The sequence below is a fragment of the Mycetomoellerius zeteki genome, unplaced genomic scaffold (genome assembly GCF_001594055.1).
Source record: "Mycetomoellerius zeteki isolate Tzet28-1 unplaced genomic scaffold, Tzet1.0 scaffold44, whole genome shotgun sequence".
Lineage (NCBI taxonomy): Eukaryota > Metazoa > Arthropoda > Insecta > Hymenoptera > Formicidae > Mycetomoellerius > Mycetomoellerius zeteki.
In genome coordinates, this window is record NW_017257435.1 from 337,875 (window position 1) to 399,728 (window position 61,854).

Sequence of the window (61,854 nt, forward strand, 5' to 3'; positions counted from 1 at the left end):
ATGTTTGAAACCAATTAAAATTTTATTAATCTGAAAACAGTAAAATTTGTAAAATTAACTTTGTTAAAGGATCACACAGACAATTTATCAAAAACTGTCTCATGATAAAATTTGTTCAAACTTTGAGATATTGTAGGTCATAGGACATCAGTCACATAAATCTCAATAGGTATAATCTCCAAAAACTGTAGTTTAATTTCTAAAAAAGATGTTGATAGTTAATTATTTTTAGAATTTAATGTAGAAAGATTATTATATTTGTAGCTTTTTGCTTCAGTTTCAATAAGTAAGACATTTCATAATTCACTACGAAAAAAGTATCTGCAATTTAATCGGTAAATGTAGAATGAAGACAAGTCCAACTTTGTTGTTGGGGGGGGGGAATATAAGTTTTTCTTGAAACCTACCTATTTCAAGGTAAGTGCAAACAGGGCACTTGTCTTAGACTTCTAAGAGCCTAAAGTGGACGTTGAAAATGAACAATGAGTAGATGCGAGTCCAAAATTCGCAAGATTTAAAATAAAAAAAAATAGAATGCTATATCCCGTTAGAATGCAGAAGTTTTTCGATGAGATTTTTGAATAGTCAATTAAACTTAAAGAAGTTAAATCAGACAGATTAAATCAAAAGAGTTTTGCAACAATAATTATAATTCTCTTTCATGTTTGTTATTTCTTTTATTTCTCTTTTTTTTACAGAATTTTATATTTATAATTTTATATAAATGCACCTCTTATACTCTTTCTTACTCGTGAAAATTTGGTACTATAATCGATTTGCGAATATTTTTTTTAATGATTGGTTGTCGAGGATGAGAAAATAAGCACAGCAAAAAAGAGGAAGAAGAAGAACATGAGAGTTCGTCGTCTCGTCTAATGCGGCTGATAACCTCGCCTAAACCCGATTGTCGTATCGAGTAGAGAGAGAAGAGAGAGATGACGAGTAAAAGAAAGAGAATGGTGTAGAGTGAAATAGAGGAGAGAATGGGACAGAGAGAAGGCAACCGATCGTTTTGAAATTCCGACGCAGATCATCACACCACCGATCACGGTAGATAAATTGTAAAGCTCAATAGAATTAATCGTGGTGATCGATTTGCTCCTAATAATGGCTGCTCGCATTAAGAGATCGTTAAGCCGCGCCTCCAAGTTGTTGAACCACTTTGAGTAATCAATGATTTCATTTTCGGACGAATCCAGTCTGGTTTTCGTAAATCCGAAAAATAAGGTGCCCTCTATTATAAACTTACATTCATTCTCTTATCTATGCGACTTGGTCATTTCAAAAATTAAGTAAAAAGAACTGAAAAAACATACTAGTTTTTACAACTGTAATATTAAAAATAATTAAAAATATGTAAAGAATACTTTATTATCTTATGTATTAACTAAGTGCAATGTATCACTTTTAAAACTTATTTTCAAAAAGTAATTTTGAAAACATTTATAATTTACTTTTAAAAATATAAATATTTAAAGTACGTGTACGTAGAATTTTTTAATTAGGAAATTAATAATGTAATTCTGTAATTGTAACGATAGACTTCTAAAGATGTTATAAAATAACAGGTTATAAAAAAATATTTAATTTTTTATTATTAAAAAAATACACAGTTCATTTCAAAAAAACAACTCGTAACATTGAGAATTCTAGTATAATATAATAAGTACTAAAATAATCCATTATTGAGTGTATTTTTGAAGAATATAATATGAGAAAAATATAAATTACACTATTGTTCTTCAAGGATGACAGTTTTCTAAATCTAGTATTTAGGAGAGAAATGCGTGATTGATGTGAATTTTTATGAAAACTGTGTGTCTATCTTCTCCGATCCTAAGGTCTCTGACCTGCGAACGTTTTGAAACGATCAATGTATTGTTAGAAAATTCGTTAGAAAATAGTTTTATATATGCAAATAGATATTTGAGATTTTAGCAAAGTTGTGTATTCAAAGTCTAGTAGTTTTACTCTTAGATAATATTCTTTACTTTAATAGATTTTGTTAAAGCAAAATGCTCGCAAATCGCAAATGCGTTAATTTATACTTTCTCTTTTAATAACAGAATTTCACAGTTAATTCACAAAATCTCCTATTTCTTCAATCACTCGATATTCTTTAATCCTTCTCATTGTCCTCTTTTCAAATTTCCTTTTTTCTCGAATCTTTTCTTCTAAGAAAAAGAAAAAAAAGAAGAAGAAACTTTCTTATGCGTTGAACGATTTATGTGAACCGAATTGTCGGTTCTTTTCTTCCTGAAAAAAAAAAAAACATCAGTCACATAAAGTTAGTGGTAGTTATCTAAACTGTCTGAAAAGAATTCCATCGACCGTTTTTGCACGCATAAGACGCCACACATAACTTTTCAGTGAAAAAGTCCGACCCTACCGCTTTAGAAACTATAGACCGTTATTTACGGCCCGCACCTCCTCTTAGTCTTCTGACTCCCCCGAAGCACCGGCGTATAACTACCACCACCTACCGTATAAGCATAAGCCGGATTCTTCTCTCTGAGGCGGCGGCGGCGGCGACGGCGGCGGCGGCGGCGGCGACGGCAGACATCGGGCAGCCATCTAGATATCGTCTGCAGCGTGCATTGAACGCAGGGGGAATGCACTGAATGCAGAATGCAAGAGCGAGGGTACCAACCCCGGTGTTCTCTCGGGGGGCCTCAGGGCTGCAATCGCCACGGTGATCGATTGTACGTGATCCCGGTATACCTTTCTCCGTAAGAAAGTCCTTCACATCTCATCATGATTCACGGATTTAAGTACGAGAGTCTTTCACAATGTCAAACAGATCTAAAGGCGACTCAAATGGGCAGACGATCGTAATATAGATCGTAATACGGATTGTAATATGGTTGTCTCGAAGCAGCGTGAAGAACATTCGCTAAATCCGTGCCTGCCAGACAGTACAAGCACCCGGGGTATGAAACAATTTTTCTTTCGACTTAAGGACGACTACTCCGGGTTCAATGAAACGGATTTTTCCACGAGGACTGCAAAACTGCCTGCACATGAGGCAGCAGGCGGTGGTAGAGGAGGTGGTACCGATGGTGTTCATAGGTTTTTATCTGCTTGTGCCTGTCTTACTCAAAAGAATTGGGGGGTGCGTTGATCTTAAAGAATAGCATAGCTGATGGCCCCGACCACAGTCCAAACATTGTTCTTCTTTCTCCTGTCCATCTCCCCCTTTTGTCTTCGACGACTAAATACGTCCCAAATGCATCCCATTTTTGCCCTTTATGTTCTTAAACACCGGATATATACCAAACCGGGTAATCTTTAAATCTGCTCTAAAATCAGATTTTCTATTTAATGTTTTAGCGGACCATTTCCAAATCCGATTATATTTTGAAAATTTTAAATATATAAGAATGGACGACATCTCACTGTTCCTCAAAGTCACGTACACTCTTTGACTATTAAAATATTCCGTGTCATAAATAGTTGATCGGAATCAGCCACGCAAACTGACTTTTATATAAAAACGAAGTTATCGAAAGTACAAATTACGCGCGCGTAAGGAAATTATTTATATAATTAATTTTTAATACTATAGCAATTTTTAATAATACTAAATAAGGAATTAGACTAGTAATGTATTTTTCAAAGATAGATAGAAAATAATTTTCGATGATATCAATTTTTTGTTATTTGTACAAAATGTATGCTTTATAGTATGGCAAAAGCAACAGTAGCGTTTATCCCTGAATAAGTGCACCTAACGCTACGTTTTTACAACGAAGAAAGTACCGGCTGCAGGCAATTTGCGAGGAAGATTCAATTACCTTGTCATTGTTCCTCCTTTTGCTTGGCTTAGAGACGCGAGGGTATCTATTTATATCTTGAGGAGATTCTGCAGCTTTTTTTACGAGACTCCGAGGTAGATACTCGAGGTAACTAAGAATCCCGGCAGCGAGTACGAAGATTGTACATATCTACCAACGTTCCTTCTAAACCCTGCACAGGTATCGACCTAGGGGCAACGAACGACCGGGGTCATTGGCTGGATCCAGTTATCAAGGTTGGGGTCCTTTTCCTTTAGTAGCGAGAGATCGCCGTTTCTCCTCGGTACGGATCGATGAACTTTCCAAGCTCATCTGTGCACCATCACATCTACGCTCTACGGCAACCTCCTTCGAAATTGCGCTGTCGCCTCCAGTCAATTAATCTTTCAGGATTGGGAAACGCTGAATCGCATGCATAGTAACGCACAAATCGCAAGGAAGATCGTATATTATGTTACTGGCAGTGAAAATTTTGTACAGAAAACTTTCCGGTTTCGTTGCGATCAATTGAGCGTATTGTCACGAATCCAAATAATCGTTACGATCATTTGGTAATTACGATTTGTCTTACATTTCAGTTGTATAATCTTGCCATTATTAAAAATGCAATTATCGTTAAAAGAGACAGACAAATTACAGAGTCTTTTGAGAATGCTGTATTCGTGATATATAATATATATGCACGCAACTATAATTCCAGCGTTCTTCAAAAATGCATTCTTTGGCCATTGAATGGCCGACTGCTTCACAGCTCAAGAATCATATAAGTTCGAGACTGCGTTATGGTTCTTCTTGGAAATCCGGAGAACGGCATAAAAATGGTTCCTTTCGCCAGATATATCCGAGTCATAAGGTGGCGAGATCACTTCATGTCCTACTCATTCCAGACGGAGGAAGAATGTCGACACCGCCGAGGTTCAAGGACCCCGTCTTTATCTTGCTAAAACTTTCTTCAGTGTCTTTTTGGAACAAGGATCTCATGTCCTTGCAAGATGGGGGAGACGGAGGTGATGCAGCCAGAGGGCAATGAATCCAGTTGAGTGCACTCGCACTTTGAAAACCGACAGTTATAATACTGCAGAGTAATAAAACAAAGATGTAATATCCAATTAATACAAAATTAACAAATTGTCTTATTAACAAATTATATTATTAAAAATATATAACATATTTTTTTATCAAAATTGCTCGATATAATATGAGCCATCTTATTATATATATAAATCTATAGAAAATAATTAATTAAATCAAGTAAATCGATTTTTGTCTAAAAACATTAGCATTATAAATCTAACGATTTGTGCTCTGTTTCAATAGTGATTTTATTAATATTACCAAAATTGGTATATCACAAAGACGTACATATATGTGCATAATTTAAAAATTCTCTAATTCTTTACAATTATCAGTCGACAATTTAATTAATACTCAACAATCTAATTAATGGATACCATAAAATGGAAAAATTTGATCCTAAATCGGGGTAACTTTAGCATATTTTGATAATTCCAGATACATGTACATATACAACATTATAAGATAGTCAACATTATAAAAGATATTTTAAAAATGTTTTAAGACGTCTTATGTCTTAATTTTGAATATGCTAAGTATTTTTTTACATTTGGACCAAAATTATCCCAGCTGGATCAAAGATACTTCATTTTACGATACATCAAATTGTATCAAGTCCGATTTTTAATTGTTTAATTAACTTGTGGTTTTTAATTTCATTTAATTTGATATTGCAAAGGTTGTGTTTTTCTAGCTATGACTAATTACTAAATTAATAATTTTCTTGTGGTAACTTACTACAAAAATTATTCACTAGAAAACTATCAGTTTAGCATAATTGAAAAAATACAAATTTTTACATTATAATTAGATTAAGTCTAACTACAAGATCAGAAAATGAAAGATTGTGCGATATATTCTTTATAACCAATATCAAAGTGTATTTCCATACAGTAACAATTGCAAGTTACTTCAAAATTTAACATGAACATATATCATTATAAATTTATATATCAAATGCGCAAAATGTAACGATTTAAAAAAATTTTCAAAATTACAATTTCTTTACTATCATCGAAATCAGAATGATGCCGTTGGAGCATTTCTAATCGGACGAAAATGCGAAATACCAATCTCTTTAGAGACGAGTGGGCGTAGAAGTTAACGAAGGTAGAAGACGAGAAAAAGCAGGAGAGGAGGAGGAGGAGGAAGAGGATCAAGCGTAACCGGTCCAAGGAGAGCTGCGTTCTGATAACCCAGTTTTATGTGTTATCGTCAGATCAACCTCCCCCGCCTTTGTCGAAGCGGAACGATTCTAGCTCTACCACCTCTGTAGTGCGACCGGCTCATTCAGCCGCGGATAGTCAGTGACTAGTTTGCGACTAGCGGACTAGCTTGAGCTCGACGCTCGCTCTTATCGTTCATCTCGCACGGTCATTACCTCCATTCAAGAGAATATCCGCGATTCATCCCGTCAGCACGGCGAAATAGACGGATCTATGGTTTTATCTTCTTTAGCACCTCTCCGACTAGAAAGCATTGCGCGAGTACCGAGTATAGCCACGATTTTCACATAATCTTCGCATGCCAACGCGATTTATGGACAGATCATATTTTCAGTTACTTTCACAGAGAGGCAAACTTGGAGGTTTACCCACTTACCAATTATTTTATCACAAACGTGCTTATGTTTCGTATTGTATGTAGTACATGCTAAACTAAAACGAACAAAAAATACTATGTACATTTTTACATTCAGAAATAATGCAATCCGTGTTATGTTACAAAATCCGTCAAATATTGAATTTTAAAGCACAAATTTTGGAAACGTTATTGATCATATCTACAGAATTTCAGTTTTTTTATTTCTAAAAATTTATATCATTTAAAATGCATAATATTTGATAATGATTTCAGATAAAAAAGAAATTAAGATTTTTAACATCTCTATAGTAGCACAGTTATTAGCATAGTAATGGCTCAATATTCACCTATAGCCTCCCACGTTTAACCAATATATCGCCAATAAATTGCTATTAGAAATATAACAAATCGAACTTAATTCCATTTCTTTATAGACCATATTTTTCAAACAATATTTTTCGAACTTTTCATAATCGCGATCATTTATGTAGAAAACTATAAAGTTACTTGCATGCAAATAAAACAAGTAAAATCAAATGTTACAGACGTTATGATTGTCATAAAGATAAATAGAATCGTTCACATCAATAGAATTTCTCTATATATTTGTATACTCACTGAAAAAAAAGTCTGGTTGCATTAATTGGAACTCTGGTTGAAAATAGACAAATTATAATTTTCTGATTGAATTTATTATTATAATTCTAGTTAGATAGCTACAATTTTGACTTATATAATTAGAATCTTCTGGTTCGTTCATGTTCAACTAGAAATTTTTCTTAGTGCGGCAATTTATTTGTCGGATTCTAGTCTGCGTGGGGTACGCCGAAGGGGTAACCATTTAATGTAATCGTGGGACAGAGTCCTCGAAATCATTATAAAATTCATATGAAATCTTTATGTATAATCCGATAATTACATATGCAACCATGAAAAATCATTGTATAATATTAAATAAAATCGTATATTTTACCAAATTACTTCATACGTAGTGAAAAAAATGATTTGTAATCAGATGAAATCATATGAAATCATATAATCTGTGGGACAATATTTCAACTAGTAGTTACCCCTTTAGAGTACGCTTTGTTTATGTTTGCATCGTTTTCTCATAACGAGGCGACAGATATGATTTTCTCGGTGTAATTGGCATCGGCGTACTCGTGACGAAACACGCGCTGCAGCGTACATGGGGAAGCGTAAGGAAAAATTAGCGAGCCGTCGTCATGTAGATGACTGTAACGCGAGTGCGTGATTTGAAAGTGCGATAGGCTCACCCCTGCCCCGCGCCCGTCCTCTCGCCCATCTGTCCATCTCCCCCTGCGTGACAGTCAGGAAATTGGGTCGACGAAAACCATCGATCTTCGTGATGTGTGTACACTGGTCTACACGTAGCCGACGTCCAGCTGATCGACGCTCCCCTCCCGAGTTCAACGACTTACCCTGTTCGCCAACTAGATATTTGTGCCTACTTAAAGTGTTTGCACGACGGTGGACACCTCGCTGCAAAATAAACGCGACGTCTCTGCCGCTGCACTTATGCAAGTACGTCTTTGCACATCACTTCATCGCGATGTTACATTTCGACCAAGCTCGCGTCAATGACTCCTAAGTGAACAAACGTCACCTTAATTTGAGTACGCAAATATTTTGCCGCGAAACAGCGTTTTCACGTTCTTTCACGCGGATGCGAGATCCCGATGTGCGTTGGACGAATCATTATTTTTTACGAAGAGATTGTTACTCGGCAGTATAACACATGATGTTTATAACATCACATCGATGATTTCTTAGCCAGTAATACTTAGATGATGATTGGAGAATAAGACACGATATCTAGTTAATCCTTCGGAGCTGACGAATTGGACCCACTCAATTATGAATTTCATTGTCAAAAATTCAAATATTTAAATTTTCTTTAAGTTACATCTGTATTAATCTTAATGAAATATACTTATTAAAAATAAATAAAAACTTATTAAAACATATTTATTCCTTTTTATATGAGTTACGTTTTAGTTTCTTGAAATTAATTAGTCCCTTTTAATTAACAGAAATTAAATGTAAGGATTTTGTAAATCCAGCTTCAGTAACTGTGTTACAGATTTCAGAGTCAGCTCTGAAAGGTTAAGTGTCTTTTAATTGGAGTGCAAAAAACATTCCAGATGATTTATACAAAGAAAACTTGATGTCAATTCCCACATTAATAGAATTCGCGAGATTGTCTAAGGTAGTGTTATTCCTATTATAGAAACGTTAGTCTAAGTGTTCCATTTTTTTCGTAGTATTAGTTAATTTTATTGTTATAAATAAAGAAGGAAATAAACCAAATTGGCTCCTTCTCGACAGGTGTCGAAGGAACGATAGCAATTGCGAATTTGTTTGCGCGCGCCAGTCGAGGATTTCACACGAGTTATGCTCGTACTGACTTTTTATCTCTGCTTCGAGAGCCGTTCGCATGGGAATTCGCAGATTCGGCACTCGCGCAAACGTGGTCGTGCGGCCGACGACCGCGACTTTCTCCTCTTATGCTAATTTTGTTAATATGCTATTTTCATGATTCTTGTATCCCGGCCCACGCCATAGTGCTGGCCATAGTTCGGCATGCAGAGAAGGTAAACGTTCCCCAAAGAACGGTGATAATTAGAAGTAACAGCTGGCGACTTATTACGTAAAATTATCGGCTACTGTACCACCGGGACAAGCTTGAAAAATTTAAAAATTTATTTCTGATTTTAATTTTAATTAGAAAGTTATTGCTCGCTGTTGTTTGTGTATTATCTGCTTATCATATCAAGTATCGGTTTAAAATTAGAGGTATTTATTTTTTCTGAAGATGACATATTCCGATAAACAGTATTTCATCTTGCTAAAAAAAATATATAATTACATAAATAACATAAGTATAGTGTTTTATCGATGCAGAATAACATCACATTAGATGCATGAGCATGTTGCTAATTAATCGAACAGCTGTTTATGGATTATGTTTAATTGTTAACAAGTTCAATTGTTTCTGTTAGGTCAAAAGAAATTAGCTTCTTTCTAGTGGCAACAATAAATATTTTAAACATATCCACGTGTAGAATGGAAGTTATGAAAATTTAAAGCTGTACGAGGATTTTTTTAATTATATTGCATAATATATATGTATAAATTATTTTTTAGTTGTTGCAACTAAAATTGAATGATTGCAAGAATTAATATTTCGTAACCATTGAATTTTAGTTACAGTAACTATAAAATAGTTTATTCAACTATATATTATATATATATGTAAATTAATTCTACGTATAAAATTTGTATACAAGGAAAATACCAAGTCAAGAGAAAGTCAAAATGATGATTTTTTTGTTACAAAATTTGATTGTTTATTGACGTTGAAAATCAAAATAAAGTCATTTAAAATTTTTGTTGTTGCCTTTTATAGTGTCGATTTCCTCGGTGTAGATGCCACTTATATAATTACTATCACTATTTCTTTTTCTCTGAGTAATTTTTCTTCCTAACTAAATTTAATAAAGTAATCGAAATCTGAATTTGAGCGAAAATTAACAAAAACAACGGATCAATCAAAAATTTATCAAGTCACATCTCGTGGTGAGACTCTAGAATTTTTAATTCAGAATAATAAGATTATCAACTAAAATTTGACACTTACTCTCAATATACATAAATAAAGGTTTTGTTAAGCGTAAAAAATTTCGCAAATAATTTAAGATTTATTTATCCTGGACTTCTTAGATGAAAGATCGCAACGTGTAAAGGTTCCAACTACACAGAGTCGTGTCTTATCAGCAGTATTAAAACGTCTATCTACGTGGAACTCTTGCCTATCGGATAGGGTGAGTGTGATATCCCTTCTTGCAGTATGGAATGTGCAGGCTGGTATTTTTTTCGTAAGAAGTATACTGCTCTTGAACAAACAATTTGTCATCGGGTTACATGTTGCTTTGCGGAACGTTGACATCAAGACAGTTTGCATCAGTTATGCAAAAAGATTTTCAATAAATCTTGATGGCAAATATTATCTTCTACAATAATAGATTTTATATTACTTTGATACATATTTTTTCTTACCTACACTTTCAGTTGTCTGCTGTAATATGCTAAAAGTTGACTTCTATTCCCAGGTAATAATTATCTGTCGAATATTTTAGAATGTTACAACAGAAGTCAAGTTGCCAAATTAAAAAAAAATTGCATACAGTTTCGTGAACAATTTTAAGATGAATTAATCTTTAGGAAAATTAATAAAATTCTCATTCATCTGATTAATTAATAGCAGTTATGGTTTGTCCCGCGATAAGATGGATCGCGACAACATTGCCGATCACGACTTCAAAAGGAATCGCAGAAAGAAACGCGTGTCCTCCCGACTTGTTCGAAGAAAAAAAATGGATCGTACCTCGATCGATCGGTTTCTCCGAGTGGTTCGGCCAATGCCGTAGCAAATGACATCCGCGGTGCCGATGCGAGAACAGAGTTCGTTGCCCCGTGAAAGAAGAAGGCGCACTGTGTTTCTGGGTTTACTGTTTCTGCCCGCTCACAAGTGTATACCAGCATCGCGCCTCGTGCACACGTTTCGTAAGTTGCACGCGAGAACTCGTCTGGTACCATATCGTACCGAAACCACGAAGCCTCGTAAAAGTGCGGCGCAGACAAACACGAAGAGAACCGGCGAAAATTAGTTTCGGCGCGATAGCTCGACAGGGAATTACGAAACCGTTTGTGATTGATTAAACACGAAAATGTAGTATAATGAGTAGGTTATTCTGTATCTTGATATACACTCAATCACTAAAATTTAATTTGCATAATAAAATAATGAGTGGACATGTAGGATATTCGTCCATAATGCAGAGATTAAAAGATATAATTTTTTAAATTTTCAAGGATTGAATTTAGGATTAATATCGTTTTATTCACTATTAGGATTAATATATCGTTTTATTCACTATTAGGATTAATATATCGTTTTATTCACTATTAAAATATTCGTATTGTAATTGATATATTATACCGAGAAAGGTAAAGAGAAAGAGATATTAATGATTATTTGAATTAATAATGATATAAATAACAAATACTACTAATTCGTGCAAAAAAACATTGGAATTAAGATAAAGGAAAAATAAAAATTCGAGTCTGTTATCTCTCGAGCAGAATTGAAAGTCGATATAGAGAACCACTGAAAAAAATCTGGTTACATAAATTGGAAATCTGATAAGATTCAACTATTTAGTATAATGTCTATTGGGATAACTAGAAATTTTATTTGATCTCACCAAAATGCATTTTGTCATATATCCCATTGATATAATTAAAATATTTTTTTCGGTGATGTATTTTGGCAAGATTAATGAATAAGCCGATTGTAGAATCTTGTTAGTTTTCCAATGGCTATTTGTGCTTAGAGTATGCAAAATGCTTAAAGTATTAACAAAGTTATAAATAGTATAAAACCTGTTGCGTCTAGATGATGATGAGACAATATATCGCAGGCTAAAGATGTGTGGTCGTTGTATGCATATGCAAAGTGACCCACAATACGTGACGTCGTAAGTAAGATCGCAAACAAAAACTCGTATGATAGCACCTAGAATCAGTAAAAAAAAAAAAGATTTATGTTGTGCAGATATATGTACCACCACGGTCACGCTTGAATAGTAAGGGGCTGCGCAGAATAAAAGGAACAGGGAGCAGAGAATAAGAATTTCAATCTATCAGAAATCATGTATTATGGAATACACAGTTTCTAGGTTGAAATTCTTATTCTCTATTCTTTGTTCACTGTTCCTTTTATTCTGCGCAGTCCCTAATAATCGGAAGAACGATTGTTGCATAGGTCTGTTTGTTGTGGCTGAACTAGTATATACTTTTGGAACTTAAAGTGAGATAGGTATAAGTTTGATGTTTATTGAAAGCGAGAAAGAGTTATAGTGCAATCTAGTGCAGAAAACAGACCACATGCGAAGTTGCCCGAGTGTACTTTCCTCGCGGTATAAACGAAAACAATCGAGTTTCTATATGTCAACGCCTTCCCTCGAGGTCGTCCAATGATTTCATTTGATTTCTATTATTTAAGAGACGTAATCGCGATAATATTATAAATTCAAACTACATCGTATTATAAATTCCATTGTTGTGAGAATTAGAATGACCACGACTCGATGTAATAATGGCGATGCATAATTAACGTTTGATTATGCGATTTGAGAGGCGATTTGAGTGTAAGCCGCGATGTATACGAAATTGAAAAAGCTGTGAGTCACGCTTTATCAACGTCTTTGGAGCATGATCGAGGGCGAAATTAAGAGAGAATCAGTGTTATTACTTAACCAGAACGATAAGAAGTTATTAGGTAGTAGGTGTTATTTGAAATTTTATTAAAAGATTAGCTGTTATTGATCTTAAAGCAATATATGTGAAACTTTATTAAATTTTATTAAATAATTATATGTATATATTATTATTTTATATATTATCAATAATTATTCTTCTTATGTATATTATGTATATTATGAATTTAATAAATAATTTTATAATTATATTTTTTCTAACGAATAGATATATTTGCTGCATTCATTGTTTTATTCGAAATAAAATATTGATTTAAAGAATTATAAATTTTTTTTTAACTTTTTAACAAGCTTTCACATTTCCAAGTAATACATACATAAGAAACAAAGGGAAGCATAATACCAAAGCATCGTAAGCAATTCTTGTGGAAAAGACAATGTCGCTAATGCAGGTTCCGAATGTTAATTGATTTTGTCATTTATAGTTCTAAGCAAAAATGGAGCATACTTTATCATTAATTGTCATCCTAAACAGTACACGATTGGATTATTGGACATCCAATAGACGTTATGTGCTGTTTGGGATAATGCAAAGTCTGCTGCGATACATTTCTACTAATATTAGAAAAGTTGATATATATTAGAAAAACACTAGACTGTGCTTAATTATTAGAGCTATACTAATAAGTTGTTTACGTTGCTTAAAATTCCTAAAAATTTTTGCACTTAAAACGAGATAAATATATATTTGGGCATTGAAGAGGAAGAAAATTAAGATTGCGAACACAAAAAATGCAAGTAACGTGAACAGACTTATACTGAAAAAAGAGTTTGGTAATAGCTATCACAAATGCTGTAAAATAATTAAGTATACTAAATTAACTAATAATTAAATATATTTAATTAACAGTATACAGTTTTAAGCCAATCACATAGACGTACAACATTTTAAGACACTACTTAAGACAGTCTTCAGATAAGAACGGACTATGATCTAATTGCGGCCAATATCTAGTTGAAATAAAATTTTAACTTGTAATAAATAATAACTGTTTTTTGGAGTATTGTTTTACATTCCAGAATCATATAGCTCAGAAAGGTAACGAAAAATTAAGAAAAATTATAGAAAGTATTACCAAACATAGTAATATAACTCAATGTTTGGCAATAATTTCTAAATATTTAGAAAAATTATTACTTAAGACGATTTAAAATATAAAAACTGACTATGAATACCGTAATTAAATAGATGCTATAGAAAATTGTATATTCTTCTTATTAACTGATCGATCAGTTGTTTTTCGATGATAACAAGATGTCACCTATTAGTAAATTGCCAGGTAATAAAATAGCAATTTACTGACAGATTAGCAGCAAATTTGATCAAATTCCATAACCATTTGTTTGCATTAACCTCAGAATTTGTCGACAAAGCCTATTGAGATGCTATGCCAGCAGATTGGCGGCAGAAACCGAGTATAATCTGCGCGCGCGAGCAATTTGGCAGTAGAAACTGAGGAAGAGCTGGAAATTCTGTTCGGTTTCTACCGTCAATATAATAATATATCAGCATAGTATATTTGCAGCAGGCTTTGTTGTATTTCTGGCGACAATTTGCTGATCGTTAGATATTACAGACTATGTAAAATTTGTTGCCTTTCTGAAAGCAGAAATTGGTAGCACGATTTGCTTAAAATCTGTCTCTACAGATTTAAGCCAGCGGTACACGATGTATGTTTTCTTGCTTGTTTGCATTTTAGAAAATTATTAGATGCGTTCTGTATGGTGCAATTCTAATAATTTACTAGAATGCAAGCAATCCAGCAAACATGCATCCTGTACCACTGGCTTTAGCTATTTGGATTCTCTCTCTCTCTCTCTCTCTCTCTCTCTCTCTCTGCCAAAAATCGTACTAATAATTATCTCTCGTACATGACCGAATTACACAATCAACGACGTAGCGATTATTATAGTATTCACTAATAAGTTGTTGCTTCTATTCAAATAAAGGGTTACATTTGAATCTAGAAACCAATCAGCAAGACCAAAGCCACTTTGCTCTTATAGGTTGATACGCACAAGTAATCATTTAGCATTCAGAGGTGTCGACACAGAGTAAACCTATACTGTTCTTATCTAAGGCTGGAAAACAGACCTTTGCAATACGCATAATGTATTAACCATAAGAAAATCAATCAATCAAAGTCTTTTATAATATTTTGTGGAAAGAAAAGAAATAAAAAACACAGAATGTACCCTAACGGAAAACCGTATAATTTAAGGAATGCCCGACATAAGGGCCTAGGGTTTTGCAAAAAATGTTATCCTACTTGTTTTTCTGGGTCACTATTTTGACGCGTCTATCGCTTTCGTTTCTACGGATGGTCGTTTTTCCCCCTTTTTTTTTCGATCGGTCGATTTTAGTTTCAGAGAGAAGAACCAGAGCCTACCTCATCAAACCACGTTTGTCCATTTTATTATGGAGGAACATTAGTCTACGCTTCTCGAAGCATACTCGTTATTGCGTTCACGCTCTCGCCGCGCGATCGAGAGAGTCGGCCGAGTAGAGAGACGCGATCGGTCGATCATACGTACATACGTACATACATACTCGACCGACCGGTCATATTACGACCGCGTTTGTACCCCGTTTGGAACACATGGCTGGTCGGTCGTCGACCTGGCCCCGCGGTAGGCAAAGTAGCGTGGCGGAATTATAAAATTGTGTTACGACACCCAAAACGCACGACGCGCTCCAACTCCTTCGCGAAGAGACGCTATATCAGCCGTTGCGGCTGCAACTGTTTGCGTGCACCCCATTTACATGCCGTTTTCTCGAAAACCTGTGAAAACATTATAAAAACAATTTTAGACTTACTTCCACGGAACTGGAATAAAATGTTCGCATATTTAAAAAATATTAATTAGATACTTTAATTAGTTTTATGTCTTAAAATACGTAAATACTGTATTAATTAGTTTAAAGCAAAATTTAATTCCACAATTTGCGGAAATCAAGAAAGTTTATAAAATATACAGTTCGTATACAGATACAAATTTTTAATCAAATAAAATTTTATTTAAAATTGCTCAAATTATTCATTTTATGAATGGAAGAAACGTGTTTTGCGATAATTAAAGAATTCAAGCTAGGTGTTATATGTATAAGAAACGGAAAAAAATAATACATCAAAGACTAATACATCAAAGAAGATGTAGAATATTCATTAATAACATTCTATAAAAAATGCGTTTCAGTAATTCAAAAATATTTTTACACGCTGCATGACTGACCACAGAAAGAAAGTTCCTCCATTGTGGCATCTGGAATCTTGATTCTCGAATCGAGAGGTGCGACGAACGCGTGAAATCAACCGTAAAAGAATACCGGATCGTCGAAAGCAGCGATGCTCAAAATTGCAGTTTGGGCGCTATCCTGAGTGTGGCCAAAAAAGTGGAATAAGAATAAAATAAAGAAAAATAAATTTCTCCGAAAGATTGTTGATAGAAAACATAATTTAAATTTTACGTTGCATCAAATAAAACGCATTAAAAAGTTTTCAATAAAACACGATTTAAAAAATCTCTTCGATATGTTTAAATAGACTTTTTGAATTTATCTAATATTACTTATACGCCTGTTTGATTAGGAATGTATTTTTTAAATAATATATATGCATTTAATATTCAATTTATAGTACATTTTATAGATTTTTGTTGTTGCTTGTTTCAGAAATAAATTCTGATATTATAATTTAGTTTGCACAACGAAAATTATAGTTAATATTGTTTGCTACGTATACACATTTGCACAGTAATTCAATTTAGCACTCGAAAATCTCTAAAAGATACAATTTTGCACAATTTTGTAAAATCGATTCGGATCTCACAATCAGTAGAAAGGATGAACGAGACGTTTGGCCGATTGCTTCGGGTCATCAGGGGTCGACGTACTCGAAAGTTGAAGCTTTCCCGACTCATCGGCATTCGGGTCTCGCGATATTGTCTATTAACGAAATTTCTAATGTAATTTATGATAATGAATCGGCTATCGAAGATTATTGCCCCGTAGCCATTCGATCTTGCGGGGCAGAGATTCTTAGCATCCAAAATATTTTTCTCACACTGCAACATCTTTCTTACCTTTCTCTATTACTTCATAAATTGTCATTATATCGATATATTTTTAAACTTTACATTTAAAATCAGACTGCAAGAATGTTTACATATGTATTTGAATATTTGACTGTGTATTATTTTAATGTAACATATTTATATTGTCTTGCCGTAAAATTATTTTTATATATAAAGAGCAAATTCTTTATTATTGCGGCTCCTGACGATATGACCAATGTTACATGTCAATTTTACGCACATTCGCTAAATATTGGTCTATATTCATATGACTAATTGTACATATTGTGTGTGTGGTGTGTGTATGTGTAATATTTGTTAATGTTGACATACATTGGTCGTATCGTCTGGAGCCTTCACGTGAATCTCCAACGTTAGGAGATTCAATATTTATTAAAAAATATTTTTACTAATTTTCTTGTCGAAACAATATAGTATTATTTCAATGTTCTTAATTTTTATACATATTGACACATATTTTATAGCTGCTTCTCTTTATACCATGACCACTTTAACGTCTGATGGAAAGTTAAAAACATCTTTCAAAATTTTAATATTTTATGCCAGGCAACGATTATATTCTTGGGAAGATCAAAATTTATGCAAAGGCAATACTTAATTATATTCTTTGATACATATAACCCGTTAGCGAACGATTTTGCTATCGCAAAAAAATAAAAGAAAAATTTGAAAAAGATCTCGAGGCAAACTTTACAGTTACTGGAGAAGGAAGAACTGTTCCTTCTTCCAAAATGTACCTGTCGGAAGGTTGTCTGTGAAATTGCTTCTCAAATGACGTGAGTCTAAGAAAAAAAAGTCACGCTGCGCCGCAAGAAACGGGAGTCACGCAGTTCATCATTTTCTTGCGATCTCTTTGTGGTAAAAAATAAGCTTTCTAATTAACGCATCGCTAATGATTCGACATTTATGATTATAAATTTGCTGCACACTTGTATTCCTTCAAAAAACCTAATGACATTTGTTGTAATATATGAGTTAATTTTTAAATTATAACATTATAATAAACAATTATAAACAACATATTAAGTTAATTTAATTTTAGCGATGTTAATATTAATTATACGAGTTCATTATTCGCATTTCTCTAATATGTGCATAAGTCAACATCTACATATAAGATAATATGATAATAAAATGATATATACAAAAAATGCAATTCCGACGAATCTATTGAATATGCATAGAGATATAAAATTAGTAATAAAGTCTTTTATAAAAAAAAGAGTAACACAGAAATACCAATGATTATGCAATTCATAAATCCGGATAAAACTTGAATCACAGACACGTTAACAGCTTAACATACATTCTAAATATTTTAATTAGATTATAATGAGATATAATTAGCAATTATAAATATCACAATCGGAAATATTTGTCGCGAGCGAGACTTGAGAAAGACATCTACAGAAAGAAATCGTCTCGCTGTACGGGGAGGCCGAAGCGATGCGACAGGACAGGATAAGTCGTTGATCAAGAAGCTTGGTGATCGTGTATGATGGAGGATGGGCAGCGTGTGCCATCAAAGGTGTCGCGGAAGGTGGTGATCGCCGAAGGTGGTGGTTTGATGAGTGCGTGGGGAGGAACGCTCGGCGCGCAAGACCAGCAAGACGGAGGACACTTTCACTCTTACAGGTGCATGACCGACTCGAGAACGCGAAGCTCGCTGCTCGAAAGAGTGAGAGAGAACGAGGCTAGGTGAGGAGGACGAAAATGGAAGAGAGAAAGAGAGAGAAAGAGAAAACCAGCGAGAAGAAGACACAGGTAGAATGACAGAGAGAAAGAGAACGAAGGAGGGGAAGAAAGAAGGAAGGTTTAATATCGCAGTAATCTTGGACTGTTCCACAAAGTGGAGGGCTTCACGCGGTCCGCTAGATAACGGCCCACCGCCACGTGCTCGCGCCTACTAACGTCTACTTCCACTACGCTAATACGAAATGTCTTGTACCTGTTCGTCCTTAATATCTGTCGTTAGGCGACTTTCCTGCTGCGTCAGTTGATTAGATTCTCAGTTAAAAATCCAATGAAACGGAAGATGCAGTAAAATTATTGAAGATTTTATTATATGCACAAAAGAGCTCAAGTAAAGCTCGATGCATTAAAATTTTGATTATTCAACTATTATCAGAGAATGGAGTTACATAATTTTATAGCATCATGTGATCTAATTAAGTCGATCATGACGAAGATTAATATTTTTTGAACACTCTTAATTCTGATATTTCTTCTGAATTTCAACCATAAAATGCGTTTAGATAAAAAAGATTCATATTTATATCTCATGATTAAGGAATAAATTAATAAAGATTGAATATAGATATATAGATCATATTTATAGCGTAATCCTCAATCAAGAACAGTGTTATTCTTGATTGTTATCCAATATTTCACGATAAAATCAGCTTACGTCAGGATTCGTAAAAAAAACATGTTTTAATACCAAAGCAAGTTGAAAATATTAAAAATATATTTAAAAATATATTTAAAAAGAAAATACAATGTTATATTAAAAAAAATTTTTCTCCTTGGCTTGTATAAATCAACCTGACCGACTTGCCCCGCATTTTTCAATGATGCTGGAGTGAGGCATGTAACGAAATTGTGAATACGATGGTCCATCGCAATAATGAATATGATCGCATTAAAAGTTGTGGGCGCCATTGGCCAAGACGAGAGGATAGAGAGGACTCAGCGGGGGTACGAAAGAAAAAAAAAGAGAAAGAGGGAGGTAAAGAGCGAACGGGGGCGAAATGGAGGGGGAGAACGGCAGAAAAAAGAGGGAAAGGGAGTAAAATAAAGAGAAAGAGAAGGATGGCGATCAGGGTCGATGAACCGTGGACGACACGCTGTTCGGGTTTACTCACTACCGAAATACATTGTTGGTCCCGATGGTCCGGAGTGGTCCCAGTGGGTCAGTGGTTCACGGGGGACCCAGAACCAAGCCCGCTGAAGATACGCGGCGCCGAAACATCCTTTACGACTTCGGCTTTCCTGTTGAGAGATCAGCGAGAAGATCAACAAGGCGGTGCTACTTGCCGAAATCGACGCGAACAATGATTATAGGAAATGCGAAATTATAGGCATCGTTCCCGCTCGCATTCGCATTCGCGACGCACCGTGAAAGTAGACAGTTAAGATATTAATGTCAGGATATATCGGAAGGTTTATTGTATTTTTATATACTCTAATTCATATTACGGTAATGCTAACTTAGAAACTGGGATTAAGGTTATATATTATTGACTTATCAGTTGATAAATAAATGTGCATTACTTAAATTTAATAGATGTGAGTTATTAAATGTATTCTAAACGTATCTGTACTTTATATCAATCAATAGATCCATTGTCTATTTAGAGACTCTATAATAGAGAATGATTACTAGCAATTTTGTCAAAATCTTACGAAAGAGAAAGGTATATATACTGATTTCCATGTATACTATCTCACTCTAATTTAATTAAATGAAATAAACCAAGAAGTGTTTAAACACAAAGAGAAAGGAAAAACTATTTTTGATCAAACAGGTCTCTAATATTCATATTTGAATATACAAGTACATTACAATTATATCAATTCTATAGACTGTACGGGCCGATATGATTTGTCGGACTACTTAATTGAAATACATTCATAAATAATCTCACTGAAATAATCTCACAATTAAATTAATAAATTATTTATAAGTTTTTAATGCTTTAGCATTATTAGTAAATCGACGATCTATTAATTATACTTAAGCAATACTTAAACAATTTATTATGAAAAACATCATCTCAGCCAGAATATATATGTATATTCTGACTGAGGTGATGTTTTTCATAATAAATTGTTTATAAGTTCTTACCCAAGCAGCAAAATAGGGCGAAATTACGTGTATTCGACCTTCTAATAGGTTGAAAAGTCTGTTTGACCAATCCCAATTTACGTCGAATCGACGTCGAAAGAAGGTAAGTGGGGAATAAAGTTGAAGTAATTTTACGGTCGAAATTAAGTAATGGTAGGCATTTCGTCTTATAAGTCATAGTCCGATTTGGTCAAATAAACCTAATAAAAGGTCGAATATCGGTAATATTTTGGTAATTTTGACCTAATTCTGACCAATTTGTGCCCTCCCTTCTTTCGACGACTCAGTGTTTGTCGCCGAGAGGGCAACACTGTACATTTCCATAATAATTCTACCAAGACGGAGAATCACACTACAGCTATAACATGTGCTTGATATGGTTCCGACCAGCCATGGAAGTTCGAAATAAAATAGTAACAGAGTCCTTCTTTACGTCGGTTCTGAAACCGAATATCGCATGATACGTGACAGAAATATAAGTGCGAAAGAAAATTTTCTATACAGATTTTTAGTTTACTTCGTTAAAATCAACGCGCCTGCGAAAATATATAATTTAAACAATTATTAATTAATCGTTAATTATTTAACAACAATATATTTTTGCACTTAGTATAATAAAAATGTTTTAATCTCGCACCTACGCTAACAGTAGCATAAAATAGATATTTTTTTCAATCCTTAACATTCCGAGAGATATAATATAATTTATTTTTTATTAATGCTCAATTTTAGAAAGCGTTTTAGTATATCATGGCGGACAGAACAATCTTACAATAATGGCTGATTTAATGTTTTCGTCCAAATACTGACCTATAGGTCGAATTTCCTTACTGCTAAGGCTAAATGTCTAACTTTGAGAGTAAATTTCCTTAATCAGGGCATTTTTACTTCAAAATCGTTGACTTTGATGTCATCTTGTCGACCATTAAGGCATTCTGACTAACAAGTCAAATTTCCCTATTTATAAGTTAGATTGACTCAAAGTCGAAATCGCTGGATCGATACATATCGAAAAATGTCTGCTACATCGCGATCGTAAGTATGTATCACGGAATTAACTTAACCTAACTTATAATTATATACGGTCAAAGCCGCGATCACGCTTTTAAAAATTTTAACCTTTCATGACAACACTCAGCACAGAGAAAAAAACGTGTCTTGCTTGAACAAGCGATTTTTTACTCCTTCATAATCAACATAGAGAAAATAACTGATGCGATTGTACAGCAAACAGGATGGCGACTTTTAATAAGGTCCAAGACCAATAATTAACTTTCAGGGTAAATTTTGCAGGGCATTTTGACCTAACCTTAGATCAATTTTCCTTATAAGTCATTTTCCGTGGTAATCTCAACTTTGTAGTTAATTTCCAGCGACCACAAGGTTTATTTCGTGCCTTAGATATTCCCTATATTAGTCAAGAACACAAACGATTTATATATAGTAAAAAATTAGGTAATCCTAACCAATTAAGTCATATCGCTTATGAGGTTGAAATTAGGTGATACAATCAGGTCACACTTCCTTCAAACAGAGCTTTAATTTTGACTTATAAGTTAAATCGACTTTGAAGGCATAGCTTTGGTCAAAATTTAGTCATTTATAAGCTAATGTATAACTTTGAAGTCATTAAATTTTGAAGGCATTTTTATAGGTTTAAATTTCGTAATTTTCGACCTGTACAGAAGACTTCAAACAATATTTAACTGCTAAGACGTTTTTTATGTCAAAAATTAGTAATTTTTCACTTAATTAGGGCGACCTGACTTTGATTTGGTCAAGATGCCCTGCTTTGCTGCTTGGGTAATGCTTAAGTATAATTAATAGATCGTCGATTTACTAATAATGCTAAAGCATTAAAAACTTATAAATAATTCATTAATTTAATTGTGAGATTATTTCAGTGAGATTATTTATGAATGTATTTCAATTAAGTAGTCCGACAATATATTACTCTAACTTATTATTATCTTAATTACTCTAAAATTTTAATTAAGGTAATAAATAGAGTAAGGTATAATTTAAATAAGCAGTATAATTTAAATTAGGTACATATATATAAGGAGGCATATCTTTTCTCATAGGATTTTGAGAAAATCATAGCCAGACTCTGTTATAGGATCTCTGTCTACTAGAAACATTGAATGATAAATAACTTATTTGTTCAACAAAGCCTAATTTTCAAATTGAGATAGGGGAAGTTCGGGTAGCTTCGGACGGCGGGCATCCCCGAACACTCGAATTTTTCAGTGAATTTCTAAATCAAAAACAAAAACAAAACATCATGTCGAAACTAGGTGTCTACAACGAGTTTCGACGTTACTTGAAGATACTTTGTTTTTGTTTTAAGCTCAGAAATTCGCTGAAAAATTCGAGTGTCCGAGGATGCCCGCCGTCCAAGGCTACCCAAATTCAAGACTTCCTCTATTCAATTTCGCAAGTTTGCTTTGCTACAAGTATAATAATATATCATTTGATGATAGCGACGTTGATGATAGCAGATAGACAAGTACAAGGCGATTATGATTGACAAAGCGTTTCGGAGCCATCAATCGATTTTTGGTAGTCAGATTTGAAGAGAAGAAAGAAAATCGCATTGCAGAAGTAACCATCGAGAATCGTAAAGCTGGAATTGTTGGAAACACAATGGGCACAGACAATAGGTACAGGCAACAGGGAATAACGAGCCGTCCAATCAGAGCTATGGAATATAATATCGAACTTATACCCTAGAGCTCTGATGGACGGCTCGTTATTTCCTGTTGCCTGTGCCTATTGCATGTGTCTATTGTGTTTCCAGCTTAAAGAAGAATAAAGAGATTAACTGTTCACCTAAAAATATTTCTATCTTGCCTTCACATCAGGCTCAAATCTTCATCTTTCATATTCGTCAGCATCGTTTGATAATGGACTTTATAAATGCAATTGAATCAACATGAAAACAGTTGTTACAATAATAGCTGATATTATTCTGATATTTCTTGATATAACACACACTGTAATTTATAAAAACATATAACGTTAATCAAGATATATTACAGTGATGAAAATGATTGAATATATATCTTTAAGATTTGCTATATTATAAACAATGTATTTAAAAAATGCGAATTTCAGTCAGCGTAAACCACAAATAAATAAAAGATAGTAGCATTAAAATGAAAAATACATGTTGACACAAATTAATCACCGTATTGTTGCGTATTTCTGCTATCTCTATCGTTTTTTTTTTTTAAAGAAAAAGTCGCTTTTACATCGCTGGCACAAAGACGAAACGTGTACTTATGTTATTAAACCGACATAATTCGAGCAAGCCGAAACTTTCGCAAAAAAAGAAGAAAAACGAAAGAGAAGTACTAAATGAACGTTATACAAGTGAAACTTCACGGAAAGAACTTACCCACGGTGAAGACCGGTTACGTACATACACGGTATTGAGAGATTTCAATGAACGGACAACGAGAAGTCGAATACGAGATCTTTGAGATATTATAAAATCATCATACGGAATCACATTCAAATTTTTATTGCGATGCTAATAATCACGAGCTTTCGTGGTGTTCTGCAAAAGATTTATTTGCAGAACACCAAGCGCTAAGAAAAATGTTCTAATTAAATCAATATAAAGGCTCAGCAAGAATGGTATTTTTTAAATTTAATCAGAACATTTTTCTCAGTGCGACATTACAAAAAAATATGTGGTGAATAATAGGCCGAGTGAATATTTATAGTCGATTCTTTCTTTCAAGACTGTTTTAAATAGAATATCTTAAGATATGGATCCGTGATTCATTTATGACATCTTAAGACTGTGCTTAAGAAATTCTTCTTACTAAACCTTACTTAAATGTAATATCGATTATGAATATCAGCCGTACTCCTGTACATTTGAAGAATTATTCGCGAATGCTTTCAGTCGAAGTATATAGATAAAAGTAAAATTATGCCACAACTTCCTGATCGATTAATTACACACTGAGAAAAATTTCTGATTTGAAGTGGACGAATTAGAAAATTCTGATCGTATCAATTAGAATTTTGGTTATATCTCAAGTAGAATTCTATATAATAGATTCAACAAATTTTGATTTATCTATTTTTAATCAGAATTTCAATTAATGCAGACTTTTTTTCAATGCAGTTTATTCGCAATGTTTGACGTTCAATTTTCGAGGAGTCCCCGTTCGTTAGCGTCGTTGCACTCATCTCTGCAGAAACTATGTCTCGTGTCGTGCATTTACATTCTCGAGCATATTAGAAATGGCATAGGGTAAAAGCACGCAATGCTCCCACGTCGGGAAAGAGAGACCGCGGTTCGTTGACCTGCGACCACGTGGAGTAGCACGTGCATTCGCGAGAGATTTCGCGCGCAGCGAACGATCGTTAAGTGACTATCGCCTGGCTTGGCTCGCGCGTTGGGAGCAAAGAACTGCTAATGCGACCGACGATCGTTAGAAATTTTTCACGTTTCTTGCGCCACCAGGCATTCGCCTGGCCTAATCGCGCTCGTTAGACAAGTCACGTGCTGCATACACCACGCTGAATTCACCCTGTATAATGACTCCGACGATAGTACGACAATGATGACGTGATGCGTAGTATCCTTGAGCCACCAATACGTTCGTTTGCCTGCGTTGTTACCTGTGTGAATATCTCGATCTCTGCTCTCTCGTGATTCTTTCGTGGTTCGATTTTGCAGCATTCGACAGAAAATAGATCTATAATATTGATGCAGGTATGATGAATTTCAGTAATCATTGAAAATATGAAATATTTATTAATAGAGGAATCTTTAAATATTTTGAAATTTGAAATTAAACTTCTCTTCTTAATAAGAAATCTTAAATAAGAAATAAATACGTTATCTATTATACATATAAAGGAGATAAAATTTGAATATTGTTTATTTTTTTTTATCTTTCATTACGATTGATGAAATTTTATTCGGCAAGCTACAAAATTGAAAAGAAAAATAAATGATTCTTGAAGAAATAAGTTATTTTAATACATTTTTTAATAAAATATATTACTTATTACGTGTAATTGAGAATATATGAGAAAAGATATTTTCCTTTTAAATATACAAGAAATTCGACAGCTGAATGCAGACACATCGAATATCATCAAGAAGATACTCGCTTAAAAGAATCGAAAAAATGCGGTACTCAAAGAATTTTTTTGTGTATAGAAGACACACATTTTTTATTTTAAGGATTTTTGTACGTTTTATTTTTACCAAATTATAAATTAGGACGTCTTCAAAATCAATATCCAAAAAGACTACATGCTCATAAAGCAAGTAAAATTCGATGCACCTCGCGATAGTTGTGTTAGAAAAAAGTCTGATTATATTAATTGAAATTCTAATTGAAATTCTAATTGAAAATCAGAATTTTTTGGACAAATTAGTATTTTCTGTTTGATCTATTATAATTTTAGTTGAAACAATTAAAATTTTGATATGATCTAATTAAGATAACCAGAATTAATAAAATCAGAATCTTTTAGTTTCGTCTTCCAAATAGGCGTCACACAACGCCTTATACAAAGCGTTAACAAAGCGCTAAATAAGCATGTAGACCCTGCTGTGCTATTTGACTATTTTTTTTGAAATTTTTCTCAGGTATACCACTCATACATATTCTTCATCATTTCACTTTTCTATAAAAGATTTTCTGTAAAAGGTTGTAGAAAATAATTTTCTGCATAAGGCAAACCTAGGATAAGAAAACATCGGAAATAGAATAGATATACCACAATAGATATGTCCAAAGAGAATGACATGGAGAAAAAAGTTGAAAAGAAATCGAGAATTGATAATTATACAAAGCGAATTTCCCATAATGACCATGAAAGAGTCATTCTGTTCTTGCGGTTTCAAAAGTCCGGTTAGAATTTGGGCTACAGAGGATCTCGAATCTGGAACGCTTCGGTCATTGGCCTTGTCTTCATTCCCATACCTGCGAGATTTTCGGATACGACTCTGTATACACGACATTTTGTATGTCCGCACGTTAAAACGGAGCTTTTATCTAATAAACGTCTAAACCGGTTCGCGAGTCGATCCTGCAGACGTTCGCGAATCACGTGACAATTTTGTCTAAAGACAGGGTCTCAGACCCGTAGAATGTGTGTGGAAAGAAAAGATGCCAAAATGGTGTTCGCTTTAGAAATGTATGAGCTCAAATACATTGAAAAAATGTACTAAATAATGTATTTATTTAAATAATATTAAACTAAATATTTACTAAAAATAAAAATATTTATATATATTATATATATATATATAAATATTCTAAAAAATATTTATTAAAATTTCTTATACTGCTTTTTCTCAATATTTCATTTGAAATTTTCGATTAACTGTAGTTAACTTTTTGTAGGTGTTTAGCATCATTTCTTATTTATTTTCCTAAGTGAAGATAAAATCTACATAAATTTTGCTAGAAGATCGTAATCAATAAATCTGTCAATGTGTATACAAATTATATTAAATAATAATGAAATGCTGAAAAAATTTTAGAGTTGATGTCAAAATTAGAAATAAGAGGTTTAATACATAAGAGGTTTAATACATAAATATCTTTACCTTGTATTCAGTATTCAGCGAGCTTTGTTTCTAATTCTAAATCATACTTATCTAACTTGAAAATAGTATTCAACATAAAATATTTAACATATTGTTAAATAAAAATCAGATAAATTTCTTGAATTAAATGTACAGCATGTAGTATAAATATATACTATAATAAATATTATTATAGTTCGAAAATTGATAAAAGTGATAAAGAAAATTGATGTTATTTTTTTTCGACAGTACCCTTCTTCAAACATAAACAAAGTAATTTTTCAAGTTAATGCTAACGATTATTGATATGAAACAAAACTATTTACAGACATCATACAAATTTACATTTTATTCGAATATTTATTTTTCCACAATTATCTACAAATGAAATGATTAGCGCTACTTTGAGTATTGTCTCTCTTTATGTTAGAATAATGTTGTAATTCCCGTATTCTGTATTTCTAATTCATAATATACTAGCTGTTATTAGAAATGTACACCTGTATGTGTATCATTATTATTACTAATTTTTGCCGTTTTCACCATTAACGCGTGCGACACAAAGTCGCTATCGTTAATTTCGTGCTGTTATAATTGCACGCCTTTTTTTCTCGCCTCGAATGTGCTCGGGCCCAAGTGAAGACGGAGACTGCAGACGGGCCTCGGACACACGGTGGAGACAGAGGTGTCCGGAGGGAAAGGCATGGAATGATTCGGAGATAATATACCGATGTACTGAATTACGCGGCTGGCTACCGAATCATTTTGACCCACATCCATAGATCGTCGCCTTGGGGCCGGAGATTCGATCAGGCGTCTTCTTCTCGACATTACTTTGTAGAATCTACAGTGCTGTTCGTTTGCAGAACGGTAATAAATCTGCCAAGCGAGTTAAAGAACAAAAATTTATGTCATATTTTTCATAACTAATCGAAAACGAAAACATTCTATATTTGTATTTTATGACAGATGCATTATGTAAAAAGCAAAGAATAAAGAATAACTGAAAATTTTTTGATGCAAAACACAACTGAAAATATCTACTTTTCTACATATCTATAAGAATTTATAACACACTCTTGCAGATATTTCTTTTGTCATAAATTATTCTAAAAGAAAGATAATTTATTAATAGTTCTATCTAGTATTTATCAGCTTATTACAGGATACTACACATTGCTTATGATATGTATTTATTAAATCAACATACGGTAATGTTTTCTCTTGAAATATTAAGCTATCAAATTCTTGAATATATTTAACATTTTTAACTATAAATTAAATATGTATTTAATTATGTCTATGAAATTTGATCATTAATAAGAGATTGAAAAATCATGTTAATCAAACTTCTTGGAAATAAAATTTTATCTTCTAATTTATTTTTTTTTTAATTTTTGAAGTCAAAGTTTAATCATTAAATTATATAATTAAAGAATATGTAAATAAAAGTTAAAACATATATTACATATATATATATATACACGAAAACATATTTTAAATTTCTTCTGTATATATCGAAATAATTGGTGGTAAGACTTAATTTGTATTTGCTTTGTGTATCTAAGTAGCTTCCTTCCTTTATGTAAATATATTGTCTCAATGTATACCATAATAACGTGTGATAATTCTACCGGAGCTTGCCATGAGACCTATTTTCTGACGCTATTAGGTCGCAACAGTCAGTGGGAAGATAAGCTGCGTAATTTATATTCAGACTATGTCTGCGATTATAATTTGTATTTTCGACCTAAATAGTTCTCAAAGTAACAAGTAACACAAAATATGACGATGATTATTAATGTCGCTGATTAAACATCAAAACTAACACTAGGTAATATAATAATAAAGAAATCAAATTAAAGAAAAGCCGAGAAAAAACATCTGCATCCATAGTTGCACGCCTTTTACTTCACAAATCCCCCGAGATAAACTTTATATTTGCATATCTTGTGTTTAAAAAATTCCGCTAGTATGAGCGTGGTGGATAAGAATTTCGTATATAAACAAAGAAACGGTACGTTGCTGTGTCAGACTTTCAGTATTCTAGTTCAAAACAAAGGCAAATAATGGCCCCAACGCGAATAATTTTATTGTTCGCAGTAGCCAGCGTCAGTTCGGAACTGCCAGTCAAAAGCCATCGTGGATCCCATGGCCATTCTATACCGCCCGAACCACGATTCAATGGAGTTTTCAATCATGATCACAATCATGAGGAAATTGGTAATTAAATTTCTAACAATTTTGACAGATTCGCAGCTATTCAAGATTTGAAATGAAAATTGATTTTACTCGAGATTGTTTTATTCGTAATAAGTACAATGATTGAAATTTATATTTTTTCTCTTCCAGCTGATAACATAAAATCTTGGAATCCCAATAATCTACAAAATGTTTGGGAATTGAGCGGTTTATATGAAGGTGATATAATGATTCATCCAGATAGTTCAATGGATAGTCCGTGGAAAAATGGTCTTTTAAACGCTACAGCACGATGGCCCGGCGGTGTCGTGCCCTATTTTATACAAGAAGATGATTTTGGTAATTCATCTTTCTTTGTATAATCACGATAACAAAATAGTATTGCTTTAAATATTTCTAATTAATTAGATATAATCCATTACATTTAGATTTAACGAGTGACTTTGCTAATTAATTTTTATCTTAGATTATTTGCATCATTATATCTTTCCAAAAGTAGAATTAGAAAGAGTGAAAGAAACTCGTTTAAATTCAGGTCAATGTTAAACTACGTTATTTGTGTTGCATGTGCGAATCATTAGTGATTTATATACTCTTAAAAATTCAGTTTTGATTTAGAAGATTCAATTGCTTCTAAGAATCATTAACATTTATAGATCGTGATCAAATCGAATTGATAAAAGAAGCTATGCAGGAGTACCATAAAAGAACTTGCTTGCGTTTTCGACCTTACAAAGATACTGATGACGATTACGTGACGATACAAGCGAAAAATTCAGGGTGCTGGTCTCTGGTGGGTCGTCACGGTCACGGACAAGTATTGAATCTACAGAATCCAGGATGCATTCATCATGGTGTTGTCGTGCATGAGCTCATGCATGCCTTAGGCTTTTATCATCAGCAAAGCGCCGCGAACCGAGACGAGTGGGTCATTATACATTGGGAGAACATCAAATTGGGTACGCACAATTAATAATGTTGACAATGTGTTTGTGCTGTAATCAATTTATACTGATTTCTTATTTTTTCAATTATAAGATCGTATATTTCATAATAACTGCGATAATTTTTCATGTTTAAAACAACATGGAACTTTAAACACTATTTATTATTGAATACACTATTATTGAATAACACTTGAATACTTTATATCCGAGTCAAAACGGTGTCAACTGATTGTGAGACATTCTTAGGATGGATTGTATAACGCATAACTCTTGTATAACGCATGAATAATAAAATTTTAATGAACTTTTACAGGTAAGGAGCATAACTTCAATAAATATGACAATCGCACTGTCACCGATTATGGTATTGACTATGATTACAAGAGTGTCATGCACTACAGCTCCCACGCGTTCTCCAAGAATGGAGAACCTACTATTACACCGAAGGTAATAATCGTGCGGCACTCGTAATATTCCTATTGATTTCGGTTTACTCTCAACGTTTATGTTTATGCTTTTTCGTAGAAAGAGAAGGTGCAACTTGGTCAGCGAGACGGACTCAGTGAAAAGGACGTGGCCAAGGTGCAAGCAATGTATAAAGAACAATGTGACGATCGAAATCGTAGCCATTCTTCTGAATCTTTTGAAGAGATTTTTATAGAATGGCTATTCGATTAAATTCATATATTTTTAAATAATCGGATTGTAGTATAATAAAGCATGGATATATTAGCATACACACACACACACACGCGCGCGCGCGCGCGTAGATATATAAAATACATTTTCATATTTTTAGATTAAAATACATTTATTTTATTAATGAATATATAAAAATATCACATATACTTTATTTCTTAAGTACAATTAAATATAATTATCAGTCTGTTCAAAAATAAAATATTTAATTTTGCGGCATTATAAAATTTATCAAGCAACAATAGCATTGAAAATTGGTCCCTAACAATCTACTTATATTCCATCCTAAGGCACTAAACCGACAAGTTTTTTTTTAATTGTAATACGTTAATTGTTTCAATTCATTTACAGCTTCCTCCGCTGCCTAAATTAATATTTATTACGCATTATACAAAATATTGCGTAAAAATATGTACTGCATTTATGATTAACTTACGTGACGGACGTGTTCATCTTCATCCTCGATTAAACCTTCCATGGCATCTCTTAATGACTTATTCCAGGTCTGTTGTAATGCTCTACAGCAAAATCTACCCAACAATCTGATCATAGTACATGTCCTTGCTCGTAAAACAGTTTGTCGATGATTGAGAAGCTTGTTGAGCTGCTCCACCGAAGCTCCTTCAAAAAACTTCATGTAAATTCGTAATAAAAATTATGACGTAACCTAGAAAATAATTTACAATTGACTCACCAGGTGTTTTTGTACGCAGCACAACTTGTTCCACAAGCTCGGCATTTTCAGGTTGAGATCGTAGAACGTTATTTAAAATAGCAACAAGATCTGCAACGACTCTTGCTTTTCTTTTTTCTAAAGTTAGTAGTTGCTGTAAAAGTGGCATTCCACTCACGATGTAAATAGCGTCGCAAAATTGCATAAGAAATTGATTCTCGATATAAACCAATCTACAAAGAACTAGTATCGCACATTCAAGTGCTTGAAGTTCATCGGCAGATAAAGAAGATGCTGATCTCGTTCCCATGTTCACTGTATTTGTCGCATTCAATTCGTTATCGGAACGTTCCGACATTAATAGTTTTATGGCATAAACGAGATTTGGTACTACTCTCACGTCTAAATAAACTTGTTCAATCTTCTTGAGATTCTCTTTACTGACTGACACGGTAAACGGCAATGATAATAAACAAGTTACATATTCGACAACTCTACAACCAGCTGCTGGATTTCTTAAAGGAGAAACAAACACCGAGACGCAATTTTGTTGCAATAATGAGTCAATCTCACCCTCCATAACTTCTTCCATTGATCTTTCTAAAAATGCAATCCATTCTTCGTTTTCAATTGGTCTTTCTACTGCCCTTGGGTCCCAATCTGGCAATCTCGTGTGTTTTTCAGTCAATTTTCTCTCACCAAATTCCTGTTCATAATCAATGCTCAAGCAGCTTTTGCAATCACCATCGCCATGCACAATTTGATCTATGTGTGAAGATTTTTCGATTTGTTGACCTACATTGATTCCATCACCTTGAGCATTGGTGTGATACATTTCCTTATTCAAGTGTCGTACAGTATGACTATAATCCATTTGTGTTTGAACAGGTTTCGAGTAATCATTTTGTATTGAAAAATTGTGCTGCATGTCTACGTTATGTGAATAATCACTCTCACACAGAGCGTGATCTGCAGCTAAAAGATCACTTCTCAGAGACGCCCTAAGACTGAGATTTCCTAAGAGTACATCGATACTAGCGCTGGAATCACTGCCACTTGGTTCACTGCGACGTAATGCTTGACAGTGATTTATCATATGATGACAAGCAGGAGGCATCAGATAACCCGGTTGTGAAATACATGTTCGTTGCCGATACTCATAATGTCTTCTCTCTTGCTCTTGTAATTTTTTCATTGCTTTCTTCACAACTCTACATAAAAAATTTTAGTTGTCTGTGAATATACATATACCTTACATTAAGGTGATATTCTATTGTAAGGATCAAAAAAAATCGAAGAATTTTTTGCATTTTTCGTAAGTATATATAATATTATGGAAAATGTGTGCAAAAGGATTTACTCTAATCCACAAAACTTACAGAATTATAGCGGCTGGAAGGGATAGATTTACGAGCGGAAAAGACTACAATAGTTTCAGCAGGTATTTCGACAAAGAACCGTTATTTTAGGAAGAATAGGGTCTTTTAAAATATAAAGGATCGACTATGACCTTAAAATATTTAGGAGCAGAATAATAATAAATCTTTAAATTCATCAATCTGGATTTTTGTTCCAAAGCACATTCATTCAGAACCAAAAATTGTAGAAATTGCCACTTTCTTAGTAGTAATAATATTTAATGAAGGCCTTTTGCTACTCTCCTAAAAATAATGAGTGTTATGGAAGCAATTATTGAACAGCAAGCGAGATAGGTCCACTCACAAAATAATATTCATGATATTCGTATCAGTCGTTCGGAACGACGCTCGAATGAGTTTGCTAAGCAAGCAAAAATCGTCGGAAGGAAACAATAGCTCATCGGGACATATTTGAACAAGAGGAAGGTCCCATCTATGGTCCTGGATTAGCTGATTAATAGTAATAGATTTTTATTAAGAATAAAATTTTCTGTGTGTAAACTGCATGCAAAACTTTGGACGCGTTTTTCTCGATATTGTATTTTTCGAACTGGCTTCCATGATATCTCAAAATCGATTTGATCAAGTGAACCCAACTTGCATGAACATTTTCAGCACATGTGTGGCTATCGTCCCTACCATGATTACATTAAAATATTGTTTTTTTCTTTTATTTTTAGAATCTTTCAAACGTAAAAAATTTGCAAAAATCGAAACTTAATTTTCAAAGTGATATAGGTTTTTTAGTTTTCGATATTTTTCTTTTATTCTGGTACCTACTACAGATAAAAAATATACTAATTAAGAATCATTTTGAATTTTTTGTTTCAGTCAAGCAGAACTGGTCCAATCATGGATGCCATGAGCAAAGGTTTTTTTTCATCGATTACTTCAAAGCAGTCCACTGATGATAATTTTCACTTTTTTTTTACATAAAAATTCTTACATATTATTTAAATGTTAATAAATGTATAGGAAAAAAACCTGATATCAATAATTTTTATTCTTAATAAAAAATTCCCTAAAAAATGCAAAAATAATACCTGTTACAGTAGAATACGCCCCTTTAAAAGAATAATTAAAATTAACATTATACTTGGATTGATTTGCAGCACGCATCGCTAAATTTTGTAATTGTTGCTGCTTTGCTCTTGCTTGACTTGCAGATAGCGGATTTGTAAATGGAGTAGGTACGGTGCCATCTACTATTACAATTCGATCCTTAACAAACAGATGTTGAAGAAGAGCGGGCCAAGTTAATCGTTGAGAAGGATCTTTCTGAAGTAAACCCTGAAATTGAAATTGTAATGACTTGTTTGAAATTATGATAACTATTATATTGTATAATACTCATGAATGACATAATGTCTTTTCGCAAATCAATAAACATCTCTATGTGCGATAAACGTATTGATAAATGTATATGTAATAGTGTTAGGCTGCCTTCCCATGGAGAAAGAAACCACAGAACAAAATATTGACAGAAAAGAGATAGGATGAGGATGATTCTGTTTCGTTGTTTCTTTCTCCATGGAAAGGCAGCCTTAAAGGGATCCTAAATCGATTACCGAACTTGATCGAGGTCGAAAGTGCAGACTTTTTTAATTCTAAATTCGATAATGACATCTTTGATTCATTTCTTATATTATATTATATATCGTTCTGTCCCATTCAAACACATACGTCTGTCCTTATCTAACATATGTCAGTACCATCTATCGCAAGATCTCTAGTGCAACTACTACATCACGGAATTTCGGCTTTGTTGACATTCCTAGTCTTCACAAAGCCATATACACGTATTTTCCATTCGGTGAAAATACTTTTCTTCTAGACTTTCAATCTTAGACTTTCATTCTACAAACTCGGTATCGTTCATTCCAGTAATTTGACCTCAGCTGCACGCTTATTTTCAAGATATAGACTATAAAACTCTCTTATATCAAGCAAATATATACCTAAGGTGACAGCTGTACAAGTCAAAAAAGTGAATTTTTTTAACTTCTTTTCGATTTTCTCATGAAATCTAGTGCAGCTGAGGTCCTGCTTGTGCGTACTTTAATTCTGTAATAATAATTTTACAATCCATTAATCCAATTCGAACATTTTTCACCGAATGGAAATGATGGTAAAGTAAGAGGACTTTAGCATCCCCTAAATATATAGAACAAATATCACAATAAACTTATTTTTACCTGTAAGAAGCTTTTGCAAATTGGAGAAATGAAGTCTGGCCACTTTATTTCTTCAAACCTAATCAACTTAATCAGATGCAAAATCGAATAAGTTTGAAATGGAGGAGAACCTACCACCAATTCATAAACTATACAACCTAAAGACCTGAAAGCAATTAATTATAAGATATACTTCCTACATAAATCATAAATATATATTTAAAATATTTATGTGGCTTTATATACACTTACCATAAATCAGCATTATGATCATAAGGGTACTCTTCTACAAGTTCTGGAGCCATGTACAATGGTGTACCTTTGATTGAAGTCAATACATGAGTACCAGTACTCATACTACGAGCAAATCCAAAGTCGCATAGTTTAGTTATACCATTTGCTTCCAGGAGAACATTTTGTGGTTTCAGATCCCTAGTAATATTAACACAATTATTATAATTAAATATTATAAGCCATTCTTTGTCTATAATTAGATACAAACCTGTGCATTACCCGATTTGAATGTAAATAATAAAGCGCCGATACTAAATCACAAGCTATTACTTGTGCTCTTTCCTCAGATAATCTAATTTCCTTGGCCAGTATGTCATTCAATACCTTATCTACATATTCTGTTACAACCACGATCTAAATCAGATATTTTACAGAATCTCTAAAATATATTTTACTTATAAACATAATTCTTTTCAGATTCGACATACTTCATTTTCTGTTTCAAATGAATCTAGCATTTGCACGATATTTGGATGTTGTAGATAACGTTGAATCTCGCATTCTTGACGCAAACTCTTGAGCTCTGTAGGTGATCTGCCACACTACAAAATAAATATATCAAAGCGTTAGTCATGAAGCAGAACAATTAAGTTATATTTATAAATCTTACTTGTTTCATATATCAAGTCAATATACCTTCCTTATCATTTTAACAGCAACAAATTCACCATCTACACGCTTTCTAGCTTTATACACTTGTCCAAAAGATCCCTCGCCAATGGGCTTCAAAATTTCATACTTTTTCATTTTAGAACTTTCATATTTCGTCATTTTGTTGATGTATTGATGATGTCAAAACAAAGTCTTTTTTATTCTTGCACTATACTATTAACTATACTGCACTAGATTCTAGAACTTTTTTTCTCGTTTTCGCCAAATATCAAGCATATATTTATTTTACTTTAAGTTTCAAAAGTGTACACTAGTTCAGCCCCAGAAAACAGACTTAAAAATATCAAAAAATACGCTTTTTATTTTTATATTGCGTGCGCATGCGACAAAACAGAAACTCCACGACGTGTTGATATGTGTCAAATATAAATAACTAAAACACACATTAATTATATTATACGCGTGAAAGTGAGAATCAAAGAGAATTTGTGAAAACAAAATAAAACAAAAACGAGCTGTCTAGTTTGCGAAATGCAATAGAATGGCTGCGTTCAGCAGACTCAACAGTTTTGCAACCGTTTTATGATTGTCTGCTGAGATAGGACCATTCTTCTAGATCTAAAAGTATGATCCAATCAGCGCGAAGGAAACTTCCAACAGTTGCAAAACAAACGTTCTGCTGAACGCAGCCAATATAACGTAGTTCGTAGCTTGAAAACATTTTCTGTGTATGTACATACACCGATGAGATATTATTAAAGACCGTCAACCCTGGATAAATTTTCGGCGGTATAAAAAAGGCCCCAAGGGCCCAGAGGTAATCGAAGAACGCTGACATTATCGACAATTGATATAAATTTGCTATTATTAACATAATCGTGTAAACGTAGTCCCTAGTCCGGTCTTACCCCGGATCTACAATAGAGTTTTAAGCCTTAAGCCATAAGAAATGAACGAATCATAGTCGATTATTCCCCTCGAATTCGACTGTAATTGGTTAAATTCTTACAACTTAAGGCTTGAAACACCTATTGTAGATTCGGACTTAAGCGGGGAGCACAGACTCTTGCATAACGCATAACACGTAATGCATAAGAAAATGTACCAATCAAAGCCCTCCGTTTCCTTCCTTTCCATGAAATAAAGAATTCTGATTGATTGAATTTCTTATGCATTACATGTTATGCGTTATGCAAAAGTCTGTGCTCCCCGCTTAACACTGAAATCACAATTTTAAAGAAAAATCGAGTATTATTGAGTTTTAAATGCACATACACCGATAAACACGTCTAAACTAATAAATCATAAAATTAGTACAATATTATCAGTTTTTTTTACTCTTAATCACTTCAATATTAACAAGGACGCGAATTCCCATAAGGATGTCCATCTTTAATAATATCTCGTCGGTGGTACATACCAGTACATACCAAAGAGAAACCTGAGAACCACAGAACATCCTTGTGCGACGGCGACAGTGACACTTGAATTTTGAAAACTCCTGTACACTAGCGGCACCAACCATCATTTTTATAGAACAAATATGAACTACGTATCACATTATCGATACTGTTGATAAAGTCGAAAAATTGATATGGTGTGAATCCATGCTAAATTGAAAATTGATATGGAGCGAATTCTGTTACGTTCAAAAATTGCGGATGCAAAAGATAATATGCATATATGTATATATGTATATATATCCAGAAAACATAAAATCGTCTAAAAAATGACTAAATTAACTGTTATAAAGATATCTTTGAAAGAATTTATATAGTGAAAGAATATAGGCTGATATATTCATAGTCGGTTCTTATTATTACGAAATAGTGTTGATAATGTTGTTTTTCTTCCAATAATTTCGGAAAATTATAGAATTCATTCATAGTTTTAAAAAGTACGTATAAGCTCAATATCCTTACAGATCACATTTTTAATTGATGCATTTATACAATATATTTAATAATGTTACGTCCAATTTGTTATTTAGATCTCTATTAGATTTTTGTAATATTTTCATGTAATATTCTAATTTAAGTTATTTAATTTTTTTAAAATCAATGCCATATCCTACAACCAAAAAACATATATTATATTGAATATGAGAAGAATAATATGTGAAAACTATATATACTTACTTTAATACTTGCATTCCATTTTCTTTTCTATTGATCTAGAGCCTTCTTGATCCTGGTGAAAAAAATTTTTTCTGAATTTCTCTAAAAATTTTTCTGAAAAAGTCCAAAAATTTATTTGAAAATGTCCAGAATTTCGGACACGTTGCAGAGTTTTTCAAAGAAGTTTTCAGTATAATTTCAGAGAACTCACTTATCAGAGTATTTCAATCATTTTTAAAGATTTTCATAAAATTAGTTGAATATATTCATAGACTTTCAGAGTTTGTCAGAGAATTGTTCGAAGATTTTCAGAAATTTTCGATGTTTTTAAGAGAAGTTTCATAGACTAATGTCAGAAACTTTCCGAGTTTTGCAGGTAATTTTAATTACATTTTCAGACACTTTCAAAGATTTTCGAAATTTTTTAGAGTATTTTACACTGTTAAATCTGTAGCGTCAAATTTAACTCCATTTGAGTCGCTACTGTTCCTACTCAATATATCATTATTTTATAAAATAATGGAGTTAAACAGTTTAAAACAGTTGAAATTGAGCTAAATTTGACTATAATATAGATTTAACAGTGTATAAATTACTCTAAGAAATCCTCTCAAAGAGGATCTTCAAAAATTTCTGAATGTCTGAACATTTAATTAAGATTATCTGCAAAACTCTGAAAGTCTCTGACATCAGTATAAAAAATTCTCAATTTACAACTCAAAAAATGTATTAAATTTGACTTAAATTTATTTAATATTTACTAAATGCATACTTCTTGCGACGTACTAATTTCTCTAATTATAAAGATTTTTCCTTATTATCTAGAAATGCTTATTGCTTCTGAATAGTAATTCGATAATGCTTGTTATCCCGGAATAGAAACAATTAACAATAAGAATCAATCAGTCATTGAGTGATCTTATGTGCATTTATGCGAATTTGTTAGAATTATTTGTAGCTAGGTAAGGTATTTTACTATCTCACGCCATGTCTTAGCGTTGAGACACTACCGTGTTTCCAGATTTGACAGAGATTTAGATTAAGATGTTCATATTTTTGAAATCATTTTCATAGAAAGACATTGTGTGACGTAAAAATTATTGAAAAAAAATCTCTGAAAACTTCTGAAAACTCAGTAGCTTTGAAAATAGTGATATTTCTGAATTCCCGAGTTTCAGCAAAATTCAGAGACTGTCAAACACTTGGAAAGGATTTTCAAAGAAATCGCTGAAAGTCTCTGAAAAGTGAGAAACCTTGAAAATTCTATCTTAGTAGCGTCAAATTTAACTCCATTTGAGTCGCTACTGTTCCTACTCAATATATCATTATTTTATAAAATAATAGAGATAAACAGTTTAAAACAGTTGAAATTGAGCTAAATTTGACTATAATATAGATTTAACAGTGTATAAATTACTCTAAGAAATCCTCTCAAAGAGGATCTTCAAAAATTTCTGAATGTCTGAACATTTAATTAAGATTATCTGCAAAACTCTGAAAGTCTCTGACATCAGTATAAAAAATTCTCAATTTACAACTCAAAAAATGTATTAAATTTGACTTAAATTTATTTAATATTTACTAAATGCATACTTCTTGCGACGTACTAATTTCTCTAATTATAAAGATTTTTCCTTATTATCTAGAAATGCTTATTGCTTCTGAATAGTAATTCGATAATGCTTGTTATCCCGGAATAGAAACAATTAACAATAAGAATCAATCAGTCATTGAGTGATCTTATGTGCATTTATGCGAATTTGTTAGAATTATTTGTAGCTAGGTAAGGTATTTTACTATCTCACGCCATGTCTTAGCGTTGAGACACTACCGTGTTTCCAGATTTGACAGAGATTTAGATTAAGATGTTCATATTTTTGAAATCATTTTCATAGAAAGACATTGTGTGACGTAAAAATTATTGAAAAAAAATCTCTGAAAACTTCTGAAAACTCAGTAGCTTTGAAAATAGTGATATTTCTGAATTCCCGAGTTTCAGCAAAATTCAGAGACTGTCAAACACTTGGAAAGGATTTTCAAAGAAATCGCTGAAAGTCTCTGAAAAGTGAGAAACCTTGAAAATTCTATCTTCAGAAATCACTGAATTCTCGAGTTTTAGCGAAATTCAGAGCCTTTTAAACACTTGGAGATGACTTTCGGAGAATTCGCTGATAATCCCTTAATTTCTTTGAAAAAGTTTCTGAATGTCACTAAAAATCTCTGAAAAATGATTTCAGACATTTTCAGCGAAATTTTCAGAGACATTTTTTCACCAGGGGAGACTCTAACGTATTATAATTAGCAGCATTGCCACTTGTATGTACATATAATTCGTCGGTATTAGTATCACTGTATTGTTTTATTAATATAGGCAAAGAGATCTTTTCTATTGATTTTACAGATGATTCTAAAATTTTGAAATTAAAGTATGTGTTTTAAGGCCCAATATATCAGCAGACAATATTTAAAAAATATTTTTTTAATATATATATATATATATTTAATGTAAAAATATTAAATAAATATTAAAAAAATTTTTTAAATATTGTGCTGATTGGGGAAAGATATATTTTAATTATTATATCATTTATTTATATATTCTATAATTTTCAGATTTATATATACTCCAGTAGGTCTATTCTGTAACTTTTTTAACGACAGTTCTCTCGATATCGTTATATTATCGTTGCGCAATTTTTTTATTTCATATAAAATATCTGCGCAACGATACTGTAACGATATCGACACTCTCATTACGAGTTACAGAATAGGGCAGCTGTATACACAACTTCATTTCATGAAGTAAAATTAAATAAAACAATAAAATTTTTTATGAAGAGAATTGAATTAAAAATACATTACACATAAATATAACATATATCATAAATCCCTTATATCTATATATGATTCATTTTATGCTAGAAAAATATTTTTCAATAAGACACACTTCTTTATAATCCCTATCACCGTAACAAATTAATTATACGCTGTTAATTGTACAGTTTTAATTTAACGAGAATAAAAAATAGAATCGTCATAGAATATAATGCTTTTTACACACGCCATAATTTTTATAACTTTTTCTTACGATAAAACGTACTTGTTTCTAAACAAACTAAATTGCTATGAGAGAGAGAGATATGACGAAGATAACAACAATTAATATAATCCTAATAATTAAATGAAAATTTAAGATATAAAAAAATATTACTTTCTGGCGTATATAGGATTGTCTTTCAAAAGCATATTTCTCACAATGCTAATACACAATATAAAATATTATTTAAATTTAATTCCATGAGTGACAAAACCTGTTACAATAAAAGTTACACCAGCGATATGACTTAATCGATCAAGGTTTCTCACTGGCAATTGCTACAACTCTATTAATTCATTTTTAAACAATGGTACCCCAATTCAATCTACTCACAAAGATGTTTCGAACGTGTTATTCACCATTGGATCTGTGAAAAGAATTCTAACACATCGACTGCGATATACGCTGGATCAGTTTTAATGTAATTATAATTCACGCTGACGATTAAACATCAGTTCACGCTTGTAATTCACTCGAGAAAGATGCAACTGAAAGCTCAATGTCTTCGTGGTTTGTTCTCTCTAACATTGGTGCTTTTATTGCGTAGATGGTTTGTTACAAGCGTTAATGCATATCCAGTACAGCTTTTTAATCCTTGGATAATAAGACCGCTACAAATATTACCGAAAATGATGAAAGCAAGGAAGTCTGCTAGTAGCCCAATTATTAGCTACAGACGTGAGTATAAAGAAATGAAACTTATTCTCTGATTATGCCTGGAAATGTATAGACGAAAATACCACGGATATCTATATGAAAATAACTAAAGATATTCAAAGACCAGAAGGTTTGCGGGTTATCGCCATGTTTTTATCTATTGCTAATGCACAAATAGGTAAATAAGAAAAAAAATATCTTTTATTAAATTAAACTATTAATTAAGTTATTAAGTATTTATTAAGTAAAATTATTAACATATACGATACCAAAGACAATATTCTATTTTTTAACTATTAATCCTTTGCATCCATGAGGAGATTCTCAGAATCTCACCTTTTTTCGCTCAGTTTTTAATTATTTTGATGAATTTCTTGATGTTAAGTATCAGGTTTTTTTGTTTTCGTAGTTCTTAGAACATGAACAAGTGTTAAAAAAATAAGCAACTATAAATTTTTATTTGTATAATTTACAAAAAAACGCATTTTATACCGAACTGTTATCAATATCGAAACGGCAATTTAGCATTCATTTAGGACATTCTAAAATGTTTTCAGAATTTTGTCAGACTTTTTCGTTACGTTTTTTTTTTATTAAAAATTTTATTATAGAAAAAAGGGACACTGATAAGGATAGTTATCCTATTTATATTTATACAGTTGATTCATGGTCTCAATACAATAATCCTGAAGAAGGAGCACAACTAGAAGGAGATATACGTCGGAAATCGAGAAAAACCATTACAACGGAAAAAACTTTACTATGGCCTAATGGTATCGTGAAATACTATGTTCATTCATCCATAGGTGAGTTTCTACAAATCTAAGTCGAAATAGTGGTTTACACGCAACTAAGACTAGTTTACAAATGAAGTTTACGTATTCCAATAAAAATAAAATATTAGATATTTAAGATTTGTTTGTTAGATCTAAATATTTAAAGATTTATTATCCGTTCCAGTTAATGAGCCGCTAAAATTCGTTATGCTAGAGACTGCGTTACATATAATAATGTCGAAGACGTGCATTAAATTCATCCGTATTGATGACTATACAGAGCTTTCAAAAAATAGTGGTTGGGTCAATATCACAGGTCATGAAAAGGGTTGCTACTCTGATATAGGATATAACGTGTACGGGCCTACTATTCTAAATCTAGACGTAAAGGAATGCTTTTACACAATTGGACACTCAATACATGAGATGTTGCATACTTTAGGTGTATATCATGAGCATATGAGACCAGATCGCGACAAGTACATCAACATAATATGGAAAAATATGAGAAAGGGTAATAAATACAGCATGTAAATTAATACTAAACTAAAGGACTAAGAGATGATTCTTACAGAAGATGAATTCAACTTCGAGCTATTAAATAATAGTATCGTAACTAATTTTGGATTACCGTATGATTACGATAGTATAATGCACTATTCTATGACGGCATTTTCTACTGATCGGTCACTTCCTACAATAATACCTAAGGTAATATCAATTTTTGAATAAACATAAAAAATATTATAAAAACTAAATAAAATTTTTAATACTTATGATATTTGATTTATCGAATATGTAATTTTATTAATTAAATAAATAATAAAATTCTTTTCTTACAGAATTTTTATGAGGAGATTGGTCAAAGAAGTCACTTATCGTATTACGATATAAAAAAATTGCTAATTGCTTATAACTGCAACACTGACAGTACTGACAAATTAAAAAAGAAACCCTTCAACAAACCTAAGAAACTGAAGAAACTTCCTAAGCGTAAAAAATTACAAGATACAACAGTCATTAAAACAAAAAAAAATCACAAATGTCGATCATCATTATAAATAATTCGATATCAACAAACAAATAACAAAAATGATCTAGAAAAGTCAATGGATAGATTTAACCAAATAGCTTTCTCAAATTATTAATATATTATATCCTATTCAGTCCAATTATTATCCTATGCCCCTTACTCAAATATATCTACATATATAAATTTTCATTTGTATTTGCATAAGAATTGAATAATAAAATCTATGATAGAATAAATAAAATTTTTAAGTTAAAAAATGAGTTTAATTCAAGTTAATAAAAAATATATACATACAACGTTTCAAAGCAAATTCTAATAATGCAAGATTCGTATTATTATTGTTAATTATGACTATTGGCTTCGGATACATGAATCATTAAATAAGTTTCATTTTTACCATGATTTTCATAATTAGTTTACAGCTAGTATTCTTTACTTTTGTCTTTTCGCGCACGTTTATGATCACTATGCTTTGAATGTCTTTCTGATTTATCGCGATCTCCAGATTTATGTTTCTTTTCATGATATTTATCTTTGTGTTTGTCTTTGCTTCGATATTTGTCTTTTTTGTGCGACTTCTGTTCTCTCGAATGCGATGAAATTTCTATATTTTTATATTCATGCTTGTGCTTTCTGTCTGTTTCATCCGAATATCTTTTTTGTCTGTCTTGTTCTCTTGATCGATGATAATTTCTTTCTTCTGAATGCTCTTTTTTTCTCTTGTGGAAATCACCATTTCCTTCTTTAGAATTATATTCGTCATTGTTGCGGGAAGAAGAATGAAATACTTTGTATAAGCGTTCAGTTCTATCTTGTATTTGTTCATAATTTGAATCATCTATTTCGGTGTTGCGAACATCTGTTACATGTCCAGAATTACTTTGTCCAGAGGTATAATCTACAAATATTTCCATTTGTTGATTAATCACTTCTCTGAGAATTTCAATATAAGATCTTTTATTTGTATGAACGCCTTTATGCTTTGTTCGACGCCTTTTCAAGTTGCGCTCTTGTATTAACAATTCCAAAAATGACAATTCTTTATCTTCTTTTTCTTGTGGCTCCCTAGAAAAACAATTTACAATATCCATAAACTTAATATAAGAGTACATACATAATATATAAATACTAGCACAGACATACATTAATTATAAATATTAGTTTAAATTTTTAAAACTCACAAATTATTAATGTTTGCAATGTCTTCTCCAATGTCTGGCTTTGCGGTATTAGCAATGACGTAGTTATACAGCGCTTTTCTTTCGTCATTGGTGAAATCTATGACAATCCTATCAGATGTACGCGGTACTAACCGCTCACCCATACCTATTATCAATGTTAAGAATTTACATTTTTCATATAGTTATAACAATACAATCATAAAAGATAAAGCAATAAAAGTTTCTTGCAATTTTAAAGTAATAGTTGTACAGTTTTTTTTTAAATTGTATTACTAGATAGGAAAATTATATAAATAATTATTAGATTGCAAATATGTCTTTACAATATTGTGGTTATAAAATATTAAATAAAGGATATGTAAAAGGATATATTGAATCTGCGCCACAAGTATAACAATCATAACTTGCTGGAAAAAATTTCATTGTCATTTAAAAGACATACAAATGCATACAATCGATATGTTTTTACTAACCAGTTTGCATCGCTGAATTTTCTTCTTTGGCATTCTTGAGAACTTGTTCTTGCAGTTGTTCATCTACAACAAATATTTCATGAAAGTATAAGAAATTAATATAATTCTAGGAAACTTATAGCGCTTATCCTAAAGAAGTTGCTTACCAAACTTTATACAGAATGGTGAATCTTCTGGTAGAGTTGGTTCTGATAGTGGAACATCTAGCTTTCCGTAACCTTCAGCTTTCCATTGACAAGAGACAAGATGATCATTGAGAGAGGCTTCTGTTAACCGGTGGGATGGATCATATGGGCATGTGAAATATTCCTTGTCCTACATAAGTAATAGTTAAAAGTAATATATCCAAGAAAAAGAGAGAGAGAAAGAGATATCTATATTATACTTATATACCACGTTCGTTACGCTCTCCACAGTCCAACCTAAAGTTCCAACGATATTGGCAATTTCTTCGTTAACTGTATCAGTAAAGTTCTTCAATTCCTTTAATTGTTGCTCACGAGAGTCATTTATATTCTTTAACATGTTGATTTCAATTCTGTCTCGCATGAGAATTTAAATGAACAGTCAAATCATCATATAAAGTTAGGGCTGTCAGAAGGTAATTATTTTCTTGATAATTATTTAGTTCAACATTTTTTTGCTAATCTTCACTAAATGATAAACTTTAATGTGTCTTTAACCTTTCAGATTATATGATACAAAAGAGGTAAATTTTGACAATTATGCGATATCGGATTAAGGTTAGAATACGCTTACTAATGTTTGTGCGCAAGTATGAAGAAGGACATATACATTTGTCGTTCATTATCGGAGAGACATCTATTGATAATTATATGAACTAACATGCTTTAGGGCCGATTCTTCCAACTTCTTGGTAAAATTTATCTGTTAGGTAAGTAGCAAGATTATCCAATCACGTGGGCGGATTGCCATATTTATCTGACAGGTAAATTTTACCAAAAGATAGAACAATCGGCCGCTAATAGCGGCTGTGTTCCGTTTCACGCCTGATGCGCATGATCTTTTATCCTTGTTATTCACCGAATATTAAACAAGGATAAATGATGCATTACGAACATCAGCACATTATGCGTGAAACGTGCAATGACGTTTTGTGCTCTCCTATTGGTAGAGCGTGTAACGTTAACCAATAGGAAAGATTAATCCAATCCAGGTTGGTGCAAACCCGATCGGGCCGAAGACGCTATAAATTTTGATTGGTCACATTGTGATTTTAGAATAGACCTTTTGCAACAGTTCAGACAAAAAGAACAGGCCTAATGGCTACGTTCAGTAGAAAAAGCAGCTAAAAAGAACAAATCTAGAGTGAGTATGATCATTGAAGTGAAATGCACGCTGTACGCCAGTGATGAGTGATGCCACTTCCAGCGCATTTACGGCATTTTACGGCATGTGGAGAGAATATGGCGGCAAGCGGCGGCCGCTGACGATCGAGCCATCCACGAGCCGTAAAATGCCGTAAATGCGCTGAAAATGGCATCACTGCTGTACGCGCCATTTGAAATTTCAAAATATCTCGCTTCTCTCATAACTTGTACACATAATTTTTCACGTATCTGTTCGAATATGTGTAGAAAGCATCGAATAAGATGCAGCTGATCATAGTTTGCTAAGAAACACGTAGGAAGCATGTTCGATTGTTATTTGTATTTTGGCTGCGTTCGGAAATGTCGCTCGGATGCCTTCAGTGGGTTCAGAAGCGACGACCGTTCACTGAGCGCTCACTGAGTAAAAAAGGGATTAATCTCTGATTAATATATTTATTTGTTATAATTCGTAATGTAAAATAACTTGTCTATTATCGATAATTTTTAATATATTCCTTACTTATTTATTACTGTTTATTATTTCTCTAATGTCGTGTTTGGGCCGTAAGGTTATGTAGCGCTCAGTGAGCGGTGAAGCGATTTTCTTACGGTCCAAACACGGCATTAGAGAAATAATAAACAGTAATAAATAAGTAAGGAATATATTAAAAATTATCGATAATAGACAAGTTATTTTACATTACGAATTATAACAAATAAATATATTAATCAGAGATTAATCCCTTTTTTACTCAGTGAGCGCTGTCATTGAGCGGTCGTGGTACTGTATACATCCCCCCCCCCATACCACAGATTCATCATCTATCCTCGTTTAACATTTAATGTTAAAGAAGGACAGATGACGAATCCGAGGCATCGGAGGCATCCGAGCGACGTTTCCGAACGCAGCCTTTAATGCGTCGTCTACAATGGCAGTATCAGTAATGAATGAGACTTAAGAGTAAGAAATTGACCAATCACAGTCAATTATCCTTCTTACATTCAACTGTGATTGGTCAATTTCTTACTCTTACAGCCTCATCCATTACTAATACTGCCATTGTAGACGACGCATAAAGTATTCATGATTTCGAGATCGCGCGCGCAGATCCGATCGAGCGGCTGCCGTGAGTTTCATCTTGTCAGAGTATATCGGTTCGGAATCGTTCCGTGAGTAACCGCGAATTTCATCCGTCAAGAAGGTCAAGAATGTACGATGTGCGCGAATTTCTGTCGGAAATGTCGACCAAAGCAACGGGTTATCGTCAGAAGTTATTGGTTAATAGCAGGGTTGGCAAACGTTACTTTTCAGTTACTTTGTCGTTATTTTTTATAGTAAACAATTTGATGACGATGTTGCAATTTTTTATGACGATAACGCTAACTAACTAAACGCTAAGGTTGTACTAAAGTTAGAAAAGTCACTTTCAAAAGTAACTTGTCACTATTATGCGTTACACCAAAAAAATTATAAGTATAACGAGTAACACGTAACGTTACGCGTAATGTTACTCGTTACTAAAAAGTTACAAATTAGGAGTTATTTTTTTCAGTAACGAATGACTTTTTCAATCCATTATAAGTAACGATTGACTTTTCTAACTCTGATGTTAGCATTACAATCATAAAAAATTCACAATGTCATTATCAAATTTGTTATTATAACAAGGTAACGATCAACAAAGTAACGGCGTTACAAGTAACGCATTACTTGCCAACCTTGGTTAATAGCGTTAACACGGACTCTCGTGATCAAAGCCATCTAGTCGATCGTTTGACGTTACGCCATGCTTCGTAAGAATCGTGCATCAACGTATAGTAAGCACAGATTCCGACGGTATTTTATATTGCGAAAATCACTATTACGTTCTTGTGAGAGATTTGAAGCGAGATATGATTTTTCTTTGAATGTGACTTGAACAATTAATAGCATTTTCGGCCCGGCCGGGTTTGTACCAGGGTTGTTATGTTTAAAACATTTGTATTTAAAACAAATGTTTAAAATATGTTTTATACACTGTACTGTTTTAAACAAACATATGTTTTGAACAGATTTTAAACATGTTTAAAACAAGTGTTTAAATCGTGTTTTTTAAAAGGAAAATAAGGAAATACGAATTTTAGGCTAATAATATCTTTATACATTTATATATAATAATATACTTTTTTTTTTATATAATGTAAGCATGAACATATTTATATATATTAAATAACATTGAACCATGAGAATTTCAAACTAAATATTAATGATAAGGCCATTACGGTCTAGCGGGGAACTTGGATGCTTCTAATAATTCTAATATAATTAACATGTGAATTTATATACTGCGAATGTAGATTTTTATGCGTGCCGAAAATCCTTCAGACTTACAACGCAAAACTACCGCAGTAATATCACGAGTTAAATTGACAAACAATCTAACCATTTTTGATGCATATATAACGTCGGTACATAAATTCACACGTTAATTATATTAGAAGTATCCAAGATCCCCGCTAGACCGTAATGGCCTTATCATAAATATTTATATATTTTTAATATATTATATATATATATATACTTTCTTTCTCTGTTAATCTGTTACATAAAAACAAAAATTGAATAAAATTAAAAACCCAAAATCTTGATTTAAAAACTAATTTGGCAATAGTTTATATTTATTTTTGACTTATTCTGAATTTTTAGAATTTAAACTTTTCATAATAGATACCAACTTTGATGCTTTTTCTATTCCTAGTCTATTGCGTACTTTACTGTGTATAAACTATTATATCACCGAATTCACCGATGATTATTAAAACGGTCGAAAGCATTTTAACTATTAACAAAGGGGTCGCTGGAAACACTAAAAACTGTGAAAATCCGGTCACAATCGAAAAATATCTCATTCTTAAGATCTTAAGATGATCTTGAAATTAATTAAAATAAGAATAACCTATAAATATCAGATGTTTTAATAATGTAAATAATTAAATAAATGTAAATAAAATGTAAATAAAATTAAATAAGTAGTTTAACTAAAATTAAACATATTTTAAACAATATTTAAAAAAACATGTTTTAAACTGTTTTAAACATGTTTTAAACATGTTTTTTTTAAATATTGTTTAAAACATGTTTAAAACATTAAAAACATATTTTGAATAAAAAAAACACAATGTTTTGTTCTTTTTAAAAAAAACATGATTTCTATCAACCCTGGTTTGTACTAACCTGGGTTGGATTAATGGCGTTTTGTGCTCTCCTATTGGTAGAGCGTATAACGTCAACCAATAGGAAAGATTAATCCAACCCAGGTTGGTGTAAACCCGATCGAGCCCGAAAACATTATAAGTCATATTAATGTCATATCACGTACGCCTGTTGCATCTAATGGAAAATCCACTGCTGAATATATAATATCATAGAATAATGTGCATTAATGTATCGTATGGTATAACTATCAGTAGTATAAATGTGCAATAGTTCCGTCAAATGAATTTTGTGCGACTGTACAATAGTATCATTGCACTGAAAAAAATTTACTAAATTTTATTAAAAATTTGTTTAAATAGTACTAACGAAATATTTACTAAACACATATTTATTTAATTTAAATATAATTTTTTATTTTAAATACGTATTTATTTACTGTAAGTAATTACTTAACACTATTCAAACAAATATTTAATAAAATTTAGTAATTTTTTTTCATTGTAGATACAATATATTATATCATTAGGGCTATGTTTAGGAACATCCTCCAAGTGCTCCTAAGTATCATTTTATAAATATTTGACATTCAGTGAACAACAAGGATAAAATAATAGGAGCACTCCGGTGCACAATGGGTCAAAGCATAACAGATTGCGGACATAGCAGAAATCGGTCTCATGTAATGACAAAACAATGATTCTATATACTTTTTAATGCAAATATGAATTTTTTTATAATTATTTCATATGTTAATTAAGTTATTGTATAAATCTAAAATTTTTAACATAAATGTTTTATATACCTATAATAATTGTAAAGCTTTATCATTGACATTTTGTAAGTGCTTCATTCCTATCCATAATGTATTGTATTACGTAAATATTGCATAGTCTAATTTGCATCTCGTATGTGTGTGTTTTATATGTGTGAGTGATTGTGTATGCACGCCATGTGTACGCGAATGCAGTGCAAAAAATCATATTAAAAGTTGTAGCATTTCTAGCAATAAATATCACACATATTATTATTTAATAAATTATTAAATTAATACGTGTTATAAATTAATATGTGTTAAGTAAAATACATAAAATGGATTTTCTTTGAAAGTTTGAACATTTATATTGTTTTAATATTCTCAAGATCTTCCGAATCCAGACATACTCTAAACATAAAGTATATCTAAATTCGGAATGAATCTTCTGCTTAAAAAATTTTATATATTTTGCGAATATGCACCTATCTGCAGCTTGTTCCAATTTGAACATGTAGTGTAATGTTTACTGAATACAGTGCAATTATTGAAAATGCTAACAACCTTAAACATTTTTTTAAAACTTAATGATAAATTAAACATTCACCTTTTTCCATGAATCAGATATCATTCCGGAAAATATTCAAGAGAGGCTATGAAACTGTTTTTAAAAGATCATTTTTTTATATTTAAAACATGTACTATAAAGTAAAAAAATCTTTTATTGAATTATAAAAACCGTATGGAAATAGTGCGACTTGAAAACTTGATACGGAAATATCGAAGTAGTTACGTATATTAGAAAGACCTATATTGTAATAGATTTCTATGCAAATTATGGAAATATTACAAATAATTGGCGTTATTACATGAATCTACAATTAATTTATTATCAGAATTTTTAATTAAAAGTGGTAATTTCGATAAGTCAGTTTTTTCATCTATGTCCGCTATTTCTTATGCTTCGACCCACTGTGCGGTGGTGTTTCTGAATGTAGCCTAGGTCGGTATTCATAGTTCGTTTTTATTCCTAGACTGTCTTAAGTAATCTCATAAAATGCTAATACGGCTTTGTGACCGGTTTTCATAGAGTGGTATTCATCAGTCGGATCTTATATTTAGGACCATCTTAAATACAATCTTCAGATGTCATGAATCTATCAGAGAATCATATTAGCATTAGCTTAAGACATTACCTAAGATAATCTTAACATAAGGATCGATTATGAATATCAGCTATGATTAGCTTATGACATCTTAAGATTGTACTTAAGACAGTCTTAAATATAAGAACTGATTTTAAATACCAGCCTAGTGCAAACATGCAACAGTTCTGTCAAGAGACACTCGTGCGATCATAGTATCATTGAATATAACATATTATACTAGTAAACGTATAACAATTCCAAGAGTCATGAAATTACTGTGCGACTACAGTATTATTTTCATAAATTTTTGACAAATTAATTATTTGTATATCTCAAATATATAAACAATATTTATATGTATGTATAGTAATTGATAATATTTATGCCTGCAGTAATTGATACTATTTGTATATATAGTAATTAGCAGATCATTTATTACAATCATTTTGATTCACCATTTTTAGCAGTTAGTTGCTTTATAGAAACGCAAAATCACTGTAGTTAATGTGAGGATAATGGGCTATCGAACGAATATGTATTCGCTTATTTCTTCTATGGATAAACTATTTAATATAAAATATCGGTACGATACAATCTTCTCGTGATTAACGTACATGACCATGAAGAAGCAAGGAGTGCAAAGAGTTGCCAAATTTAGGATCATGGTCTTGTGCTGCCATCTATTTAACTAGGATTCGTTTTCCTATTGGTTTCTGAGCCTTGGTTACTTTTAAGCCTTCTTGTCTACCTATGAACATAAAAAACGTAATAACATGGAAACGATAAAAACAACCTCTCACAAGCAGCCCCCTTGGTTTTATTGGACCATGGTTGACATAAATCTCTTCACATGTTTCAGTAAAAGTTGGACCGCTCAAGGGTTCAGTCAAGCAATCTGCTCTCATGTTATCGTTTGGCTCATGTCTAACGAGGATGTTCTGTTCTTTCACGGTCTCTCGGATGTAGTAGCATCTTCTATTCATTAGTTTAGATTTTGTTTTGAAATTTCCACCATTAGCTAGTCTGACGGCGTTTAAATTGTCGCATTTCAGTTCACACGATGTCTCATTCGATAATCCAATTTCTTGCAACAGTTCGGCGGTCCATGTAATCTCTTTCACTCCTTCCAACATCGCCTCTAATTCACTTTCCGTGGAAGATAACGCAACTTTCGTTTGTTTCCTGCTTCTCCAATGTACTAAATCTCCGTTACTATAAAGTAGGATTCCAGTGTACAATTTGGCATCTTCTGTTCTGTCTCACGATGCATCGATTTCGCATTCTATTTTTTCAATCTTTCTTTGCTTCCCAAATTGTAGTCGATAATTGATAGTTCCTTTTAAATATCGAAGAATCCTCTTCAGTCCTGACATGTGTATTGCTCTTGGGTCAATATTGAATTGTGATAAGCAACTTAATGCGAAAAACAGATCTGGTCTGGTATGAACGCTTAGGTACATCAGTCGTCCCATTAATTCTTGATAAAGTCAATCCTTTCGCTCTCTTTGTACTCTTCCATTTTTATGTTCAAATCCATCTTACAGTGTTACATTCTTCCATCCCATATAATTCAAGTAATTTTTCGATATATTTCTTTTGATGCACATATAATTTTCCTTCTTCTTGTATCACCTCCATTCCGAGTACACTTTTAGCTTCTCCGAGATCTTTAATTTCTACATATTGTTTAATCTTTTTCATGAATCCTGTCTCTAATTCGTCATCGCTTGATACTGTTATCATATCATCAACGTGGATACCGCAATATAAGAATCTATTTTTTTCTCTTGCATAGAATAAACACGGATCTTCTTTAGATTGTTTCATTCCGCATCTAATCATAATCTCAGTTAGAAATTCGTTCCAACATCTTCCAGCCTATTTGAGACCATAAATGCTTCTCTTTAATTTACACACCTTTTCTTGGTTTGCTTGGATCCCATCTGGCAGTTCCATATAAATTTCTTCTTTTAACTTCCCATGTAGATATGTGGTCTTTACATCGTAAATCTTCATTTTTCTCCCTTTTTAGACTGTTATACTGAACAACAATCTTATTGTTTCAGTTTTTACCACAGGAGCGAACGTCTCATCATAATCTACTCTAGGACGTTGTCCGCATCCTTGGGCCACCAATCGCGCTTTGAATCGCCGTTGTCCATTAGGATCTTCCTTGATGTTGAATACCCATTTGCATTTGATCACTTTCTCATCTTTAAGTCGAGACACAGTATTCCACACTTCATGTTTTTCCATTGATAACAGTTCTTCAGATATAGCCCGTTTCCAATGTTCCTATTGGCTTGATTGTTTTGCTTCTTGAATAGTCTTCGGAACTTCATTGTCTATTGTCAACAATGCCAACTGCTGACCCTTGATTCTCTCCTCCTAAGATTTCTGTATTCTCCTTCTTCCCTTCTTTCCTCTCTTATTAGTTGCTTTCGAGCTTCTATCTCGGCTTTTGTAGTCCCTTTTGGTCTTTCTCTAATATTTCCATATCTTCATGGAAATAGAAACACAACAGACGAAAGAGAAGATTAGAGGAAGACCAAAAGGGATTACAAAAGCCGAGATAGAAGCTCGAAAACAACTAATAAGAGAGGAAAGAGAGTGATGACATCACGACGGAAAATGTTCCGTCATCACTCTCTTTTTCTGAAGAATCTCCTACAACAGCATCCTCATATTCACTGCTATCATTTTTGCTGATCCTTTCTTCTTCAACTATCTCATCTTTATTTTTGTACCCCAATCCTATAACTATTAATTCTTCTTTCTTCATTGTGTCAGAATTTTCTGTATTTAATAGCTCACATCCGTTCCTAGTCTCATCAAACCTTACATCACAATCAGCTTTTACTTTTCCTAATTCGGGAATATATATTCTGTACGTATTGTTCGTTGCATATCCTATAAATATTCCTTTAATAGCTTTGGGATCAAATTTCTTTCTTTGTGTTTCCTTGTTCAATAAGTATGCTACGCAACCGAATCTCCTCATATACTTTACATTCGGCCTCCTACCATTCTAGATTTCATACGGGGTCTTCCCATGTCTTATTCCTATTTTTTATATGCATTGCTGTATACGTTGCTTCAGCTCAACACTCTAGCGGCATTTTTGAGTTTGTCATCATCGTCCTTATCATTTCAATTATATATTTGTTGGCTCTTTCTACCACACCATTACACTGAGGTGTTCTTGCCGGGCTAAATTCGTGTTTTATTCCTTTTTGAACCACTCTTCTACGTTCTTTCCTACGAATTCTCCTCCGTTATCAGATCTGATTGCCTTTAACTTCATTCCAGTCTGATTCTCCTTCTGTGTAATTAGCTTCTTTAATTTTTCGCCAGCCTCATTTTTTTCCTTCAAAAAATCGATAAATATTATTCTCGAATAATCGTCGATAATAGTAAATATCTCTTACCGCCATGTGGGGATGGATTTATGGGACCTATCAAATCTATATGCCATAGTTCCATTATTTTATTGGTTTTTCTACTTGTTAATCTAAGATGCTCTTTACGGCACATTTTTCCTTCCACGCATGACTCATGTTGCCTCATCTCTGTTTGTTTTTTTTAATCCTATCACCAGATCCTCATTCTTCATTTCTTCGATGATCTTCTTGCTTGTGTGTCCGAGTCTCTTGTGCCATATATCCATTTCTTCTGTTCTCACTGCTGTTTCATTTTTTATCACAGATGATTTAACGTAGTACGCATTCTCCTTCCTTACGGCTGTCATTTTTATCTCATTTTTGTCCCTGTAAACGATGGCTCCATATTTATCAAATTCTACTTTATAACCATGATCAATGATTTTTGCTACCGATAATAAATTCATGTTAATGAATTATACACATAATACATTTTTTAACCGTATCCTATCATCATATGGTTTTTAAATGGCATTTAAATGCTATTTTATTACTATTTCACCTCGACCATCAGAGGTTAGTTTTTCCATCTTTGTCAGCCAAGGAAATGTCTCTTTTTTCGTTCTCTATATTATCAAATATGACTTTATTGCTTACCATATGACTTGTCGCGCCTGAATCTAACAGCCATATATATCTCTTCGACTTATCTTGTATCGCATGCTCTGCTCCTTTATTTATTATAGTTTTACTCACGTGTGCTCGATCTCTTACAGTTAATATCGCTTCATCTGTAATTTTCAATGTACTTTCATTATACCCTTGACCACGTCCTCTTCCTCTTCCTCTTGAGGTTCCTTTAAATCTTCTTTCACGCGAAATATTTCTCTTCGGTTCTTTGCAATCAGCCGCGATGTGATTGTATCCCTGGCAATTGAAGTACTTCTGTCTGTTTCGACATTCACTTGATGTGTGGCCTCTCATTCCGCAATTGTAGCATATACAGTCATTTCGTGATTTCTCTTACGCTCTCCTTACATATCCTCTTTCGATGTTCTTTCATCTTTTCGTTTACCTCTTCTTATTTCCTTTTGTTTCAACGCATATCTTATGTCATTAATTGTTAGCTCTCTCTGAGTTTCTAACACTTGTACATTCTGATCGAATTCTGATTTTAGTCCTCTTGTGATGTACATCCTTAATTCGTAATTTTCTATGTTCTTACCGAGTTGTCCACATTGGTTTCTTAAAGCTTCCGCTTTATTAATGTACGCATCTACACTTTCGCCCTTATTCATTTTTAGATTTGACAATTCACTTAATGACCTCGCCTTAAACTGCTCAGTTTCCGCTGCCATATTGTTTTTAATTAGATTCCATAGCCTATTTGCATCTTTTTCGTGACTGTACTTCAATAATTGAGCTTTACTCATCGTGTTTATCATGACTGTACGTACGGCGTAGTTGTCATCGTCCCATTCGTTCCATAGCTTGAATTTTTCTGCATATTTTAATCTCCTTCTTCAGGTTTGTCAGGTGGCTTCATATTCATTACTTTCTTCCAAAGTTTCTTTGCTCTTAGGATTCCTTCTATTTTTTCGTTCCACAGGAAATAATTTGTGTCGTCGAGTGGTTCCACACTAGTCAAATTCCAATTTTCTGCCATATTGAAAACGCGTGTCTTACACTCGAATAAATTCTCGGAATATTCGATAGCCCCACACGGATATACTACGCAACCACGCTCTGCTACCAATTGTGAGAATAATGGGCTATCGAACGAATATGTACTCGCTTATTTCTTCTATGAATAAACTATTTAATATAAAATATCGCTACGATACAATCTTCTCGTGGTTAACGTACACGATCAAGCGGCAAGAAGCAAGGAGTGCACAGAGTTGCCAAATTTAGAATCATGGTCTTGTGCTGCCATCTATTTAACTAGGATTCGTTTTCCTATTGGTCTCTGAGCCCTGATTACTTTTAAGCCTTCTTGTCTATGAACATAAAAAACTTAATAACGTGGAAATGATAAAAACAACCTCTCAGTTAATACTGCTATTTTTATTTCTAAATTATATACATAAATTAAAATTTACGGTATTTTAAATATATATTTATCGCGCGGTAGTAAGTTGCCATTATTTGTGTGATTACTACTGGTAGTTATTTAGTAGAAGCGTCGCGCGTCGTTGTGGTTAATATAGTATATGATTTCAATACTTAAATATATAAACTTTTCTTTTTATATTCTTAATATATTTAAAAACTTTTTAGCATTTTTTAAATATTTTTAATAAATAAAAATTTTTATTTATATTAGAAATGTAAAAAGAGAAAAACTTTTGAAATGGAATGGAATATATGATAATTGGTTATAGTTAGATCGCTGTAGTTAATATCATAATCGAAACAATTAGAAGTTATTTATGTTATCGCATTTGAATTAAGTTTTTTATTAATGAAAGCAACTGTTGTGTTAAAATAAATACATAATATCTGATATGTGAAGAAAATTATTGAATGATAGTCTATCTGGACAGACATAGCAGAGGCAAATTTTGAAGTTAGAAGCTAAAAGTTAATTTGAGGGCCTTTACAATATTGAGATCTTAGACTTTTGCCTACTGTGTTTAAGGGGAGATTCTACTTTGGAGGATAAAAAAAAGTCGATTTTTTCTTTTTACATTTTTTGCATCTCTAAAGTAGAATATGCCTGTAAAAGGATTTTGCAATATTCAAAATGTTGAAGCAATTTATGACTTGTTAAACCGGATTTTGCACCGATCGAAAATTAAGTGAGCTCAACGGTATTACGCGCAAAACAAGCAAGAATCGAAAGGAGAAGGGTTCAAATGCAGCAAAATTTATTCTTCGAACAGAGGAGAAATTGACTTATATGGGCCAGGAATCGCTGATTAAATATAAATTGCAAAATATTGTAGTTAACTAAAATCATTATCATAAAATAAAACTTTATTTTGTCGCGTTTTTCTCGAGTTTATGTTTTTCAAACTGGCGGGAAATGTACAGCTTCAACCAATCCGATTGACATGAAGTTTTTTCCTACGAAAAATAGATAATTTTTATGGGGCCATGAACCTAAAAATGCCATAAATTTTCTAAAATAACTATTTCTTTGAACAGGTTGAAAGTGAAAAAAAGTTGATGAAAGTTGACACTTAATTTCAAATGGCTGCTATTTTGTAAATTAAAAAATTTGTTTAATAAAATGAGCCCCACAAATTTAATACATTTTAATGGTTGCATTAGTTTATTTGTCTCAGATAAACTGTCGATAGTCGAGATTTCCCGCCAATTGGCCACATACGCGCTGCACGCTCTGATGAACCCGTAGTCTATAGCCGCAATTTTCTACATTTCTAAAAATAAAAAATTTTTTTTGTATGTGGAAATATAAGAAATATAATGCAAAAAACATTATTTTGATATCTTTTTTCTTTCCTTATGAAAAAAATTGGTAAAAAATACATAAATTTTGGACCTCTAGATTAGTAACCTCCCCTTAATGGAATATGGTATATCTTGCATCAGGTGTTCGTGAAAATAGTATCAATTATAATTTGTACGCGGGAACGTGTCTCAGAATAGAAAATTTTGTCTTGTGTTTCGCATGTCATTACGTGGCAATATCGTGATGTAAATATGTGATCTTGATTTTCGCATTTTTTCGAAAATGAAATGTACGGATCAAGTTTCGGAGATCGTTTAATGGTATGCCGAATTAAGTGTTCGTTTTTGGGATTGATTGTTTCCTCGATGGAGCTGAGCGGATCATTCCTGAGGCGGCATTTGCAACGGATGAAGTAAATTGCGGTACCACTGCTAGTGAGTAAGATTAACTATTTATTAATTATATACATATATATATATATACGTATATATATATTGTATATAACTGTACATACATACACACAATTGATATTATATCACATATTGAATATTAAAAACAATATTTTAGTATGTCTATTAAAAATAATTGTTATATTCTATACGTAACATTTTTATTGAACATTTATTAAAATGTATTGAATTAGAAAAAGTTAAAAGGGCTTTAATTGCGTAATTAATGAAATTTCAAAAATTAACATCTAAAAATTTTTTTAATTACTATACATATATATTTCTATTTCATTTTCTGAATTTCAAATGTCAATTTCTAATCTAAAAGTTTGTAAAATTATATTTGACAAAATTTTTCAATGAAACTTCAATAAACTAATAAATGAAAAAAATATATGAATAACTAAACCGAAAAATATTAAAATAAAACATTTAATTAAAAATAACATAATAAATATATAATATTTTAAATAATCTTATAAATTTTTGTATTGTATATGTCACAAAGTGTTAACTTTAATAAATATATGCATTGACTGCAACAGACTACAATAAGTGTATATATGACGTGTGTGAAGTTGGCACCTCATCTTTTGGCACTGCAAGTTTTAATACGAGTTCCAATGGCACCCGCAATAGTTCTTTAGATTCTGATGTTATTTAAATAGTTCCGTTGATTTAGCTAAAAAAAAATAACACATGAAAATTTGAGGTGCTAACTTCCCATGGCATCGAAAAAATCAATTAAAACAAAGTAATCTTATAGTTCTCGATAAGTTCTACAATTCCTGACAGATTTTAACAATAGTTCCGGTCTCTAAATAATTTTAAATAATAATTAAACCGCGCGCTGGCACCGCACGTCAAGAGTAAAGTACCACTTGACAGCCAGTTCCAGCCAACTTTTTAGCATTCTCCGACAGTCCTACAATAGTTCCGACGATTTCTATTGATTTCGCTTAGAGTTCTGGCCTTTAAGTACTTTTTAAAGGTTATTAAATTTGCGCGCTGGCACCGCACTGCAAGAGTAACGTACCTTTTAAGGTCCCATTTCGATATCTTGAAAATTGATAAAGTTAGCTATATAGGGCATGCTATATATGTACAGCTATATACAAAAATATATGTACAGTTATATACAAAAATTGAAAAGCGCGGTATCTCACCCTTCGAGATACAAACGAAAATAAAAGAGGTACAAACGGGTACGATTCTCTTTCGAATGGCATAAATGAAATTAAAAAATCTTAAAGTTGCGCGCTGGCCATTTTTATTTTTCATTTTTTGTTTAACTGTTTGAGGTATAAACGAAATAAGGATCGATACAAACAGGTACAAACGAAGTACAAACGCGCTACGGTATTAATTTTTATTTTTGATAAAGTTGGGCGCCAGGTTCACATCGGTGGAAGCCTGAGATCCAAGAAGCTCTGGAAAAAGGTGATAAATGTGATGCCACCTGTGAAACCTGAAGAAGGCGTCGAATAATATTAAGAGAAATTTAAGCAATGGAACGAGTGGGATGACGATAACTATGCGGCGCGTACAGTGATAATCAATACAATAAGCAAAGCATAGTTACTAAGATACAATCATGAAAAGTGTGCAGATAAGCTGTGGAACTTAATAAAAAATAACATGGTAGCCGAAACAGAACAGTTAAAGGCTAGATCGCTTAGCGAATTGTCAAACTTACGCATGAAAAAGGATGAGAGCATATATTGTATGTATAAATAGAGCAGAGGCCTTGAAAAATCAATATATCCAGCTTGGGAGAAACATAGAACACTATGAGTTGAGGATGTACATTTTTAGAGGATTAAGACCAGAATTCGACCAAAATGTACGAGTATTAGAAAATCAGAAGGAGATAACCGTAAATGATATACAGTATGCGTTAAAACAAGAAGAATTAAGAAGAATGAAGAGAAACGAGAAAAAAACTTCAAAAGAAGAGTACGTGAGAAGAGCGAAAGAAAAAACAAAATATAATTTTGCGTGTTACAACTGCGGAATGAAGGGCCACTCAGCGAGCGAATGTCGGAACAAACAAAAATGCTTCAACTGTCAAGGTATCAATCATGTAGCAGCCGATTGTAAGGAGTCAAAAAGAAGTGTATCACAATGAAGAGGATTCAGAGGGGCTTTAAGAGGAAGAGGAAGAGCACGGAATTATGAAGGAAATGAGGTTAAGTTGAAAACCACGGACGAAGCGGTATTATCAGTGAAAGATACTGAGCAAGTGTACACATTAATGAATGGTAAAGAAAAAAATCATATGATAAGAGATGAGTCCGAAAGTCATATGTGGCTCTTGGATTCGGGCGCGACAAGTCACATGGTAAGTAGTGAAACCATTATTGAAAATATTATAGATGAAGAGAGAGATATATCATTAGCGGATAGAGGAGGAAAAAAATTAATCTCGAAAGGCAGAGGTGAGATAGTAATGAAAAGTGTGCAGATAAGCTGTGGAACTTAATCTGGAGACACGGTAGTGTCTC

The 61,854-nt window shown here is 32.6% G+C and overlaps 4 protein-coding genes across 6 annotated transcripts; 2 read left to right on the forward strand and 2 right to left on the reverse strand.

Moving 5' to 3' along the window:
• Positions 1 to 29,298: 29,298 nt before the first annotated feature.
• LOC108726820 (seminal metalloprotease 1) lies at positions 29,299 to 31,213 on the forward strand. The gene is made up of 6 exons (XM_018454589.1): positions 29,299 to 29,341; positions 29,428 to 29,547; positions 29,677 to 29,865; positions 30,183 to 30,485; positions 30,787 to 30,920; positions 30,999 to 31,213. Exons 1-6 carry the CDS (start codon positions 29,299 to 29,301, stop codon positions 31,149 to 31,151), a joined length of 942 nt encoding a protein of 313 aa, XP_018310091.1. The 3' UTR covers positions 31,152 to 31,213.
• A 149-nt stretch (positions 31,214 to 31,362) lies between these two features.
• Positions 31,363 to 36,616, reverse strand: fu (STKc_STK36 domain-containing protein fused). 3 transcript variants are annotated; one of them, XM_018454619.1, is made up of 9 exons: positions 36,368 to 36,616; positions 36,160 to 36,273; positions 35,940 to 36,085; positions 35,690 to 35,869; positions 35,459 to 35,603; positions 34,360 to 34,553; positions 31,867 to 33,056; positions 31,609 to 31,793; positions 31,363 to 31,536 (listed from the first exon to the last, which is right to left on the reverse strand). In XM_018454619.1, exons 1-9 carry the CDS (start codon positions 36,500 to 36,502, stop codon positions 31,486 to 31,488), a joined length of 2,340 nt encoding a protein of 779 aa, XP_018310121.1. In that variant the 5' UTR covers positions 36,503 to 36,616; the 3' UTR covers positions 31,363 to 31,485. The 3 variants fall into 3 exon arrangements, with proteins under 3 accessions (XP_018310121.1, XP_018310123.1, XP_018310122.1); XM_018454621.1 differs by lacking the exon at positions 36,368 to 36,616 and having other exon boundaries at positions 35,940 to 36,069; XM_018454620.1 differs by lacking the exon at positions 31,363 to 31,536 and having other exon boundaries at positions 31,724 to 31,803.
• Positions 36,617 to 42,003: 5,387 nt separating this feature from the next.
• LOC108726821 (zinc metalloproteinase nas-4-like) lies at positions 42,004 to 44,051 on the forward strand. The gene is made up of 5 exons (XM_018454590.1): positions 42,004 to 42,235; positions 42,874 to 43,020; positions 43,175 to 43,504; positions 43,565 to 43,701; positions 43,833 to 44,051. The coding sequence occupies exons 1-5, from the start codon at positions 42,040 to 42,042 to the stop codon at positions 44,049 to 44,051; spliced, it is 1,029 nt and encodes a 342-aa protein (XP_018310092.1). The 5' UTR covers positions 42,004 to 42,039.
• A 287-nt stretch (positions 44,052 to 44,338) lies between these two features.
• On the reverse strand, positions 44,339 to 46,447 carry LOC108726826 (U11/U12 small nuclear ribonucleoprotein 48 kDa protein). The gene is made up of 5 exons (XM_018454602.1): positions 46,071 to 46,447; positions 45,824 to 45,992; positions 45,678 to 45,740; positions 45,205 to 45,349; positions 44,339 to 45,088 (listed from the first exon to the last, which is right to left on the reverse strand). The coding sequence occupies exons 1-5, from the start codon at positions 46,224 to 46,226 to the stop codon at positions 44,446 to 44,448; spliced, it is 1,176 nt and encodes a 391-aa protein (XP_018310104.1). The 5' UTR covers positions 46,227 to 46,447; the 3' UTR covers positions 44,339 to 44,445.
• Positions 46,448 to 61,854: the final 15,407 nt, after the last annotated feature.

What these genes read in the sequence shown, in the direction of transcription:
- LOC108726820 (XM_018454589.1), top strand. Translation starts at nt 29,299, where the DNA reads ATGAGCGTGGTGGATAAGAATTTCGTATATAAACAAAGAAACG. An exon ending in TCACAATCATGAGGAAATTG is followed by an intron (nt 29,548 to 29,676) that starts GTAATTAAATTT and finishes TTTCTCTTCCAG; the next exon opens with CTGATAACATAAAATCTTGG. An exon ending in TTGGGAGAACATCAAATTGG is followed by an intron (nt 30,486 to 30,786) that starts GTACGCACAATT and finishes GAACTTTTACAG; the next exon opens with GTAAGGAGCATAACTTCAAT.
- fu (XM_018454619.1), bottom strand. Translation starts at nt 36,502, where the DNA reads ATGACGAAATATGAAAGTTCTAAAATGAAAAAGTATGAAATTTTGAAG. An exon ending in TTTGCAAAAGCTTCTTACAG is followed by an intron (nt 34,554 to 35,458) that starts GTAAAAATAAGT and finishes TTTCAATTTCAG; the next exon opens with GGTTTACTTCAGAAAGATCC. An exon ending in CGTGCTGCAAATCAATCCAA is followed by an intron (nt 33,057 to 34,359) that starts GTATAATGTTAA and finishes TTTTTTATGTAG; the next exon opens with AGTTGTGAAGAAAGCAATGA.
- LOC108726821 (XM_018454590.1), top strand. Translation starts at nt 42,040, where the DNA reads ATGCAACTGAAAGCTCAATGTCTTCGTGGTTTGTTCTCTCTAACATTG. An exon ending in CTATGTTCATTCATCCATAG is followed by an intron (nt 43,021 to 43,174) that starts GTGAGTTTCTAC and finishes TATCCGTTCCAG; the next exon opens with TTAATGAGCCGCTAAAATTC. An exon ending in TTCCTACAATAATACCTAAG is followed by an intron (nt 43,702 to 43,832) that starts GTAATATCAATT and finishes CTTTTCTTACAG; the next exon opens with AATTTTTATGAGGAGATTGG.
- LOC108726826 (XM_018454602.1), bottom strand. Translation starts at nt 46,226, where the DNA reads ATGCGAGACAGAATTGAAATCAACATGTTAAAGAATATAAATGACTCT. An exon ending in AAATTCAGCGATGCAAACTG is followed by an intron (nt 45,350 to 45,677) that starts GTTAGTAAAAAC and finishes CATTGATAATAG; the next exon opens with GTATGGGTGAGCGGTTAGTA. An exon ending in ATTGCAAACATTAATAATTT is followed by an intron (nt 45,089 to 45,204) that starts GTGAGTTTTAAA and finishes TTGTTTTTCTAG; the next exon opens with GGAGCCACAAGAAAAAGAAG.